The 58,420-nt window shown below is 33.2% G+C and overlaps 6 protein-coding genes across 8 annotated transcripts; 3 read left to right on the top strand and 3 right to left on the bottom strand.

Moving 5' to 3' along the window:
• The first annotated feature begins 7,901 nt into the window (after window positions 1-7,901).
• LOC146956434 (histone H1-like) lies at window positions 7,902-8,983 on the top strand. Its single transcript, XM_085728868.1, has 2 exons — window positions 7,902-8,046; window positions 8,163-8,983. The coding sequence occupies exons 1-2, from the start codon at window positions 8,002-8,004 to the stop codon at window positions 8,790-8,792; spliced, it is 675 nt and encodes a 224-aa protein (XP_085584994.1). The 5' UTR covers window positions 7,902-8,001; the 3' UTR covers window positions 8,793-8,983.
• A 3,889-nt stretch (window positions 8,984-12,872) lies between these two features.
• Window positions 12,873-14,001, top strand: LOC146956433 (histone H1-like). Its single transcript, XM_085728862.1, has 2 exons — window positions 12,873-13,151; window positions 13,255-14,001. The coding sequence occupies exons 1-2, from the start codon at window positions 12,951-12,953 to the stop codon at window positions 13,861-13,863; spliced, it is 810 nt and encodes a 269-aa protein (XP_085584988.1). The 5' UTR covers window positions 12,873-12,950; the 3' UTR covers window positions 13,864-14,001.
• Window positions 14,002-16,003: 2,002 nt separating this feature from the next.
• On the top strand, window positions 16,004-30,428 carry LOC146956432 (myosin-11-like). 2 transcript variants are annotated; one of them, XM_085728852.1, is made up of 23 exons: window positions 16,004-16,376; window positions 17,542-17,670; window positions 18,505-18,648; window positions 18,761-18,906; window positions 18,982-19,138; window positions 20,139-20,197; window positions 20,663-20,822; window positions 20,918-21,067; window positions 21,181-21,317; window positions 21,407-21,553; window positions 21,692-21,793; window positions 22,364-22,421; window positions 22,519-22,620; window positions 23,772-23,809; window positions 26,508-26,634; window positions 26,724-26,894; window positions 26,993-27,124; window positions 27,405-27,514; window positions 28,576-28,636; window positions 28,922-29,099; window positions 29,379-29,593; window positions 29,679-29,783; window positions 30,089-30,428. In XM_085728852.1, the coding sequence occupies exons 1-23, from the start codon at window positions 16,374-16,376 to the stop codon at window positions 30,392-30,394; spliced, it is 2,937 nt and encodes a 978-aa protein (XP_085584978.1). In that variant the 5' UTR covers window positions 16,004-16,373; the 3' UTR covers window positions 30,395-30,428. The 2 variants fall into 2 exon arrangements, with proteins under 2 accessions (XP_085584978.1, XP_085584984.1); XM_085728858.1 differs by having other exon boundaries at window positions 16,040-16,376; window positions 18,505-18,679.
• A 4,513-nt stretch (window positions 30,429-34,941) lies between these two features.
• On the bottom strand, window positions 34,942-36,045 carry LOC146956431 (histone H1-like). Its single transcript, XM_085728845.1, has 2 exons — window positions 35,765-36,045; window positions 34,942-35,661 (listed from the first exon to the last, which is right to left on the bottom strand). The coding sequence occupies exons 1-2, from the start codon at window positions 35,966-35,968 to the stop codon at window positions 35,053-35,055; spliced, it is 813 nt and encodes a 270-aa protein (XP_085584971.1). The 5' UTR covers window positions 35,969-36,045; the 3' UTR covers window positions 34,942-35,052.
• Window positions 36,046-37,754: 1,709 nt separating this feature from the next.
• LOC146956430 (P-loop containing nucleoside triphosphate hydrolases superfamily protein) lies at window positions 37,755-41,904 on the bottom strand. Its single transcript, XM_085728831.1, has 9 exons — window positions 41,789-41,904; window positions 41,499-41,675; window positions 40,919-41,142; window positions 40,707-40,768; window positions 40,362-40,583; window positions 40,138-40,264; window positions 39,472-39,794; window positions 38,946-39,090; window positions 37,755-38,215 (listed from the first exon to the last, which is right to left on the bottom strand). Exons 1-9 carry the CDS (start codon window positions 41,796-41,798, stop codon window positions 37,949-37,951), a joined length of 1,557 nt encoding a protein of 518 aa, XP_085584957.1. The 5' UTR covers window positions 41,799-41,904; the 3' UTR covers window positions 37,755-37,948.
• A 1,401-nt stretch (window positions 41,905-43,305) lies between these two features.
• On the bottom strand, window positions 43,306-46,421 carry NIP7;1 (NOD26-like intrinsic protein 7;1). 2 transcript variants are annotated; one of them, XM_085728836.1, is made up of 6 exons: window positions 45,374-46,421; window positions 45,042-45,266; window positions 44,556-44,750; window positions 44,391-44,452; window positions 43,664-43,872; window positions 43,306-43,547 (listed from the first exon to the last, which is right to left on the bottom strand). In XM_085728836.1, exons 1-6 carry the CDS (start codon window positions 45,566-45,568, stop codon window positions 43,411-43,413), a joined length of 1,023 nt encoding a protein of 340 aa, XP_085584962.1. In that variant the 5' UTR covers window positions 45,569-46,421; the 3' UTR covers window positions 43,306-43,410. The 2 variants fall into 2 exon arrangements, with proteins under 2 accessions (XP_085584962.1, XP_085584964.1); XM_085728838.1 differs by having other exon boundaries at window positions 45,380-46,411.
• Between the last annotated feature and the right edge of the window lie 11,999 nt (window positions 46,422-58,420).

Here is a 58,420-nt window from a genome sequence, read left to right as displayed (position 1 = left end):
TTTTCCAAATTTAAAATGAAAACCGGTATTGATCGATACAAAATTGGTCTTAGGCGTAAACATGAAAGTTTTAGATAATTTTGTTAGTTTTCTAGTGGCTTTGGTTTAACGTGAAAATGATGTTTGGTCTTTGAGTTATGATGAAAATACTACAGGGAGGTCTTAGCAAAATTGTACGGTGACAACATTCTCTGTTTCATGTTTTTGCGTTTTGTTCATATGTTTCTGTTTTGAATTGATCTTTGTTGTAAACATGAAAGTTGTTGATATTTGTGATATCTTTTCAGTAGCTTTGGTTTGACATGAAAATATGTTGTGGATAATTTATTATGTTTTTACAAAGATACATAGTGAATTATTGTTGATGTTTAAATACGATGTTATATGATGTTGTCTATGATTGATGAATTATTGTATGATTGTTTATGATTGATGAATATGATGTTGTTGATGATTGATGAATAATGATATTATCATGCGAAGATGTTGTTGTCGTCAATGAAGTCGAAGTTGTTTAAGTTGAAAGTTGTCATGAAGCCGAAGTTGTTAAGTTGTAAGTTGTTACGAAGTTGAAGTTGTTAAGTTGTTGAGTCCATTGCATACTCATATAAGTTGGTTGGGGGCTTGATGCCCTGGAATGCTTAGTCATTCACACGATGGGTGAGGGCTTGATGCCCTGGAGCTTTTGCTCACTATGTTGGGGGCTTGATGCCCCGAAGAGCCTATTTACGCTCATATAAGTTGGTTGGGAGCTTGATGCTCTGTATTGGTACCAAATGCATTTGCATATCAAGAAGTTTTAAGATGATTTAAGATGTGAAGTTGTCGAGTTGATGCTAAGATGATTTGAGATGTTAAGAGTTACATAGTCAAGTTGAGTCGCATTGTCGAGTAACCAGGATTAGTTGCGGTCGTGAGTGGACTCCTCACAAGTGTGTCTTAGGTGCTCTGATACGTAACGGGATGAGATTATGTCTTCTATTTCTATTCCTTACGTATTACTTATGGATTTTTATGAATAAATGTTGAACAAGACTTATGAGATTTTTATGTTGAGGCCTGCGTGCCAAAGATTATTTTTATTGTTGAACTAATTTCCGCTGCGAAGTTTTGAATTACTTATGTTAAATGATTTTGAAGAATAAACTGTTATTTATTCAGTTTATGAATTTTTAAGAAGTGTAACATTCCGTTTAAAGTTGAAAAACTCTGATTTATTTATGAAATTTTTACGTTGGGAAAACGGGGTGTTACAATTGGTATCAGAGCAGGTCGGTCCGTCCGGCCAAGTAGATGAGTAGTTGTGTCGTGTCGTCATGTTTTCTAGTTAGTAGTTATGTTTTTTATGTGATCATGTTTAACTGACTAACTTGATGTGGTTTTTGTGTTTTGTTTGAAGAAGTAATGACTAAATTTATTTTCTATTGTGCTTGAATTTCGAGGACGAAATTCTTTTAAGTTGGGGAGAGTTGTAACGCCCTCCTTTTTATTTAATTATTTTAATTAGTTTTAGAATATATTTATATATTTATATGATGTATATGAGGGATATATGATTTGTTGAGATTAGATGTCTTTTTATAATTTAGTTAATATATTTTGTTATGTTATATGTTGGTATTTACTAGCATAATATATTTGTTAATTGTTATAGATATATATTATTTGTTATTTGGTGTATTATTATATATTTAGTAGAGAAATATTATTTATTAGAATATGAGGATTATTAGTGTGAGTGGATTTGGGGGTTAGAATAGAAAGAAGAGTAAGTTGTTGGGCGTAAATGGATTTGGAAAGAATATTTTAGTATTATAAATAGAGAAGCTTAGGTTAGAAAGAGTTTACCCTAAAACCGTTTTTTTGGAAAATAGGAGAACAAGAAAGAAGAGAAGAGAAGAGAAAAGTCAAGAGAAGAGGAGAATACATTAGGAACGAAGAACGATGCTGCTGATTCAGGAATTAATCTAAGGTGAGGGTGAGACTATCTTGCATTAATATTAAGTTGTTAAATCATTAGATTACATCTAACAAGTTGAGGAGAGTTTGTGAGAATTTGAGAATTAGGGTTTTGAGAGAGATTTGATGATCAGATGATGAAAACTTGTTGAATTGATGTAGAAATTGTATACAGTCCTTAGATAACCCATATGATGATTATTGGATGTAGTTTTGAGGTTAGAACCATGGAATTGGATGAGATGTTTGTGAGTTTAAGAATTAGTGTTTAATAATTGTAATAGGTTGTTAATAGATTTGAGAACCCTTTGAATTTGCATACAGTAAGTTGATGAATAATTAGTGTTCTAATGATAGGGTAATCATAGGGTAATGATTAGGGTCAAGTTTGGAGAGTATTGGATCGAATACGAAGTGGAAAAGATTTCCCGAAAGCGAAATCGCAGCTGAACTGCGATTTTGCTGTCAATGTGCAAAACGCGTTTTTATTGTCTCAGCTTGACAAGTGTAAGTTCCGAACTGGGTTTAGGTGTAAACACAAAAGTTGTAGGTATGGATGTTAGCTTTCTAATGCCGTTGGTCTCACGTCAATAGGATTTATAGAACTTGAGTTATGGTCAAATTACTGCACGTAGGTCACAGTGAATTTTTATGGACTTTCAGCACAACTTTTCCAAATTTAAAATGAAAACCGGTATTGATCGATACAGAATTGGTCTTAGGCGTAAACATGAAAGTTTTAGATAATTTTGTTAGTTTTCTAGTGGCTTTGGTTTAACGTGAAAATGATGTTTGGTCTTTGAGTTATGATGAAAATACTACAGGGAGGTCTTAGCAAAATTGTACGGTGACAACATTCTCTGTTTCATGTTTTTGCGTTTTGTTCATATGTTTCTGTTTTGAATTGATCTTTGTTGTAAACATGAAAGTTGTTGATATTTGTGATATCTTTTCAGTAGCTTTGGTTTGACATGAAAATATGTTGTGGATAATTTATTATGTTTTTACAAAGATACATAGTGAATTATTGTTGATGTTTAAATACGATGTTATATGATGTTGTCTATGATTGATGAATTATTGTATGATTGTTTATGATTGATGAATATTATGTTGTTGATGATTGATGAATAATGATATTATCATGCGAAGATGTTGTTGTCGTCAATGAAGTCGAAGTTGTTTAAGTTGAAAGTTGTCATGAAGCCGAAGTTGTTAAGTTGTAAGTTGTTACGAAGTTGAAGTTGTTAAGTTGTTGAGTCCATTGCATACTCATATAAGTTGGTTGGGGGCTTGATGCCCTGGAATACTTAGTCATTCACACGATGGGTGAGGGCTTGATGCCCTGGAGCTTTTGCTCACTATGTTGGGGGCTTGATGCCCCGAAGAGCCTATTTACGCTCATATAAGTTGGTTGGGAGCTTGATGCTCTGTATTGGTACCAAATGCATTTGCATATCAAGAAGTTTTAAGATGATTTAAGATGTGAAGTTGTCGAGTTGATGCTAAGATGATTTGAGATGTTAAGAGTTACATAGTCAAGTTGAGTCGCATTGTCGAGTAACCAGGATTAGTTGCGGTCGTGAGTGGACTCCTCACAAGTGTGTCTTAGGTGCTCTGATACGTAACGGGATGAGATTATGTCTTCTATTTCTATTCCTTACGTATTACTTATGGATTTTTATGAATAAATGTTGAACAAGACTTATGAGATTTTTATGTTGAGGCCTGCGTGCCAAAGATTATTTTTATTGTTGAACTAATTTCCGCTGCGAAGTTTTGAATTACTTATGTTAAATGATTTTGAAGAATAAACTGTTATTTATTCAGTTTATGAATTTTTAAGAAGTGTAACATTCCGTTTAAAGTTGAAAAACTCTGATTTATTTATGAAATTTTTACGTTGGGAAAACGGGGTGTTACAAACACCTTTAGTCACCTTTCCCTATGAAATCAACTTTGAATTAATTTTGCTTTATGCAAGGACGATTACTAATTTGATAATCATTATTGAAAAATACTAATGTTTTAGAGATGCTGCTTCCATGTTATATAGCAACTGATCTGTACTTGGCGGTGGGATTTAGCATGGGAAAGGGGAGTTGTTTCCCACCATGGGAAAATAGATTTTGATCATTTGATTAAGGAGGAGTACAAATTTTATTGTGGTTTGTCCACACTGTATTTTATTTTAACATTGTCTTCAACCTTTCGTCAAGAAATTAAAAAACACTGTCTTCAACCTCCATGAACACCACCACCAATTCCTCAAAATAAAAAACAACAACACACATGTTGCTTGTCATCTCCACCTGTTCCATGGTTGAATTGTTGCGAGACACACAAAAATGACAGATCCATATTATTCTTCCAGAGTTGAAAACTTCATTGAAAGTTGAAACTACACATCTCTACCTGTTTATTTATTTCTACATGAATAAATAACGTTCTTTCCAAAAATAATGAAGGGGAATATCAAGACAAAAGGAACGGAAGGGGTGGGAGTATACTGTGACGCAAATTCCCACCTTAATCTCACACAAGTTGAAGTTATATTATCTGGAAAATTTTAGAACTCTTATGGAAAATTGAAAGAGATAAACAATATTTGAAATCCAATGTTATGTTAAGTCTTGCATTAAGCGTAGTTTCGAAATTGTGATTTGTCATTCTCTCGACGTCGTCGACTTTGCTGTCATATGCGTAGATCTGAAAACTGAGATCTACCTCCATGGGTTGTTTTTAATTTTTAATCATGGTTGAGAGGTTGAAGAAATTGTACAAAAATAATCTAGTGATGAGAGACCACTATAAAATCTATACTTCTTCTTAATCAAATGGTCAACATCTACTTTTCCATGGTGGGAAACAACTCCCCTTTCCCATGCTAAATCTCACCAGCCATAAAAATCAATATACATGCTTCACGGTAGTTAACTACCGTTGGAGCATTTTTTTTTTGTGCTGTATACTTGGAACGGTAGTTAACTACCGCCGGGGGTAAAAACGTCATTTCCATGTGTTATTATGAAGTTTTGTATGTCAGAAAAGCAATTGTCATTTGTTTTAAGGTATAATTGGAAGTGAAAAAGGCAGCCCAAAATCATGTATTCTTTTCTACTAACAATATATAAAAATCGTACTCAAGCAAATTTTTATAATTGTTCTTTTTAAAACTCATGATTTTATTAATTTTATGCGTCTAATGATCATTTTGCAAAATATAAAACCAATTTGTTTCCTCTTTTTTTCCTTATCATCCAATTTCCTTAAATATAAGGGAAAAAAACAATGTATTATGGCGCATATGTGTGTATATATATATATATATATATATATATATAGGAAAAAGTCTGAATAAGGGGTGTTAGGAGTATGGGGAGAGTTTATATTACGTCATTACAATTTGTTGTTGTTGTTCCAATTGACAAAATTTGTGAGTAATTTTTTTTTTTTTTTAGGAAAGTGAGTACTTTCTTTGTTGTTGTTGTTGTTGTTGTTGTTGTTGTTATCGTTGCTGCTCCAATTTCATTGTTGTTGTTCCAAATTCCAATCTTCATCATTAACGTCATCGGAATCGCGCTGCTTGATAGCGTCAGTGACAAATTCGTGAAGCATCCAATTCTAAATTATTGAAGAGGGATTCTGATTTTTTTCTTACTCAAATTGGAAGGGATTCTGAAGTTTTTCATGATTTTGGGATTATGAGTTTAAAAGATTTGGGGTTGATGGATTTACACAGATCTGAGATTGAGTCATTTGAGTTAGATGATTCTTTCTGAGTGAAAAAAATAAGGTTCTATAGAAGGAGGTTAGTGTTAAAGAGGAAGCGCATTATGAGAAAGAAGATAATGGAAGAGTATGAAGGAAAACCCATATTTTAATTAATTAAGGTTCACGAATTATAGATATGAGATGTTAAGTCTACACATAGGTATAATTATTAGGAGTAATACTTATACTCGATTGACCCACCATGAGAATACTACGTAGTATGTTATGAAAGTGTCATAAGATATTCTCATAGTGACAAAAAACACTTAGAGACTTAAAGCACCAAAATAAAATAAAGTTCAGAAAGCACTTAGAGACTTATTAGGGGTCTAGATCTGCCATTAACTCTTAACAAATTTTTTCAAGTGTAAGTTTCTCATGTATCGTGCTTGCACCACTATTTTCAACCAACAAAACATGTTGCCTAACTCCACTAGAGGGAAATTTTCTTATACACATATCGTATACACTAGGATCCATTCCAACTTTCACATCAACTTTAAACGAGCTAAATGGTAATATATATATAAGTTATTGAGCTTACATAAGCTCAGCAGTGACTATTTGACTTACAGAGCACACAAGTGGTTCAATAAATAGAACCCTTGTACTGAAGCAAGAGTGCACCTTTTAACCTAGTTCCATAATTCAGAAACCCTAGATTTCTGAACCCTAAACCACCCCTTCTCTCTAAGTTTTCATTTGTAAGCAGCTAACACTCTGAGTGAAGGAAATTGTTCGCATGGATTGAGTAGAGGTGTTGTCGTTCGAGCGATGTTTGTGATCAACCACTTTGGTTTCAACTATCAATGGTACTATGCTTCAAGAGGTATACACATAAATCCTTTCAAGGTGTTTATTGATTTATGATTAATGGTTTAATCAAGTTCCGTTCATTAGGATTTATTGAGCTAAGATGATTAAAATATTGAAAAAACTCCCCTTGAAAACCCAACAAATTCTTCTAGTGTTGTGGTGTTTGAAATGGAGAAATTTAATGGAAGAATTAATCTTAACTTGTGCGAAATTCAAGTGACTAGTGCGTTGATACAATAAGTATTTCACATATTGCTCATTGAAAACAATGCTATCAATGTCTTTATCACGAGAGAGGATGTGAGTCACCTCTCTTATTTGTTCTTCACATAACTCGTTAATAGTCAACATGAGACTAACATTTACGACTAAAACTCCAACAACATTGTGTCACTATTAACATCTAATTAACATATATTTACACAAAACAATAAACAAAATGTAATAAACCTAAAATTTAGAAAATCTGGCATGATAAATTTAGAACAAGTATTTGCATTAAGAATTTAACCAACAAGGGTGGAATGATGTTAAGGAACCATGTAGCTTAACATCCAACATACATAGCTTTCCATAGCAAACTTGTTACATGCATTTAAAAACACTAGCACAAAACACGATTTTATTTTCGTGATTATTATTTTTAGGATTTAACATATGCTCTCTTCAATATATTGAATTTGTGCAAATGAATAAGAATTCACTAAAATATGATTTACATCTTTGTTCTTCTTCTACATATAAAACTTGGCTGCACATTTTCTATGGTTTAACTTGTTCTATCTCAATGACTTTCTAGACAATTGTTCAATACTCAAATCTCATCCAATTTTCATGATTCTTGATGCAATTGAATCCTATGTTAACCTATTATCACATGGAGTGGATTGATCTTATACCCAATCAAACCATCCCCCTTAATTAAAGAAAAACCTTGATATCATAATGAAAAACACTAGTCATGACCACTGTACCTTCAAATCAAAATTTCTCCCAAACAACAAATCCACTCAACACGCAAAACCACTCATTAGAAAGCTCACAAAAAATCCTAAACGATGAAAAAAACCTCATCCAAATCCATGTAACACAACTGAAGTTACAAGCAAAAGAATCAAGCCTAAAAGCACACCCAAAACAGCTTCTAACATTCCAATCCAAGCAAACATAGCCTCAGCTCCTCAACTACACTCTCTCAACCGTTGATAAAAGCCTCATCCAAGGGATCACATTCAAACTAGAAAAAAGTATCAATCCGCATGAAGAGGCTCTCAACCAATGAGAATTAAGTAATAAGATATGGTCACAAATACCTTTCACTATTTAAACTATCAAAATCTTAATCTTTTCTCACACCAAAATTTCTAACTTTCTTCTCATACACATCCATTTAATTTTAACCTAAGATATTTCAATTACTTTCCCAATCTTTTCTTAACCCTAGATATTTCAATGGCAACCAAAGCTTCCAAACCTTCTCACCCTACTTATGAAGAGGTTTGTTTCAATCAAATTCACTCTTCTCAGTTTTTTTTTCCTTCTTATTATTATTTTTAATTGTGATTTCAACTTTCAATTAGATCTAATTTTTGATTTGTTTGATTTTATCACAGATGATTAAGGATGCAATTGTGACACTGAAGGAGAGAACTGGTTCAAGTCAATTTGCAATTGCGAAATTCATTGAAGAGAAACACAAACAGCTTCCTTCAAATTTCAAGAAGCTATTGCTTCACAATTTGAAGAAGAACGTTGCTGCTGGAAAGCTTGTTAAGGTTAAAGGTTCATTCAAGCTTGCTCCGGCGACGAAACCATCAGCGGAGAAAAAGCCTGCAGCCGCTAAGCCAAAGGCAAAGGCAGTTGCTAAGGTGACGGCAGTGAAGGCCAAGCCCGGCCCTAAGCCCAAGGCTAAAGCTGTTGTCAAGACTAAGGTTGTTACAAAAGCTAAAACTGTTGCTGCAAAGCCCAAGCCTGCTGCTGCTAAGCCCAAAGCTCCTGCTGCCAAGCCTAAAGCTGCTGCCGCAAAGGCCAAACCTGCTGCCAAGGCAAAAACAGTTGTGAAACCTGCTAAGGCTTCAAGGACGTCGACGAGGACAACTCCGGGGAAGAAAGCTGTGGCTGCTAAGAAGCCAGCAGTGAATAAAGCTGTGGCTGCTAAGAAAGCTCCGGTGAAGAAAGCTGTGGCAGCTAAGAAGTCGCCGGTGAAGAAAGTTGTGTCCACAAAGAGAGGGGGAAGGAAATGAGAATTAGAGAATAGTTAGCTTATAGTTTTAGTGTTGTTGTAAAGTTGTTTATTGCTGAATGTAGTGGTTCTGCAGGTGTATTTACAATTACAACATCAAATAGGATTTTTATTGAAGTTTTTAGATTCTAAATTAACGTTTGGATTTGCCTTGTATTTCTTTACTATTAATTAAACAATGAAATTATTTTATCCCTTTTTGTTTCCAAGTGTATGAATGTGTAGTTTTGTTTAGTTGATAAATGTTTGTAGGGTGAGGCCAGTCCTCTACAGTTTTTTTCTTCATAGTTTGTAGTTTTCTAATTTTGATAATCATGGAAATTGAACTAGTGTGATTTTCGTGGACTTTGAGGCTTAAACTTATTGTGATTTGTGAACCAGTTTATAAGGCTTAACAAAAGTTGTGTCTAATGAAAATGACTAAATTCTCGCAATGAATCAAAATTAGGATAACAAACTATAAAATAATGTTTAATCTACAACAAGGATTTTGTGAATCAAAATTAGCATATTTGACCATTGTTTCTCGTGTCTCTACTTTAATCAATTTTGAATTTTCAGAAACAACAAAAAATGAGCGAATGTGAAAATTTCATTGTGATGTGGCATTTGTGCGTGGAGGTGAGCCGTAAGCAGACTACACTTTCTCTATTCTTGCCAGTCAATCCAGGGAAGGATTCCGAGGAGAGTTGCTAGTAGGATATGTTCAGTAGATTTGGGTTTGATACTAGGTGGAGAGGTTGGATCAAGGCTTATGTGGTGTTGGTGTTCTTGTGAATGAGAGTCCTAATGAGTGGATATTTGTTGGGGGCTCAAACGAAGAGGTCCACGTGCTCCTTTTATATTCTTGTTCGTGGCCGAGAGCTTGAGTGGTTTGACGAGGGAGACGAGTGTTCGAGGTAGATCTGGGGAGATTGAGTTGGGTAATGGAGGTATATGGTATCTCGTCTTCAATATACATATGATACACTATTGGTTGAGGGAGCTTCGGATAATTTGGGTAGTGAAGGCAGTCCTAAAGTGGTTTGATGTACCTTTCGGGATTGTAAGGTAAACTTCCACAAAAGTAGATTACTTAGTGTAAATATCAAAGACTCCTTGCAATTGGCAGCTACATTCCTAAACTTCAAGGTGGGGGCTATCCCATTTATGTACTTGGGATACCAGTTCGGACAAGTCAAAGGAGTTTGCCAACTTGGAATCGAATGATGGAGGTTCTTCATAAAAGACCTGACTCATGGCGGAAGAGGTTTGTTAGTTTCGGGGAGAGAATTGTGTTGATTAATTCAGTTCTTGGAAGTATGCTCATTTTCAATCTATCCTTTCTGAAAATATTGGTAAAGGTTTGGAGAATAGTTGTTAAAGCTCAAAAAAGTTTCTTTAGGGTAGTTCTAGAAATGAGTAAAATTGTTAAGGTCAAGTGATCAGATGTTTGTAGGTCCAAATCGAAGGATGGGCCGAGGGTTAGAGATCTCAGATTGCTTAGTTTAAGCTTACTTGTTAGCTGTAGATGGCGCTTGTTGGTGGACATGAATTCTATCTAGAAAGAGGTCTTGACAACAAAGTATGGTCTAACTGAAATTGAGTGATCGTACCAAGAAAAATAAATCTCAATCAATTTTGTTGATCATAACATAGAACAAGCCATATCATATCAACCGATGTCCATTCCTGCATGAAATTGAGCAACATTTGTAAATCATAACATCTAGCCTTAATGCAGTCCCTAATTAGAGAGCTTCGTTGATGCGAGAGAACACCTCCTCCTAAAGCTCATCATATTATGTGCATATAAGTTTTATCTTTTGATATAAACATGTTTGCATGGATTTAAACTAAATTATAAAAATACCTTGTGATATGGTCATTAGTTGTTTGTAACTGTTTTTATTTTTATAGCTCTCATGATAGCTTGCAGTATCAACTTTTGGAAACTTATGTTGAATTTATCCTTGTTTTCTTTGATTGTAGAACAACTTTTACCTAAACTCTTTTATTATGAGTGTGTATTCATAAACGTATATTCATTTTGTTTAACAAAATACTCCGTTTGTTTTCAATTCATGGATAGATTAAAATGTTAACATTCAGTGACCTTAATATAACTTGACAATACCTCTCCCAAGAAATAATTTGACAGCTTGACAAGAGGTATGTATGTCAAAAGTTGTATGTTGATCGTATTCTTGATAGAGAAGAATGGTGTGTTGAAGGTGATTGGAATAAATTTTGGTCCCTGCAAATTCCTCCGAAGGTTAAACATTTTAAGTAGCGCCTTGGGAGGGATTGCTTACCAAATAGATCAAAGCTGCAAAATCAGAGAGTGGACTGTTCACTTGAATGTGTAGTCTGTCAATCCTACATGGAATCAAAATGTCATCTGTTTTTGGTTTGTGCTGTATGTGTTGAATGTAGGAGGAAGACTCGCCTTTGGAAAGTATTATGCATAATGTAGAATGTTTTGCATAAAATTTTATGCAGATTTGGCAGAAATTAAATATGGACCAGCCGAGGACTTATTATGCCATGATATATTGGGGCATATGGAAGAAAAGGATTGTACATATGTTCAACTGTGGGATAATATAAATGAGACTGTGGACCATGTTGCGAACCGATTCAGTGCTGTTCTACACGTGTGGCAGCAGCACAGGCAGTGTGTAATGTATCAGCTGGAGCAGACGAGCCAGAAGTTTGCATGACAGAAAATTGGACACCTGCACCTACCAGTTATGTAAAATGCAGTCTGGATGCTGCATTTTTTGCGGATGAGCAGTGTTTAGGTGTTGGCATGTGTGCGAGGGATGACTATGGTAAATTCATTGTGGCCAAAACAAATTGGTGCTCCGCGGATATGAGTGTAGCCAAAGGTGAAGCTTGAGGTATAATTCAATCAATGAAATGGATAGAATCGGTGGGACTGCAAAATACCATTTTCGAGATGAATAGTAAACAAGTAGTAGATGATGCAACATAAAAATTCACAACAGATCGGTATACGGTTTGATCCTGTCGTAGATGACGTGACAAAGAAATTCACAACAGTTTGGTATACGGTTTGATCCTAGGCGACAAGCAAATGGTAGTGTTCATGCTCTTAACACAATCTTCTCTATCTTATGTTCCTCACACAGTTTCATGCACTGAATTGTATTACCCATGTTTTGATTAATGAAACGACTTGATTTTGCTTGCGTCATAAAAACAAAAAGAAGAGAAAATTATAGTTATATAATATATGAAAGTTTGTATAATTCATATAGGACTTCAAGTATATGAGAAAAAAAGAGAGGAAGATGTTTGAGAAATTTAACTTTATATGCACAGTTCTGCAAAAAACAAAATGGAGAATTGCATCCAATGTGAGTAATATGAGTAATACCAGTTTGTTACATCATTAAATTTGTGCAAATGAATGACATTTTAACATAATATGAGTAATAAAAGTTTACTATAGTCTTATACACAATACTTGGCAATACAAGTTACTTAGAAGGACTTGTTCATCTTCAATGGCCTTTTAGGCAATTGTTCAATATTCAAATCTCATCGGATTTTCATGATTCTTGATGCAATTAAATCCTCAGTTAACCCATTATCACATGGAGTAAGTTAATCTTATCCCCAATCAAAGCATTCCCTTGAATTAGAGAAAAACATTGATAACATCAACAAAAACCCTAGTCATGACCAATGTACCTTCAAAACCAAAATTCTCCTAGACTACCGATCCATTCTACAAGATGAAACACTCATTAGAAAGCTGATAAAATTTCCTACAAGATACAAAAAACCCCAGGCAAATCCATGAATCACAGCTCAAGTTATGAATAAATGAATCCAGCTTAAAAGCACACCCAACACAACCAAACACCCCCAAATCATACAGTAACATCCTTCTTAGTTATTCTCCACCGCTCAATCAATAAACAACAACCGTCGATAACATCCCAATCGAAGGGCTCACATTCAAACAAGAAAAAAGATATCGATCCTTGTCGGGTTCCCTCAACCAATGAGAATTAAGTATCCGTATATTATTTCACTATTTAAACCATCAAATTTCATCCCTCTCTCTCTCACACAAAAATTCCAATTCCTACTCTTTTAACAAACTCTTTCTCAAAAATCAATTACTTTTCAATTCAATTCTGTTAACATGGCCACAGAAGAACCAATCGTTGCAGTGGAACCCGTTCCCGAACCAACCATCGCTGCCGAACCTCCAGCTTCGGAGAAAGATCACTCCGAACCAAAGGCTGCTGAAGAAGAGAAGAAGCCGAAGAAAGCAGCAAAGGAATCCAAACCTAAGAAAGTTTCCAAACCACGAAACCCTGCTTCTCATCCTACTTACGAAGAGGTTCGTTTCAATTTCAATTCACTCTTTTCTAATTCTTCGTTTTGTTATGAATTATAATTTCAATTGGATATAATTTTTTTTGATTGATTTGAACGAATTGCAGATGATTAAGGATGCAATTGTGTCGCTGAAAGAGAGGACTGGTTCAAGCCAATACGCAATTGCAAAATTCATTGAAGAGAAGCACAAACAGCTTCCTTCAAATTTCAAGAAGCTATTGCTTCAGAATTTGAAGAAGAATGTTGCTTCTGGAAAACTCGTTAAGGTGAAAGGTTCATTCAAGCTTTCATCGGCTACGCCAAAACCCAAGACAACAAAGCCAGCTGCTAAGGTGAAGGCTGTGAAAGCCAAGCCAGCTGTTAAGCCGAAGGCTAAAGCTGTTGCCAAGCCAAAGACCAAATCTGTTACGGCTAAGCCCAAGGCGGCTGCTGCCAAGCCAAAATCTGCTGCCACAAAGCCCAAGACTGCTGCTACCAAGCCCAAAGCTGCTGCTGCTAAGCCCAAAACTGCTGCAAAAGTGAAGCCTAATGCAAAGGTTGCAAAGACAACGACAAGGACTTCTCCAGGGAAGAAAGGTGCAACTGCAAAGCCAGCAGCAAAGAAAGTTGCGGCGGCAAAGAAGAAAGCTCCGGTGAAGAGCGTCAAGCCTAAGACTAAGACTGTTAAGTCCCCGGCGAAGAAGGTTTCTGTGAAGAGAGGGGGAAGGAAATGAGAGTTAGTTAGTGTCTTTCTAGCGTTGCCATTGTAAAGTTTTTTTTCTTTTTCTTCTTAACCATGGTCTTTTACGTTTTCAGTTTAGTTACTTTGTAATAGGTTAATAGTTCATAATAAAGTTTTCTTTTTTTTTTTTTTTTTGGATTTCTTTCGTTTTGCTGCTATCCAAAATTCAGATTAAGCAAGAACATAAAATATGAGATAGATTTCAATTTCACAATTTCCATGGAAAAATGTTCGACACACCTGAACTATAATTAGTTCAGAATTTAGAAAAAATAAATTAAAAATACAGTAGTACAAGTAATAGTTAGGAAAAATATACTCTAAGTATATTTTTTTTTTTTAAATAACAAGCTTAATTAGTTAATAATGAATTTTGGACAAACTTTGAAATATATTATTTTCTAGTCAAAACACATGCATGATCCATCCTTTTGTTCTTAATCAAAAGATTCTTTCTAATTAGGCCCCGAAAACATCCTGTTACAACTAAATTTCGTTAATATTTCATCATAATTTTAAAATAGTTCTTGATCCTCATAATAATGTTAGAAACCCTACTCCGTAATATTCATAGAGTAGTATTTCTTCGCAGTAATCTCGGTTAAATTGCCTTCGTGAAGGGAATGTTAATTCTAAACTAAATTTCCCACGACGTTATGTTCTTTTTTTTTTTGTGGTGTCCAGGGATCGAACCCCAGACCTTCCATATTTTATGCATTATCCATACTAACTGAGCTATACTCACGAGGACAACGACGTTATGTTTTATTCACGTTGTAGAAATGTTATTATCTCTATTACGATGGATGGAACTTAGGTGGAAGGTGTGGATAATATCTGTTCAGCAATAGATTCTCACTTTGCTACTCATGTCAAAGCTACTATAGTTGTTCAGCTAGGGTTTGATATTTTACAGTTTCGAACTTTGAATCAGTTGAAAGGTGGTGGTTTAGTTAAACCTTTCTGCTTAGAGGAGGTGAAACATGTGGTTTAAGAGTGTGGCAGTTTCAAAAGCTTGGATCTAGATGGTATTAGGGATGTGTGCGGTGCGGTTTGATTCGGTTTTGAGGGTAAAAGTCATCCGAACCACAAGATATAAAAACATGTGGTTTGATTTGGTTCGGTTGGTGCAGTTTTTTTGAGACGACACAATTTTTTGTTTCCAACATTAAAATCAAGTTAAAAAGCTGAAACACAACATATAAATTTTCTGCAAAGTTTTAAATTTCATCAAATAATACAATTTCATTTTACAATGTTTCCAATAACATAGACCAAGTTAAAAACGTGGATAAAAAATAATCTTATTTTGTAAGAAATGCAAAAGACTAAGATTTTACCATTCTTTAAAATTTCAAGTAGCACATAAATACGTTTTTGAAATAAAAAGCAAAGAAGGAACCTAACAAGAGAAAAAAATGTCATTTTATAAAAGTTTTCATTGAGTTTCTATGAGTATTAATTTAGGTGACATATGTTTAATTAACATTTTCTTATGTTGCGGTTTGGTTTGATTGGTAAAATGAAAACCACAAACCAAACCAAACCATGTGGTTAAGTAAGAAAATGATTTGATTAAATCCGAACCAAATGCGGTTTTTTGCAGTTTCGGTTTGAGTTGGTTTGGTTTGCGATTTTTCTATTGGGTTGGTTCCGTTTTGAACACCCCTAGATGGTATTTGTTTCGAGTTTTAAAAGATTTTTGGTCTGAAATAAAAGATAGTTTGAGGCATTTTGTTTCTGAATTTCACCAGAATGTCGCCTGCAAAAGGTATAAATAGTACTTATATTGCTCTCATATCTAAGGTTGATAGTCCTCGGTAGCGATTGAATAATTTTCATCCTATTTCTTTAATTGAGTGTATGTACAAGATGTTGGCAAAAGTGTTAGCTAATAGATTACATAATGTGATTGGCAATCTTAATTCCCATTTGTCAAAGGTAGACATATTACTTTTTTCATTAACATACTATTATTTATTTCATTTTAATACGGTACATTTTATTTTGCCAATAAAATGAATATTAGTATTAATCATTTTATTAGTAATTGTGTAAAATTCAAATATGACACCTATTGTAAGACGTACGAAGTATTTAGGAAAAAAAAAAAAAAATTCAAACTTTCAAATATGTTAAATAGGTAGCTTCAATTTCCAAGTCCACGCGCCACGGAGAGGGAAAATTGCGAGCGAGCTACAAGAATATCCACAAAAATGGCGATTTTGCAGGGTCTTCGGATCTCAATTTCGCTTCCACAAACTTCAAAACAAAGACAAGCAAAACTTCCTCATTCCATCAATCTCATTTCTCTCTCTCAATTTTTCGTCGCATTTCCATCGGATTCGAATCTGTTACGAACTTCAATTTTTGCACGATTACGTTACTTAGGTTTGATGTTCAATGCGTGTTTGATCGATGATTTCAATTTGATGAAAATGTACACACGCATGATACTGTTGGACGGTGATTTCTGTTCAGCCTAGGTTTAAAATCCAGGAAATGGTAATTTAGCTCTTAATTGTTCTATAATAGTTTCAGTATGCAGCCTAGTGGATTTAATTTGGAGCAAAAATGTATGCTATTATGTTAATGTGATGATAGTGAATAAGTAGATGATTCTCGCTTCTTTCAACTTGACTGTAATGTGTTTATAAGTGGAGACGATACTCACCATACAAGTCAATTTTGTATGGGTTGAGTTTGGCCGAACTCAAATTCTAATATGGCAGCAGAGCTTATCTAAGATCAATTGGATCGAAGAGTATCACATTGGATTGGACGAGATAAAACCTGAAAATATGTTTATAGGTTGGGGCTATCCTAACGTTAAAAGTTGGTTTTGTAGGGGTTGAGTTAGGCCCAACCTGAATTCTAAGACCGTATATGATATCTTTGTATGATTTGATTTAATTCTATTTTGCAGATTCAGATCTTTGTTACCTAGGAGTGTAACTGTGTGTTCTTGTTTAGGTTGGTTTTGAAATTAGCTGATTTGTAACCATTGCATGTAGATATTTTATGATTTATTTGAGATTGTGACTTCTGCGTGTTCTTGTTTAAGTTCATTCTGTTATGTACTCCTGCTCGTCCGACTGAGATGCTCATCTGAACTGATGATGGGCAGAAGACAAAGTAAAATGCATACCGGGAACAATAATCACTGCAAAATAACATTGTCTTTTGTCAACACCTTTTCATTTTCATGTTGTGTTCAAAACTATTGCTGCAGAAAATTTACGCAAACTTCAACTACGTCCCTGCACATCAAATGCCTATAACATTGATATAAACCTCATTGCAGAAACTATTTCTTAAAAACCATATAACACAGTGGATATAATGTTATTTTCTGAAAGGATATTGCATAGTCCCTACAAAAGATAATTCAAGCACAGAAATTTGACCCTCTTTTGCTCTTTTGTTGTGCCTATGGATCTACACTTATGTATGTTTATAGAGTGTTGTTTTATGAAATCATGGAAACAATATGTAGATTGTTCTTTGCTATATATACTGATACTAATGATTGATTAATCATTTCGGAATTTGTATATTGTTTTTGGTTATACATATTTTGCTCTCCAAAAAATAGAAACATAAATGTTTTAATTTTCAAATATGTAAGATCTTAGAACTTTCTTAATACTTTTGATTACAAATGATACAGGGCATGCCTGAAAACATAATTGTCGGTTCTCACGTTTGGGTTGCCGATCCAGAATTAGTTTGGATTGATGGAGTTGTACTGAATATTAATGGAGAAGAAGCTGAAATTCAAACTAGCAATGAGAAGAAGGTAAGTTGAAATATCCTCTAGGTTAGAACCTTTCAGTCTTATGTTTCTAACTATCTCTAGTTCCACTTTATGATGGTTTAGTTTTAAGGATTCTAGATATGTCAACCTCCTTCCGCATTTTGTGTGCTTCGCATAATTATTTATCTACATTTTAAGATAGATGTATGTAATTACTATTTCTGTTCTTTTGGAGTACATCAATCTTAGAAGTCAATTTGCACTTCCTATTCAACAGGGATATAGTAATTTCTAATTACTTTCTTTCATTTCCAGTTCACTAACATGATTGGTTTTTAATGGTCTCACCCCCTTGCTCGCTCTGTCTTGTATTTTTTTTCTTCTCTGTTATAGTCGTTCTCTTCGAGGAAAACCATTGGTTTCAGAGCCTTCCAAGTTGCAAGGTCATAAAGTATTTAAGAAAGAAAGTATAAGCAATTGTTCTACTGTCATATTAGATATCAATGATTGAGAGAGAACACGTTGATAAGCTACCTCTTATTTAAAATACTCAACAAGTTATTCTCTATTAGAAATTCCTTTGGTTTGGCAGGGAAAAATACACATCCAAGGACTTTGAAACCATTTTAAGTCAATGCAACTCATAATTGTGTCACTCCTCACTTCTTAAGAATTAAAAGTCTACTACTAAAAAGCAAATTAAGAAAGTGGTTAGAAACATTAATTCGAACGTTTGTTTATGATGTCAAAAGACATCATGCTTTATAAGACTAAGAACACAATTGATTTTACTTTACATTAGCAACACTGCTGTTCACATTTGTGGTAATTTAATGTGTTGATCAATTATCTTAAATTTTATTTTCATGTTCATAGGTAGTTTCCCGTCTGTCAAAATTACATCCCAAGGATACAGATGCTCCTACCGATGGTGTTGATGACATGACCAAGCTTGCTTATTTGCATGAGCCAGGAGTGTTGTATAATTTGGAAAGTCGATATAAGATCAATGAAATATATGTAAGATTAGCCCCACGTTCAGTTGAAATAAGTATGTTAACCTTTACGGAAGACAATGACCTATTACTGAAGCTATGAGCATCTCTTTTATAATAATCTGACATTATGGCAGACTTATACTGGAAATATTCTTATTGCGATCAATCCCTTTCAAAGTCTTCCACATCTGTATGATGCTAATGCAATGAAAAGATACAAGGGAGAGAGAATTGGAAATTTAAGCCCACATGTTTTTGCTATTGCTGAAGCAGCATATAGGTGAGTTTGGTCTGCTTTTACTGTCACATTGTCTTTTTCAAATGGTATTCTTATTTTTATTTTTTTTTAAATAAGGGCTATGATTACTGAGAAGAAGAGCAACTCTATTCTTGTTAGTGGTGAGAGTGGCGCTGGTAAGACAGAAACCACCAAAATGCTTATGCTTTACTTGGCATATTTGGGTGGTCACACTGCATCTGAAGGACGAACTGTTGAACAGCAAGTTCTAGAAGTAAGAAGGTTATCTAACTCTGGATTATGGTTGCTCATCCCAAGACATATTGTTTATACCTGCATGCTTGCTCTTGACCAAAGTAAGAACCACATAGTGATGCCTGAAAAACATATTATCAAGGACATTTGAGAACAATAATGAAGGATGTATAAAAATATATAATGAAGACCAAATATTTAACCGATTAAGGAGTGAAATGTAAAAAGTGGAAAATGTATTCAAGTGTGGAGATATTAGGCTTAAATAGGTATCAGTTAGCACATGATTTAATATTATTTTATTTATTGATAATTTGGTTTATCTTCAATATTTCCTGGGAGCTCTCGCTGCTGCATCATTTAGGAAACACAGGTACCACGGTTTTTATGAATTTAACAAGTTCAAGATGGATTTGGCCTATTTTAGGACTTTCTACTATGAATTTACTAGAAGAATAGGTAACATACTGCTGTTCAAGAAAATAAACAACAACAACCAAAGCCTTATCCCACTAAGTGGGGTCGGCACAGTTCAAGAAAATAAGGCTAATATAAATAGTTTCAAGAGATGGCTGAAATAGACTTGTATTTTATTAGTTTCTAGATTTAGGTTGCGTTTGATCATGCAGTAAACTAGTTCAAGCTCCTCCTCTAGTCTTTTCACCTTCTTTTTTCATATCTTATAATCTTGTCTGTACTCAATTCTTATTTATAATATATTTTTGTATGAATAAAATAGAAAGCTTAGCATATTTTCCTATTATAAAAAAATTATGGTTTTGAATATTTTGATTTCTCTTTTTTTCTTTCAAACAGTCGATGTTAATATTATTAGTAATTGTTAGCATTATTATGCTGGGAGTGGAGATTGAACCCTCGACTTCACTCCTTAACTCCTCCAGCCACCAAACCAACCCTGTATCCGTTCCTTCTTTTGTTTTGTTAATTTGTTCTTTTGTGGTTTAAGTTAAATGTTACACTCATGATTCCTTACAAATTTTCAACTCGTAATGATGCAGTCAAACCCAGTTCTTGAAGCATTTGGTAATGCAAAAACAGTTAGAAATGACAATTCCAGGTAAGAAAATTCATAGTTATGCTCTATGATGCTTTGGCTTTTGAAATGCTACAAAATGAATGTGATAAGTATATACTCTAGTAAGTGTATTTTCTTAACACTTTACCTACACTTCCTTGTATGTGATTACTAGTATATCGTTCAATTTTGAATTGAATACTTGAATCATTTTTTTCTTCATCCTTTTGACTTCACCATCATATACTTATCCCATGGATGTTATATGGTTATGAATTTTATTAGGAAAATTTTAGTTAATTATGGAATTAAAAATGGCGATATTTCTCCATTTGTTAAAAAATTTCGTCAGGATCGATTTCATCATTTCATGCTTCTTATTTTCAAGATCGGAGAGAATTAGCTAACCTAGAAAAGGTTCTTGCTCATTATAAATTAGTGATTTCAATAACAAGTAGCAGCTTCACATCAACTTCTGTTTTTTTTTTCCTTTTCTTTTTCCTGCAGCCGTTTTGGAAAATTTGTTGAGATTCAATTTGATAAGTATGGACGAATATCCGGTGCAGCTATCAGAACTTATCTGCTCGAGAAATCTCGTGTTTGCCAAATCTCAGATCCAGAGCGTAACTATCACTGTTTCTACCTTCTCTGCGCTTCTCCTCCAGAGGTAGGCAAGTCAAAGCATAATATTTTCTATTGGCTATTCTTCATGAATTGTATAAATTTCTTGGGAGCATTCTGAATTTTAACTGCTATTGTTAGGAAAAGGAGAAATATAAGTTGGGGGACCCGAGATCATTTCATTACCTTAATCAATCCAGTTGCTATGAATTAGCTGGTGTTAATGCTGCTCACGAGTATCTTAGCACCAAAAGAGCCATGGATATTGTGGGAATCAGTCAGGAGGAGCAGGTATGGCTTTGACCTTTGTTGGTGACTCCAATATTTCTTATAGCTGCCTACATGCTTCATCAAACAACTTTTAAGTAAAATTAGCAATATACCTCCTTCGGCCTTGCTCTCAGGATGCAATTTTCAGAGTTATTGCTGCTATTCTCCATCTTGGAAACATTAAATTTGAAAAATCAGAAGAAACAGATTCATCAGTTCTAGCAGATAAAGATTCCAAGTTCCATCTCGAAACAACTGCAGAACTTCTAATGTATGGCTGATTTTTACTATTATCATTGTGAAATATCTTTCTTTGTATTAATACTATTTATTTATGTATTGAATTTATTCTTATTTCAGGTGTGATCCTAATGCTGTGGAAGTTGCACTATGTAAGCGTGTGATGATCACCCCTGAAGAAATCATTGAAAGAAGTCTTGATCCTGTTGCCGCAACAGTTAGCAGGGATGGTTTGGCGAAGACATTATATTCTCGTTTGTTTGACTGGTAATATGGTTTTGTCACGTGTAAATAAAGTGTGAAATGTCTGATCATTGCTATTTAAGTTTGAACTATTTCTTATTCAACCATAGAAAGAGCAAACAAAAATGTCAATTACAATCATCTGTTTTTTTGTTTGTCCAGGTTAGTCCAGAAAATTAATATCTCCATTGGGCAAGATAGTAACTCAAAATGGCTCATTGGTGTTCTTGACATATATGGCTTTGAAAGCTTTCAAAATAATAGGTGAGAATATATCATATTACAGTGAATCTGTGATCTTACTATTGTATTATTTTGTTTGCATACTAATTTAGGAAGAAACAGACAAACACACACTTAAACAGGGTCTCACATATTCAACATTCCTTCAGTTATTCCTGGTAATATATATATGTGCATTTATATTATATATCTTCAATGTCCCTATTGTTCCCGAGCTTCTTTTTAGTCTTAGGTTGCTTGAACACCCTTATCCTCAATATAATATTTATCCCTTAATACAATTGACGTTTTGAGTTAGATCAGATGTAAATACAAGTTTTGCTTTTGGTAACTTCTAAAAATAAGATAAGCCTGACAGCATATACGGTGTTCCCCCATGAAAATGAGATCACAAGTCTTTCCCTTATAGATAAATGTCAGATTATAATAAAAAATTGTGAATTGTTATGATTGAAAATTGATCACGTTTTTGTAAATAATGAATCAACGGTCTATAAAAGAGGGTCATTGGTGTATCCTTTCCAATGAGGTACACCTTAACCTTAGACCAAGGAAGATAAACCCACACTAATATTAATTTACTCTTGGCAGTTTTGAGCAGTTTTGTATTAATTTTACGAATGAAAAGCTGCAGCAGCACTTCAACCAGGTATGAGGTTAGTTTTTATTTTTATTTTTATATATTTGACAATTTCAACTGTCACTTTTATCTTGACATGCAATCTGATGTTGATGATGTCCTGCAGCACGTTTTTAACATGGAGCAAGAGGAATACACAAAAGAAGGGATTGATTGGAGCTACTTAGAATTTGTAGATAATCAAGATGTGCTAGATCTCATTGAAAAGGTTTCTACAAACTGATTTTGACTTAGTATCTCTTGGTGGAACTTATGAAATATAATTTGTACCCGTGTATTTTTTTAGTAACCTTTTTGAAACGAGACAAAATTACTGACCCAGATTCTAGTGCAAGGAGCACTACCAAGGGAGCGGTTGGGTAAGAGCTTATGTATAAACCTTAGTTAAGCACTTATTCCTAAGTGCTTATCATATGAGAGCTTATGTATAAACAATATTCATAGGATCTAGTAACACTTCCACAAGTGTTTATATCATAAGATAAGATACAAGTGTTTATATCATAAGATAAGATAAATCTATATAAGCTCGTCCAAATGCTCCTCAAATTTAGTACAAAGCTTAACGAACATTGTTAGGTTCCAATCATTTAGTAGCAGCAAATCAAATGAAGTATTGACATGTGTTGTGAGTTGCGTGCTTTGATATGCATTTTGTATTTAAAGTATGCAAGTGAAAATTACAAAAGATATTATTGAGTATGAAATTTCAATAATCTATAGGCATCCCAAATTTTGATCCATTTGGTGCTCAGCACATGCCTACTTTAAGGGCATCAAGAGTTGTAGAGTGAGAAAGAGTAATGATAATCCTCTTCAAAAGAGAGTCTTGATTATAGATTTCCACCATATTTGGTGGGAGTTGGAAGGCATATTGTAAACCTTCCTAGTTGGGTAAGAACGAGGGAAATCCTCTTGTATCAAGAGAGTCATTGTAATTCTATGGGGTGGCGGAGACTTTTTTTGATCGTAAGATCTTATGGTTTTTCTTTTACATCTTGAGGGTTTTCAATGTTAAAATATTTGGTTTCACTCTTTTTTCATTTTTTTTTCCATTGCCTATCTTATCACATGGAAAAAGAAATTTGTTCTACTATTTTTAATACAAATGAAAATGTGTTTTATTACAGATGTGTCCTGTTCTATAAGTTTTTAAATTGGTTATATTCTAGCGTCTGCGGCATGTTGTATCCGTGCTTTATATTTGTGATAAATGCTCCTCACATCATGATTTTTCTATCTGTAAAATTTATGTTTTTAATATCTGTAGTATATTTCTTTTGGAATTTGAATAGATTTAATCCTCTTAATCTGCTTTCAGAAAGTTATAACACATGGTACAAATTTACTATTTTGCAGAAACCAGGTGGAATAATTGCTCTGCTTGATGAGGCTTGGTATGCACATTCTTTCCCCTTCTTAATTCTTATATTGATATACCATGTATGTATTTGTATATTTGGAAAAAGAGATAGCAGATTAGAGAAATGGGAGGACTTTTGGGGTTGCTAGATATAATTTAATATGTTATCAGGCCGACGTACCAAGTGATAGACTAAGTTTCATAACTTTACCATGCATTCTATTTTCTGAGTTGATGGTTACTGTTTAAGTAAATTCAGTCTAAGATATCAGCAAGTAATGGGATGCGGCAAATTGATATTTGGCAGTAATTGGAATATAGGATTTGATATTTAGTCGTATAAGGTGAAGGAATGCGATAGGATACTGAGTTTGGGCCTAAGCCCAACACCTAAGATGAATGGGGAGGTCAGATAAGAAATAATGATGCTGCAGTTATAACGAGAGCGCATCACAAGGGGGAACTTATTCTGTATTTTCCGTTAGAACATTAGAGGTTTGGGCATAGAAGGGTTACCTCCTCTCTGAGGAGCTTATCTGTTGGATTTTAAGAGGTCTTCTTTTGTAATATGAGCTTATCTGTTGAGCTTATCAAATTTGGGTGGACTGTTAGGCTGAATGCTTCTTTGAGGAGCATGAATTTCACTCAGACGATGAGTTACAGTGGACATTCATGAGTATGGCAGTTGTATCCATGCTTCGGTTATAGGGAAATCAGAGAAGAATTGATGACGCAGCAGTTGTTTGGGGAATGCAATATAGTTATAAGGATAGGGCATCAAAAGGAGGGGATTCATTATGTATTTTCGATTAGAACCTTTGAGGTTTAGGTATAGTGACAGTTATCTCCTCTTTAAGGAGCTTAGTTGTGGGACTATAGGGGGCATTTTCTTTTGTAATATTTCTTATCTTTTCACTATTACTAATACCATTTATCGTGATGCTCAAGGGGAGGCACAATGTTACTATCAGAGATGGAGGAAATTTGGGCTAAGAAAGTGGAGTTGCTAGACTTTACGGGGACATATCCAATTGGGTTGATCGTTAGCGCTGAAAGGTTCTCTAAGGAGCAAGAATTTAACTTATATGAATAGTTGCATCGATTATTCATGTGCATGGAAGGTTTAGCCATGCTTTGGTTTCATTTATGGTGCCAAAAGAACCTAGATTTAGACTGGAAGTCATTTGGTTTGGCTGTGATCAAAAGATTAGGAGACAAGCACGGTGGCTGTCTTTAGAGTGTTGACAACCTTGAAACAAAAGAACCAAAGTGAGATTGCATCACACAGCAAAATTTTTAGCATTCGCTGGAGAAGCTGAAGAGGAAACGAAGGACGATCATGGGAGAAGAAAAGAGCAAATGACCAAATCGTTGGCAAAATGAAAAAGAACGACAATACGTTTCATGACAGTAGGTCAAAGTACGATGGTGTCGAGACGGGATCTTGACCTATCGATACTTCAGCCAGTGCATTGGACCGAAGAACAACTATTTTTCTCTTTTGGGAAGTTGAAAAGGCAGTGAAAATCCCTTTGTTGGATATTTTAAGTGCATGTTGTTTCAATTTCTGGTGGGTTGTTGTTGGTAGGAAAAATTCCTGGAGGGATACTTACCGTTAAACTGGCAATTAGCAGTGCGTGGGTTTTTATAGAAAATGAAGCTGACTAGATGGCAAAGAATATATTCTATGTGAATATTAATGGCTTTGTATATTACCAAACAACCAGCATGATCCCACTTTATCTTAACATCTATGGCCTTTGTATGCTGAAAGGAAATTGCCTGGGGAAACTTTATTTTGCTGATTTGGAAGAGACTCTGTTAGTCAGTTTTTACTTCAGTGGAAAGGGGAGGGGAGGTCGTGGAAGAAGCTCTACGGGAGGAAGAGTTCAATGTTCGTAGTCAACTTCTCAAGCTCAGGTTTAAGACAAATATGTTTTTCTAGTGGCAAGCAGTGATACGACACTATGTTTGGCCTAACCCAACAACTAAACTTAATAGGGAAGTTGGAGAAGAATTGATGACATGGTAGTTAGTTGGGGGAATGCAAGATAGTTTTAAGGAGAGAGCATGGCAAGGTGAACCCATTCTGTATTTCGATTAGAGGTTTGGGTGGAGAGAAAATACTGTCTTCTCTGTAGAGCTTAGCTGTGGGATTAGATGGGATTTTTTTTCCTGAAATATTGCTTATCTTTTCAATCAATAATACTCCCTCCGTTTCAAAATGAGTGTCGCTTTAGCCAAAAAAATTTGTTTCAAAATGAATGTCACTTTCAGTTTCCAATGCAATAATAACTTTTTCTTTTCAATTGTACCCTTCAATTAATACTCTACACACTACTTCCAAAGTATTACTTTTAAAACTAACCAATAGTTAATAAGGATAATTTGGTAAAATAATCATTCTCTTTCTTTTAATCATTGCATTTCTTAATATGTGTGTAAACACCTAAAACGACACTCATTTTGAAACGGAGGGAGTACCATTACTGTTTCTCGTGAGTTCAGGTTTTGAGAATGTGTAAGTTTTGGTCTCTTGTTCACTAGTAACTTTTCCTAAAATCAAACGTAAACTATGTTAAGATTGTTTTCTGATAATTCATCCTATTGAGTAATTAATGATTTTTTGCAAAATTGTTCATATGCAGGTCTAAACTTCTTTCAGTTTCTTTCTTCTTTTTTTTTTTTTTTTTTTTTTTTTTTGTATTGACATGATCATTGTCTGCATGCAGCATGTTTCCCAAATCAACTCATGAAACATTTTCAACAAAGCTTTATCAGACATTCAAAGATCACAAACGCTTTATCAAGCCAAAATTGGCACGCTCAGACTTCACTATTGTTCATTATGCAGGGGTGGTGAGTTTGATTCTTCATCGTGTCTATGCAAGATACCATTTTTCACTATGGTTTTTGCTTTAATCTGTTTTTTGTGTGCTTCTTTTCAGGTCCAGTATCAATCTGAGTTTTTCATAGATAAAAACAAAGACTATGTTGTTCCTGAACATCAAGTCATGCTAAGTACTTCCAAATGTTCATTTGTATCAGGCCTTTTTCCTCCACTTTCTGACGAGACAGCAAAATCTGCTAAGTTTTCTTCTATTGGCTCTCGTTTTAAGGTATCTAAAATATAGTTCTTTACCTTTTAAGAAGAAAATATGCTATCTGATAAGCCTTACCACAATTGAAAGGTGGATACTTGTACTTATTTGTGCAGCTACAACTACAGCATTTGATGGAAGCGCTCAATCTGACAGAGCCCCACTATATTAGATGTGTGAAGCCAAATAATCTATTAAAACCTGGGATATTTGAGAACATGAACGTCATGCATCAATTACGTTCTGGTGTAAGTAGATTTTGAACTTGAGTTTTGACATTATTGCTTACAAGGTTGGACTACATATTCTTCCATTGTCTCTTCACATTCTCCACTTACTAACATTTTTACTACATTTCTTTCAATTAAATAATGATTTTGTTTAGTGAAATCTTAATTGTATTTAATAAAGGATAATTTGCTATTAAAGTAGTGTTATGAATGTGAATGAGCAACCACAAGTGCCAATAGCCCTTTGCTTTCTTTGAACCAGCGTTTGTAGAATTTATCCTCGTTGTTGATATTGTAGGGTGTTCTTGAAGCAGTGAGAATAAAATGTGCTGGATTCCCCACTCATAGGACCTTTCATGAATTTTTAACTCAATTAGGCATTCTTGCTCCAGAGATTCTTCGAGGGAAGTAAGTGTAACTTAACACTTATTTTAGCCAAAGCTGTTTCGTAGCTCCTTCCTTTGGTAATTTTCTTTGCAGGGAATCTTATAAATCGCTGCAAAAACAACTTAAAAAGTTAGGCAAAATAGGATTTGAAGCAGTATTTTTTGGATATGAAGTTTCACAACGTAAAAGGAATATCTTAAGTTTGAGATGGTCTATTGCCATCACCCATCTAAAAATGGAGAATCCTTATCTGTAAAAATGGAAATGTCTAAGTAGAAATTACTTTAAAGAAAACATTAACTATGGTTCAGTACTGTTGTATTAGAACTGTTAAAGAGTTCCACATTGGATAAGAGATGACCTGAACATGTGTTTATAAGTGGGGGCAATCCTCACCTCACAAGCTGGTTTTATGGGTTGTGTTAGGCCCAACCACAAATTCTAAGAAGAACATTAATTATATTTTATCTGCATGCAAATCAATAGTGTTTTGTAGTAAATTTTACTCCCTCCGTCCTAAATTATATGACGTTTTGGGCATTTCACACGTATTAAGAAATGTAATTAATTTTGTGTGGGAAAGAGATATTATGAGTTGTTTTACAAAATTGTCCTTAATAAATGATATGGGAAAGATAAATGAAAGAAAAGGAATATTAATGCTTCATTGGTATTGTAAAGCGACATATAATTTGGGGCGGAGGTAGTATCTATGTACTCCCTCTGGTCCTTATTATAAGATTTCCATAAAAATAATTGGTCTTATTTATAAGAAAATGTCACAACTTTTAAGTTATAGTTATTGTTTAAAAGACTTTTGTACCCTTCATTTAATGTTTGTTTTTTTAATATTAGCGTGTGTATTTAATATTTCACAATTTTCTATAAGGGTATATTTGTAAAAATATTCAAAAAGTTATATGATTAATGATTGCATTGGTTTTGATGTTTTTTGGTTTTGCTTCTTTTGATAAGGACCGGAGGGAGTATGATTTTAACAGCTTTTTTTATCATGATACCATTGGTTTCTGCTTTGATATTTACCGGGTTTCCCATCCTAAAAATTATCTGCATGTGTTCAGCTTCGAAGAAAAGGAATCGTGCAAAATGATTTTAGAGAAGATTGGGCTGACAGGTTATCAGGTAGAACTGGAATTCTATTGAATTTAATTTGTTACTACCATCTAATATTTAAAAAAATTAAAAATTGTTATCCTGTAACATTAAACTTGCTGTCGTTTAGATTCTGATGTTGTGGTATTTTCGTAAATCTTTTTCTGGTTCTTACACATTTGATTGGGGCATGTAAACTGCTCATGCTGAAAAATGTGTGTTCTAACTCACATATGTTAACCGAAACTCTTTTTAGCAAGATGCTCTTGTATGGTGAACCGAACTTTTCATAATCGTGTTAAGTTAATTTTCCAGATAGGGCAAACAAAAATATTCCTAAGAGCTGGTCATATGGCAGAATTGGATGCTCGGAGAGCATACATGCTTAGCAACTCTGCAACAATTATCCAAAAGCATACTAGAACTCATTTGAGTCGGAAAACATATACTACACTGTGGAAGTCCTCTATCTTTGTGCAGTCTATTTGCAGAGGTTCGATATTTGTATTTTACAACTGTCCTTATGGTGTTCGTAATGAAATGGTTAAGTCATGAGGATTTTTACAGTTTTGTCCTCCCTGATATTTCTTTTTTTTGGAATAGCTTCTTCATTTCTTTCTCTCTACAGGTTCAATAGGACACCGAACCATATATTTAAGAAGTTCTGCATGCAGAATTCCACAAGCATTCATCCAATCAATATATTCCTGAAATACATTTTAGCTTCAAATTTTTTTTTTTTCCTGAAATACTTTATTTTTGTGATTTTTAGGAGAACTGGCACGGAGACAATATTATCACATGAAGAGGAAAGCAGCTGCCATCAAAATTCAAGCCTATACACGTGGAAGATTACCCAGAAAATGCTACTCTGAAATAAAGACTTCTGTCGTTGTCTTACAGTCAGTTTTTCAGGCTATGGCTGCTCGACGTGCTCGTGATAAATTCAGACATATAAGGCAAACTAGGTCATCAACTATTATTCAGGTTAGATCCGTGTCCTTGTAATGTTAATATGTTTTTCCAAAATATTTTTGTTTTTCCTGAAGTTTTAGGAACGAAAAATATGCAGTCTTATTGGCGGCGACATAAAGCTCTCGTTGACTATCAGAACCTTAAGAAAGCATCAATCATTTCACAAAGTGTCAATCACTCTAACGATCAACAAGAGAAGAAGGTTCTATATAATATTTACCCTTTTCTTAGATTTTATGTGTTTGATTTTCTTAAATTTCTCGCCTTGAGAACTATTATTAGAAACTATTATGATTTATATACAATAGGGGAATATGTTAGAACTTTAAGGTGGACTACTTCCTTTTCACTAAGAAAGAAACATTATTAGGATTTTCTTTGGTCTTTAAATGGCACTGACAATAATGAATATATAAAAACCTGAAGAACCCTCTTTTAGCATAATTTTCTTTGAGACCTTGCTGCTGACATAACTAAATGAAATGGTTTGTTATCATGGATTGCCAGGTTGTGGAGATATCAGTTGAAAATGAAAGTACTGCCATGGAAGAATCTCCAAATTCACTCCACAAGGAATCCTCAAGTTCTTTCCAAGATAATGAAAGCATTCAAGCTATTAAAGGTTTCTCTAGTCCCCTCAGAGACACTGAAAGCAATGAAGCTATTAGGGATTTCTCTAGTCCCCTTGGAGACACTGAAAAGATTGAAGCTCTCTCTAGTCCCATCATAGTAGCATTGTCCTTAGCATTGTATAGTTCTTTTTTGTTTTACCTTTTGTTAGTTTTGTCATATACTTGTTTATATTGTAAATAAAAGTTTTATAATATATGAGTATTTTCTGTTTTTATTTTTATTTTACAACGAGAGATTTTCAAACATGTCAAAACTCTTAACTGGAATCAATAGAACGAGGAAAAATTAAGCAATATCACTACATAGCATCTAATCTTAATGAAGTCCCTCTTTAGAGAGCTCCATGGATACGAGACAACACCTCCCCCTAAAGCTCATCATATTATATATGTGCATATATAAGTTCTATCTTATGCCAACCATTTTTGTTATGTATTTAAAATAAATTATGAAATAGTATATGCACCGAAAGATTTTCTCTCAACCAATTTGATTTACTAGCATATGCTATATGAATAGTGGCATATGGTGGTAATTTCAAATTGTGTCAGAACCAAGTTTGAAAGCATGGCAAGTAGTAAAAAAACGGTGCATCAATTGTTGACACATGAACATCACAAGTTCACATTGTATGAACATGGAAGAACAAGCAACTTCCTGCATCTATAAATAAAGGCTTCGGCATCAGAAGCAAAACACAACAACACAAGTAAAGTGAGTGAATTACATCAACAGAGAGTTAGAGAAAAACTCAGTGAGAGAATTTTAGAGAAAATTCTTAGGTGTAATTGGGTTGTGGGTTATGAGAGTTTGTGAGTGTTTCTAAACACATATATTCCCTTTTTTATTAAAGAGATCTGCAGCAGTCCGGAGAGTAGGCATTATTGGCCGAACTTCGTTAACAATTTTGTATGTTATTATTCCGCATTTATTTCACTTCCACTTATTTGACTATGTGGAAATTTTGTGTAATTTCCTAACAAACCTGTGCAAAGCATATGTCGGACTCGGATTCATCATTGTTTTCTTTAATTTTGTGTAATTTGACTATGCTTGGTCCGAGTGGTAAGGAACTCAGCACCTTAAACAAGCGGTCAAATGTTTGATCTCTAATTCTTTTTTAATTTTTGAGATAGTAATGTGGGTTTCAAATGTAGTTTAGATAGTATAGTATACAAGAGTTAGTTGAAATTTGAAAGGAAATAGTAGAAAGTAATGTGAGGAATTGGAGTAAGGAGTAGATTGTATTGCTCTGCATACTTAAAAATGAACTAGTGCGATTTTCATATATGCAAATTGGACTAGTGCGATTTTCATGGACAATCTTAACCTTATTGATCTGCGAATCAGTTTATAAGGATGAGCTTTTGTTAAGTAAAGTGGTGGAACGAGTAAGGAAATATCAAAGTTTAATGAAGGACTAGATTATCTTGAGTTACTTAAGTGTTGGTCCATATTGTCTTCTGGTTAACCATAGAATCCAGACTTGCTCTTAGAGTGTTGACTTGCTGCGAGATATCCCGAGCTTATGCTTACATATCATGTTATGCAAACTTTTAGTTGACAAAGTTTGTTATCATCAAAATATAAATAGTAGAAGTTGTATCCGAATCAATCTGGTTCTAACAATCCCCCCATTTTGATGATGACAAACAACTAGACAATTGATGAACAATTTTCTTTTACTAAACACGGAATCTCCCCCTACATATGATACTCATACTTTGAAAGAAATTCATAATGCAAATGCATATACCAGACACGTAGTAAAATGCAGACAAGACACATGAACGAAGATGCATACAAACACAAATCTAGCAACATATATTTAATCAGACTTCAAGGGCTCCCCCTGATTTTGATAAACATGTTATATTATGGCTTGTCTTAAAATTACGATTATACTTTTCATTAGATCAACAAAAACCCTCGGGACAATTAATTCCTTTCGATTCACGCAATGAGAGTGGCTAGCTAGTCTCTATAGAACGAGATCAAATCATTTTATTTCCAATTCACATATTCTTTGGATGTTAAGCCTTAGAATTCATTTTTCTCTTTAGGATGTTAAACCAAAATAGAACAATACATGTTCTTCCAAGATGATACGCCTTTAGGAACAAGAGTAAATTGAAAGTATGCATTAGAATAATGGTACATTCAATAACATTACTGAGATGCTTTACTTTAAATATAAAGACCGGAGGCAGAGAAAAGTGTACAAATGTTATTATGTAGACACCGAAAAAACTGACACATCGATGCAGCGAATAAGACACATTGAGGACAACTTATCAGTTAAAACGTATGACTGATGAGCACTAAATAAGACACATTGAAACTATTAACTAAGATCTAAGACAGAGAGACTGATACGGATTAATGATACCATTTGCAGGGTTTATTATTACTAAAACTGAGACATTAAACACATGTTGCTTGAAAAATATACTTAGAGCAAATTATATTGCAAGTATACATTGTCTCAACTATCATAAAGATCATATCCACATGGATTGTGATGTTCTTAACTTCACCATTGTCTCTACTATCATGATTAACTTAGGATTAAGTGACTAACACTCTTCCGAGGTTCATACTTACTAAGTAAATCATGCAACATTAAAAATATCAAAACTTTCCTATGAACTTAACTCGTATTGAACAAGTAGGAAATAGACATAAGAAAGGGAAACCACACCATAGTTGCAAACGAATACTCAAAACTGAATGAGTGACACAGGTACATAAGGCTAAGGATTGGAAATGATATTGAATCACAAATACCAACTAAACCCACACTATAAATGAGCGACTCATACAGACAACTGAAGTGCCACAGGCAGTAAAGTGAGACTACTTCTGTTGCTATAACTAATCAACAACATTGATGGTAAACTTATTATTTTTAATCGACGAATAATTAAATTCATTCTTAAGATCCATTCTAGAATTTACACCCTCAAATATGGCATAAGCCACCCAACAAATACCAGATATAGTGTTAATACCACTCTGAAACTGAAGGGACTATAGTACAAAAACCACTCTGAAGTCGAAGGGTCGATGGTACTATGGTCACTTCAAATATCAAAGAGACAATGGTATTATGACCACACTAAATATTGAAGGGACGATGACATTATGACCCCTCTAAATATTGAAGGGATAGTGACATTATGACCACGTTAAATATTGAAGATTTTTCCAAAGGGTCAAAAATTTCGAAGAAATAGAAAAGAAGGGGGAGAAGCTCGAAAGTGCGTAGAGCAGAAGAGGAAAAAGAGAAGGCTTGGAAGGGCGTCAAGCATTGATGTGTTTTTCTCAAAAGGTTTAACACTCTTTATATTGTTGAAAGCTATACAATATGCGTAAACCAACCAAAGTGAGACTAATGTGTTTGCTTTAGCGGCGAAAAAGCAGAAAACGCACGTCCATCAAGAAGCTACTATGTGGAGCTTCACATTATCACGTTACTTTGTGCATTGGGACGCGAGATTCACCCCTCTAACGCCAAACCAAACACAGTATAATAGTTTTTTTTTTTTTTTTTCAATTGGCAATGGCAAAGATATTGCTTTTTGGACCGATAAATGACTTGATGCTCCTTCAGTTTATTTGCTTCACATTCCAGCTAATATTCACAAGCAGTTAGACATGAAGGTTTCAGGTTATATCTTGAATGGGCAATCGAATATTCTAGATTACTTCTTTGAGAAATTACCCTAAGTAGTTGCAACCATAATGAAGACTATCGACCCTTTGATTCTTATAGAAGACACTATCAACTGGACATCTTCATTTGATGACTTGCTCACTGCAAAAAATGTGTATGCTTTCAAGAATCCATTTGGTACTTCTATACCATGATTCAAACTTATTTGGTCTAATACAACCCTTCCATCTAGCCTCTAGGTAATTCATCTTATGAAGACTTTTGCTCAAAAAGCTCCAAACAGATGAAAAGCTTAGAATAGAGGATGTATTGCGGCGTTGACCATGTTGTATGCAGCTTCTGTCAGAACTCAGAACAACTATGAAACATCTTAGCATATTTTCTTCACTGCCCATTCGTTACTTTTGTTTGGAATTGGTTTAAAAATTGCAACTTTAGTATTTGATATGACGAATATTGATGGATTAAGTTGTTGCTACAGAAACTAAAATTTACAGGTGCATGATATTATCATTTTGGAATAACTCACATTATATGCTTCATATGGATAAGAAATAGAATCAAGTTTCAAGGCACTGATTGCAGTTTTGAAAGTGCTATAAACCTGATAAATGCGAAGGTTAAACATAATGCTAGCTAGTTTCCCTAAGGGGCACATGTTAAATTCTATGGATCATTTTAAAGTCTTGAAGTTCTTCAACTTAAGTGGAAAGGTTAGAAATGCTAATAACATTTTTGGGTTAAGGCCAATACACATGGCTCTGCCATTGGGAGTCCCAACACAGCAACTACTGAAATCATCCTTTACGCTAACTTCATCGGAGGAATATCACAAAACACTGGTTATTTTAGTGCTTTAATGGCAGAGTTTTTTGCTATAATGATTGCTATTGAAACATCGCTATGAATTGTTGGAGAATACTTGAGTAGTTGCTACACATTGTAGTTTTTTTCATCCCCATTACAGTTAAATTGAAATTGATTTTTATCAGTATAGACTAAACAGTTTTGCACGGCCCAAAACAAAATAAAACCAGAAAATACTTTAATATACTATGTAAAAACCATTATTATTATTATTATAAACTATAAAATAGAACGAAAAAGAGATTTACAATGCTGCTAAAAGTTAATGCTACTTAGTCACTAAAGATTCTGACTCTCATTTCCTTCCACCTCTCTTGATCGCAACCTTCTTTGCCGGAGACTTAACAGTCTTAGTCTTAGGCTTGACGCTCTTCACCGGAGCTTTCTTCTTTGCCGCCGCAACTTTCTTTGCTGCTGGCTTTGCAGTTGCACCTTTCTTCCCTGGAGAAGTCCTTGTCGTTGTCTTTGCAACCTTTGCATTAGGCTTCACTTTTGCAGCAGTTTTGGGCTTAGCAGCAGCAGCTTTGGGCTTGGTAGCAGCAGTCTTGGGCTTTGTGGCAGCAGATTTTGGCTTGGCAGCAGCCGCCTTGGGCTTAGCCGTAACAGATTTGGTCTTTGGCTTGGCAACAGCTTTAGCCTTTGGCTTAACAGCTGGCTTGGCTTTCACAGCCTTCACCTTAGCAGCTGGCTTTGTTGTCTTGGGTTTTGGCGTAGCCGAAGAAAGCTTGAATGAACCTTTCACCTTAACGAGTTTTCCAGAAGCAACATTCTTCTTCAAATTCTGAAGCAATAGCTTCTTGAAATTTGAAGGAAGCTGTTTGTGTTTCTCTTCGATGAATTTCGCAATTGCATATTGGCTTGAACCAGTCCTCTCTTTCAGCAACACAATTGCATCCTTAATCATCTGCAATTCGTTCAAATTAAGCACAAATTAGATCCAATTGAAACTATAATTATTCGTAAAGAAACGAAGAATTAGAAAAGAGTGAATTGAAATTGAAACGAACCTCTTCGTAAGTAGGATGGGAAGCAGGGTTTCGTGGTTTGGAAGCTTTCTTAGGTTTGGATTCCTTTGCTGCTTTCTTCGTCTTCTTCTCTGCTAATTCAGCATCCTTTTGTTCGGACTGATCAATCTCCGAAGCTGGAGGTTCGGCAGCGATGATTGGTTCGGGAACGGGTTCCACTGCAACAATTGGTTCTTCTGTGGCCATGTTAACAGAATTGAATTGATGCGTAGGAGAAAAAGTTTGTTGAAGACAGACTGGGAATAGGAATTTTTGAGTGTGATAAGATGAAAGGGAATTTGATGATTTAAATAGTGAAGTGTGTGTGAGATAATATTCGATTACTTAATTCTCATTGGTTCAGAGAACCCGACAAGGATCGATACCATTTTTCTTGTTTGAATGTGAGCCCTTCGATTGACCTTCTATCTACGGTTGGTGTTGATTGATTGAGCGGTGGATAATTATTAACAAAAAATGTTTTTGTGTGATTTGGCCTTTTGGGTGTGCTTTTAAGCTATATTCATTTGCTCATAACTTCACCTGTGCTTCATGGATTTGCCTGGGATTTTTTTGCATCTTGTAGGATATTTTATCAGCTTTCTAATGAATGGTTCAGCTTGTACAATGGATTTATGGTCTGGGAGAATTTTGGTTTTGAAGGCACATTGGTCATGACTAGGGTTTTTGTTGATGTTATCCAAGTTTTTCTCTAATTCAGGGGAATGCTTCCAACAGGGATGAGATTAATCCTTCCCTTGAACTAATAGGTTAACAGAGGATTCAATTGCATCAAGAATCATGAAAATCAGATGAGATTTGCATATAGAACAGTTGCCTAAAAGGCCATTGAAGTTGAACAAGTCCTACTAATTAAGGAACTTGTGTTGCCAAATATTATGTGAAGATTATAAGACACAGTTGTTACTCATATATTATGTTGATTTGTCATTCATTTGAAAATAAAATATATTATTACTATCTCATGGTGTTAATTTCTTCAGGATAAGTTAAGTCTTAAAACTAAATAGTGGTATATGGATGTTAAATTTATTTTGTGCAAAACCATGTCTATTGGATGTTAACTTTCTCGAATATATTCCTCTCTTTCTCTCATTTGATTTAGTTTCTATATGAATTATACAAAATTTCGTTGCAAGTACACTTTCCTCTTTCTTTTTAAGGGAAGTACAGTTTCCTTTTGTTAGGAGAGGTATTGTACAATTATATTAAGGTCATCTGTATTGCAAAAAACCTCCACATAAAAAATATATTTAAAACTTGTTTATAAAGAAAAATATCTCTCATTTTATAAGTTGGTTTTGTAAGAATGGATTAAGTCCAATATAAAAGAGTTTAAGTATAAGATGCTTTTTTTTTTATAACGATAGTATATGTACGAAGTATTCACCGTCGTTTAGTAATGACTAATCTTTTTGAACTCATGACCACTTGTTTAAGGTGAGTGAGTCTCTTGTCATTTCAATCAACCATATATTGGTAGGTATAAGTTGATCGTATAAAAGAAAACTAGGATAAATTCAACACAAGTTTTGAACAAGTTGATTCTATAAGCTATCATGAGAGTATATAAAACTAATTGAGAGGAAGTTGAAAACAACTAATTAGCTACGGTAAGTTATTTTTATAATCTATTTTAAATACTAACAAAAATACTTATGTCATTGAATAAAACTTATATGCACATAATGTGCCCAGCTTTAAGAGAAGGTGTTGTCTCGCATTTCTGAAGCTCTCTAATTAGGGGCTGCATTAAGGACTAAGGTTAGATGTCATGAATTAGTGAAGTTGCTCAACTTGTTCTCTGTTATGACCAAAATTGATTGACACCTCTCATTTTTCTACTAATTACAAGTCAAAGTTCTTACATGCTTGAAATTCCCTCATTGTATCTTTTCCATTCAAATGTCATGTGTATTGCATTTAGTTCAAGTTGAAAAACACAAATTTTCATTACGAGATTAGCCATCGGTTTAACTGAAACCAAATGCAAAAAATTTCAATTTCAAGAGTTTAACTATATGGTGTTCTTTTGTACATTCAAGTTCACATTAATACAACAATACTAAATTTTTTCTAGTCTCAAAATTTCAATAACCTATGAAAATTCATAGACCATTTCCATCTTATGAACCTAATCTTAAATGCTAATGTTGAAAAATATTATCATTGCTCCATCAACAAGTTAGCATTTTGCATGGCAAATCTCTCAACCTTTTGAATTGAATACTTCAGCTCTTGTTGAATGTCCAACCTTGAAGGAGATAATACAATGTCTTTCCATATTGATCCGGCTTCACAAGTCGGGTTAGGGTGCTTGTATAGTTCATATATGGAGTCAGCATCTTCATTCAACCTAGCAACTCTCTTCAAACAATCAATTTCATCTGGATCAACTAGCAATGTCTTGTCCCTCTCTTTCCATCCTATCAACTTTACAACAGGAAACTGATCGGTAAGAGGTTCTAATGTTGAACATAAATGAAAATAACAAAGAAATTCCACCTTAGAAATGACGATTTTCAATGATCATTATTCCGTGACACCAAAAAGTGTCACATTGCTTAGAAGTCTAAATTAAGTGTAGTTTATAAACAATATATACAGTTCTACATTCACCGAGACACATTTTACAAATGGCATGAGGCCTTTGCACAAGATCACAAAGCAGACAATGCATAAAAAATGTGGTTTGAGGTCAGAACATTGACAAACTCTTTAGCCCTTTATCCTCGACTGAGGGCTACTGTTTCGAAACAGAAAAATCCAACATTGCAACAAAGTTTTATATGCATGATGACACATTTTTTAAAGGAAATGAGATTGATATTGACTATTACAAACATTAGTCATATTTATATAACTTAACACGTGCTTTTTTTCTACTATGAAATAAATGGTCAAAAGATAAATTAGTTTATGAAAGATGTAATATCAATCATAACTGGATTATGAAAATCACACTTATGATTGCTATATACACATTTCCTCATTGAATATGTATTTCATCTGTCAAATTATTTCTTGGGTTCATGATTGAGAACTAATTTGACCAACTAAATACATACATTCAAAATCCTTCAATGTAATTTTCTTATTTATGAATCAATATGACTAACAATATATTTTATCATAAGAAAAAAGAGACAAGAAAAATGTGTACTTTAGGTGGGCCTTCCAAAGCATTTGTGCTGTATAGCCGAGCATTATCAACTAGTTGACAATAAGTCATGAACGCATCTGCAAATCTCCTGTGGGATTTCAATTGTGATTTCACTCTTACTGCTCTTCTACACATGATAGCTCTCCTGTTGAAATTCAAATGTATCTGTTAGTAAAGTCCATTTTCTCGTTGAAATTCAAATGTATCTGTTAGTAAAGTCCATTTTCTCGAATTTGAGTAGTGTGCAGTCACAATCTCGTGACCACAAGCAGTCAGCTACACTCGCAGCGTTCAATCAATATGAGACGGCTCGCATTTCAAACTTGTATTTATATTTTTTAAAAAAATAAAAATCTACATTGAAATCTGGACCGTATGATCTTTATTGATTGACCATCGATGTGTCTGACTAGGTGCAGTTGCACGATTGTTACTACACAAATTCCAAATTCCCATTTTCACTAAAAGAATTATGATTAATATGTGCGATTGTTGAATATGAAGGTTAATAATGAAGTGAATATACCTTATGCCTCTAATGACTGCAAGGTAAGCATCACATACTACTCCAACAAGCTCTATTCTATATGGTTTTCTCTTTTTGCCTCCAACTTGTTCAGGTTCTTCATTTTCAATTCGTTCCCAATAGCTCTCTGTTGTAGTACCATCATTATGAACCTTGTATCCAGCTCCCATTCGGTAGCGACGGCGATGGACATTCCTGGCCATTGTTATTGTTTGCACAACAAATGGCACCCAAGAGAATGTTCCATCCATAATCACATCTCTTCCTTCATTCAGTGCTGTTACCAGGAGCGATGAGGCCGCATCTGTTGACGATTGGTGTACCTGTTTGCAACAACTTTGTCATGCAAATAAGCTCTTATATGTATAAACTATCTCTATAATCGAAGAGAGAATTTGTTTTCATATATGTATCTTGGGGGTTTGTTGATATAAGTTGATTTTAGACATGTTATAAGTCATTTTCATAACTTTTCTCCAAAAATTGAACCTTACTTGAGTTATCTAGTTAGTTAGTTTGCCAGATTGCTTGCTTTGCAAGTTACCGCAAAGTGTACACACACACACACACACACCCCAATATGCAGCTTCTTTACAATTTCAAGCACCAACTTGTATATTTACTATTTACTTAATCAGAATAGAAGAAGAGTCTTAACCATCTCACCAGTTCAGCCATTCGGATCATGTCATGATGCCCTCTTGAACTAAGAGCCCTATAGATAACATCTGATTCTTTGAATGCATCTGCCTCAATAACAACAGCATTGCTAGCTGCTCCTACCCAAAAAGGCCTGTTTAAATTTCATTCATAAAGTAAACAACATTAAGTTCTTACTATTTGTCAATGATTCATTTTTGTTCATAGAAATATACACAATAATTTCTTACTCTTTGAGAATATCTTTAAGCACAGTGCTCTTTCCAGCTCCCATACCACCTCCCATGAAAAGGAGCACAGGGCTCCTATCACTGTGAGCCACTGGTGCCATCACCTCTGTGCATCGATTTTCGTCGTTTGATACAAGTCCCATTGCTTTCATCTCTTCTACTAATGTATTGAAGACTCTAGCCACCTTCAAATTCTTTGTTACCCTTTCAACCCTTTGATCCCTATACAAATAAATACAACACAAGGGGCAATTGAAGGGCAATTAAGATCACACGGCAAAAATACAAATTAAAATCTTTATCCTTTTTATCATGTTACATAAAATGTACAAAAAATCAACAGACCTAGTTGCTGCCATAACCATGTGCTTGAATTTCTTTTTTGGCTCAGTGTCTGAGCTCAAGACCTGCAATGCCATAAAAAAAAAAAAAAAAATGTTTTACCTAGTAGCATACTATACTTTATAACCATTTCAATTATTGTACTTTATGTAAATGGAACAATAAGGGTTAGTATGATAGGACTTAGGAGGATTAAAAAATTTATCCTCAAATACCTGACTTATCAATAAATCACCAAGGCTCCAATGGAATGCAAAGTAACTTAGAATGCATCTCTCAAACTCCTCCACAAGCTTGACAAAAAGTGAATCCACATTTGGTTCATTTTCAAAAAAAGCATAGATATCATCTTCACATCCCTCAGATTTTCTTATGTATTCAGAAGCCAGTTTACATAAATTAGGACAATTCCTCCTATCTTTGAACCCCATTTGCCTAGCTGCAACAAATCATACAAAATCTTAATCTTAATAATATACACAATATAAACACTTCCAAGTAATCCAAAAAAAAAAAAAAAAAAAAACATCGAATGTAATTTTTCGCAAATGTCTATTAATAAATGCATCATAGTAAATGTAAAATATCGTTTAATGTATCTCGGTGGATAGATGAGTGTGTACGTTATTGCTTCTCAATAATTAAACACAACAAATTATAAATGGTAACTAACATATTCTAGACACTAGTATCATACATTATATATATGATTCACCTAGAGATGATACATTATATCATAGATCCATCTGAAAGAAATCACACAAATTAATTAATTTATATTAAATAAATACGTACCTACATAATGAGAGAATCTCTCAAGCTTTGGAGTTTGGCCTGTCTTTGATAATCTCACAAGTGGGATGATCTTTCGATCTCTTAACTTTTTTAGGCGATAATGCATTGCTGCAGCAATTATCAACCCAATGGAAGAGGCCACCACGATCTGTGTGACACTAGGCTTGCCATTATAATCTGAGAAATTAAATCATATATCATATAGTTTAATTACTTTGCATGACTAATATGTATAACAACATCAATCAATATCAATTAAAAAAGCAATAAAAACATTGATTTCATTGTACCTTTCTGCATTTCGGTTAGATAGAGAGCACAATAGCTACAAGAGAATGTGGTGGATCACTCTTTGTCTCATTGGTTTCTTTGGTTTCCGAGTAATTTGTTTGTCTTGTTATCATGTTGAATGAAATTCACAACACGTGGATGTACATACAACTTTGCATGACAACATATTAATTGAACTTTTGTCAAAAAAAAAAACATATTAATTGAACTAATATTAAGATTTTTTTTTTATATAAATAAATAAATGTATTTTCGATTTATTTGATTTTAGTTTTTAATTATAAGAATTAATCTTAATTTTCATATTAAATTTTTGTATACGTAAAAAAAGATAGAATTATTTCTTGGCATATTAGCCTTAGATAGCCCACTTAGATTGACTAAAGATCTTGGAGTATGCTCCTCATGTCAGATTCAATTTTTCTCGTTGTTATCTAATCTAGGTTAGCTTCTTAAAGGAAAAAAAAAAGATATTAGCCTTAGACCAACTATAATGAGGGTGATTTACCTATTTATACAAAATTGATGCTTCTACCATAGAATGAATATGTGGACATACCCAAAATGTGGTGCTTAGATGCTATTAGTTTTCAAGTAGTTAGGGTATAACTCATTACTCAGCCTCTCGGAATCTTGTCCCAACAACATGTCTTTTGGTCTAATGAAAAAGTTAAATCCATAAAAAGAATTAAACATAAATTACTTCACTTCAAGAAATATTAACAATATTGCCAAAAAAATCAAACCTTATTTCATTAAAATGCATACTTCTTAAGATCATTTTTTAGTGGACTTCTCTTTAGATTTAAATGTTGTAGAAATATTAACAGTATTGCCAAAAAAAAAATTGTGATTTCTTGTAAAAAAAAAAAGAGAAAATTGTGATTTAATAAAAAAAGTATCATGTATTATTTATCAAACAAGAAGTAAATAATTAATTTATAATTACGGACTCGATTGAAATGAATGCAAACTCATGGCTATGGGTTGAAGTGTCCCCTAACATCAAAATCTTATGACTATGGTTTTTTTGTTGTCTTGTTATGTTTATTTGGGGATTGGTTTTGCTTTTGTCCGAGTCCTTTTCCTTTGCTAGTAGACTCTTTTGTTGGTGTCGTGAGCTTAACTCAGTTGGTAAGGACAATGCAAAAGTTCATGGTTCGAACCTCGTAAATAGATTTTTCTTTATTTTGATTTTATTCTTAAGCATTTTTTTATTCCCTTTTGTGGTTTATTTTAATAAATTTGGCTGCAAAAAAAAAAGTATTTCAAAATCCTCAAGCAGTTCTTTTGTTTTTTAAGAGCTCATGCACTTGACGTCCACAGTTCCTTATAAAATAAAATATTTTTCTTCGAATTTTGTTTCTTCCAGTATTAAACTATCAATGATCATTTTAATGTATGAGTTTTTATATATGACTCATGCAAGCCAAATTAATCCTCATACAATCTAAATTAGATTTTTAAGATTTGCAAATTATTTGAAGGAAATATTATTATGATTGCAACTATGCCATGATTTGAATCATGTAAATTTGTAATCAATCCATCTTACATAATGTGAACAGACTTTTACTGTTAATATTGTTGTATGCAATTTACTTATAACAACTTCTACTAATTACAATGACAACTTATGATAAACACCATCATATTTTGCTTCTGTTCTTAAGACATATCTTTGTCTGAACCCTTCTAGTCTGGCACACAATAAACTCCAATTTTTCTCTACCAGCAAAACCATGGGCCCACTTCTCCCTAGGGAAAAAAGGTACAATTAATTATAGCCAATGATTGTTATTTGAATAAGTGGTTTATTTGGCTTAGTCTAAAAACATGGTATTTCATGTTCATGTTCATGTTCATGTACTAACTTGCACAAAAAGGTACGGGATGACCAACTTCACTAGTGTTTGGGGAGCTACAAGGTTGGTCTTTAAGACGTAGGAAACGAAACATTAGAGCTCCTGCCACAGCTCCTCCACTTGGGGCTAAGATGTATATCCAAATGTTCTTAAATTTCCATGACACAATTGCTGGACCAAGTGATCTTGCTGGATTCATTGATCCACCTGATACAGGGCTGCAACAAAAATTAAATCAAATTACTTTGTTATTAGATTAAAGTATCATGTTAAAGAGTAAGATATAGAATTAATCCATATAACATTTTTATCACAAAATACACAATTAGACAAAAATGTTTATGGGTATAGCATTCTAAGTGGTCGGCCTCGAGGGGGGGCACTTGACTATATAACTGGTTGGGTTATCGGTTCACTGAAGTTGTGAAACATGACGGTCTGAGTGAATTTCATAAACATAAAACGAAGAGTGTTGGAATATGACATCACAACGATGGTGCACAACACAAAGCATGATCAAATAGACTAATACACCTTAAGAATAGTGGTTAAAGTGATAATCATAGCTGACCTAACATTTAGTATAAAAATTTAATAACTACGTACTACTAATCATATAAAGAATTTTAAACAGATATCCAATCAAATTTAAGTGTTATACTATAGATTATTATACTATTTCTCAAAGTAATATCTCGATAAATATCAAAGTGATCAAATATATGTGAGTGGGTACCCTGTAATTAGTACAGCAAGCCCAATTGCAATTCCAGCAACAAAACCAGATAAATGTCCCACCTGCACAATATTTTTAATTTTTAGCTAGTAAAAAAATGGAATCATTGCTAATTATTAAGGAACATATATAACTATGTAATTTTTTTCCTTAATTAGTACTTACTGATTGAGATTCAGATGTCAAAGCTGTAACCAAAAACATAATGATGAATGTTGCAATAACCTCCACCCAGAAGGCAGAGTTACACCCTTGGAGTGGTTGAGTCATCATAACCTCTGATTTTATGCCATAGACAAGGCTACCAATATATGTTGCCATCAAAGAACCAATTGTTTGTGCTATTATGTAAATTGGAACCTGTTTAAGAAACAATAAAAGGGTATGTATATATTATATAGTTATAAATTTGATTTCATTAGTACACTCCGGTCCTATTTATAAGAGAAAGTTAAGTCAACAAAAATTGATGTATCTTGACTGAATTTTTAACCAGATACATCAAGTTTTGTTGACCAAACTTTCTCTTATAAATAGAACCGGAGAAAAAAAATTATACAAAAAATACATAAAAATTAAACTCTATAAATCAATCAGATATACTATCTAAATTTTAAGTTTAACCGACTAAGTAGTTATTTATGTAACAACCTTGGACCATGGAAAGTGACCAATTGTTGCAAAGGCTATTGTGATAGCTGGGTTAACATGTGCACAAGAAATTGAGCCTATAGAGAAGATTATCACAACGACTGTTAATCCTGCTGTAGCTGCATACTCCAAAAGGCCAACTGCACCATTTTGGTGTTGTGTGCTTGCAATGATTCCACATACACAAAACATCAATATAAAAGTACCCACCACCTCTGCCATTACCTAGATACATGGCAAAATAACTTCAATTTTGCATTTATCAAAAGACTATTGACAAAATAATCAAGGGACAATTGCATTCTGTATACACATAAAAATGTTGAATATACTATTACCATTCGAGCGAAATTGAGGTCGATTTTGTTGGCTAAGAAATGAAGATAAGTGTTTTTAGCCAAAAGATATGGATGGATTGATGTTGCAGCTCTATAGCCAAGCTCTTTATCATCCCCAGACAAACCACTACTTGGTGCATAATTTGAACCTTCCGGAGATGATGATTGTTTTTCAAATATGTCTCTCATGATCAAATATGAAGTCTAACTCAACTTTGTGAAACTAAAATATTTCATTAACTTATATATATAGTTGGTGTAAATAACATTTTACTTAGAAAGAAAGAAAGTTGAACTACATGGAAGACTCATGATGTAACAATCCAGGGGGTAAGTTTTACTATGGTTGGGAACTTTATGTTACTCACACGTATTTGGCTTATGAAAGATTTCTGAGAATGGCTTCAACACACGATTCATGTGTTGCTTGTAGTGAGATAGGGTCATAGCCTATGACTCATAGGGAAGATCAATTTGTGCTTATTAACTGCTCAAGCTTAGAAGGTTAGCTAATACTTTCCTACAAATGTCTATTTACTCTTTCTTTCTACTCATTCTTGATCATGTAGAATCCAAACTAAACTCTACACCCCAACCACTTATATTCTCCCACCTTTCAATTTCCCAACTACTAAACTCTAATATTGTTATATATGTATTATATATGTTCAACCTTATATTCTCCCACCTTTCAATTTTTTCCATTTTTTTTTAAAACTCGCTATCCGGTCCAAGGATCGACTAATCAGAGGGGATCAATTCCACCGTTCAGTTGTGTGGGTCCCATTTAAAGCCAGAGCTTTGGACTTGTCCATCGAAATTGGTACCAGAGGGAATCAAACCTAAAACTTTGAGAGAAACACACTCCAAGACCTCAAGTCAACCACTAGATCAACTCTAAATGAGTTATTTTCCAATTTCTTTTTACTTCGAAGTGTTTTATAATTAATAGGAATCAAACTTTGTACCTCAACATTTATAATACTTACATACAACGTACCAAACATTTGTGCTAGACCGGAGTAGTAAAAATATTCAGCTTTAAAAACACCCAACTATCAAATGAGGAGAAAAGGATGAGGGAGAGGAAAACTACTTTTTTGGCATTAGATTTTTTTTTATGTATATAACTACTTCCCTTTTTTGTGACAAAATATATATAACAGATTGCTTATATGATAAGCTAATTTGATTAGCTTTTGAAAAAAAATATCATTAGTTTCTAATAGAAGAGAAAGAGAGAAATACAAAATCAGTTTGTATAATAGTAATCAAATACAAAATGGCTTATGCTTTTATTTAAAATCTCTAAAAATGTTCTCTAAATTATTTTATATCAAAATACTGTATTTTTAATTTAGTATGTAACAAACTTAAGGTCAAGGGATTGAGTTGTAAAATGATAAATAGTATTACCGTTAGTAATAATTTTCCCTTCCCTGTTTTTTTTAAGAAAATATGTAATAAACAAACAGACTCAAAGTGTCTCCTATAAAAACATTTTAATTGTAAAAACATAGTTTTTTTTTTTTATTTTTCACAAATTTTAAAACAAAACTCAGTTTTTAATTAAGTACAATGGGATATTCTGCCTAAAAAAAGTATTGTGGGATATTTGCCAATCACCACTAAATTGTCCACCATTGCTTAAATTGATTTTTGAGATTGTTTCTATGCACTTTTGGTTTAAGTCTTCTATTTTGCTCAGAACTAATTTAGTCCCCAAACATTTCTATAATTGGGTTTGTGGTCCTCAGTTTTTTTTTTTTACAACTTGTGGATTTTTTTTTTTGTCCTCATCCATTTTGTATGATGGCAAAGCTTATTTGGAACTAAAAGTAAATTTTAGATAAACTTAAAGGACCAAAAGTGCTTTTAAGTTCTTTTTTAAGATTTTTAAAAACAAAACATTCAAAATGATGCACGAAGATTTTTGGTAGTATGTATGCATATTTATAATTTTTAAAAACAAAATACTCAAAATCATGTAATTTGACAAACTAAAGGGGCTCAAGAGTGAATTTAGGACACCACCGATAACAATTTGACAAATATACCAAATCATACCTAGTGAAGGGTGATTAGAAGATCATCTCCATAAGAATTATATTCAATTTTATGTGCCCAACAAAGTTGATGTACTTGGGAAATAAAGTAAATAGTTTGAATAACTTTAATAAGTGGAACTGAATTATATAAAATGAAAATTAGAATTTGAATCCCCTTCTGTGCGCTATCACGGTCTAAAAAGGCTAAGGACAAGTCATTCAAAACTTCTAATTCTTTAGGTGATTAATAATTAGATAAAACATTAAGAAAAGAGATTATTAATAACACATGTTTATATTGACATATTCCTATAGTCAATATGCTCATGGTCAAGAATCTCTCAATTTTCGGTTGTTACTACTAGCCATCCCCAAGGGTAAATTAATTCTAAATTTAATTTGATAACGATCACCTAAAAAAAATCAACAATGACAGATCAAAGCTAAATCAAAATAGACCAAATTGCTTGAATATAAAAGAAGAATTCAATAACATAATAATTTTAAGGTGGTTCATCTCATTTTAGTCTAAAGAACTTAGCCACTCATCATGTTTATTGAAGAAAGATAAAATTACACGAGTAGGAATTCAGTGAATCTTAAATATCTCGTTTCCAAGGTTGAATTCTTCAACTTTTAGTACTCCATTGTGGACTTGGATTGCATGCAGTCACGCAGTTGCATATATTAAATTAGATGGGTCACGTCATATATTCAACAAATTTATCTCAGCCCTTCAGAGCTTATCAACTGTCCAAATTGCAACTGTAGTCAAAAGTGACAGTAAGCAATCTGTTTCCCTCCCATTATGCTTTTGTCATCATTCTCTCAAGTCCCAAAAACCAAGAACGTGGGCGGCAAAGTAGCTTTGTTACCTATTCCATTAGGAACTGCCGATTTTTTGGTACATCATATTCATGCATTTACAATTCACGTGACGGTATTGATACTCCTAAAAGGAGTTCTATTTGCTCGTAGCTCACGATTGATACCGGATAAAGCAAATCTTGGTTTTTGGTGTAGGGTTTTCATTAAAAAAAAAAAACTTCTAAATAGCTCTAGAAAACAACGCTATCCTCTAACGAATTCCGACCGGTCGCCAAGCGATACAATACATGATACCAAAATAAAATGATAAAGATTGCTTTGGGAATTGTGAGAACCTATACGAAATATTTTATAAGGAGTAGTTGTTATTTTGTTCTTTAATTTCATGTATTCCAAAATAAAATGATGACACAGTTGAATCTTACAGACATTTGATTGCAGCAATCATGTGGAGCCAAGAAACTAGTAGTTCTAGACCAACACGTAGTTGCTAATATGGCCACAATATTACTATGAATGTATGCGTGTATGTATACTAAGGATCATCGACACATATTCCGACACAAACACCAGACACGAATATGAACAATGAGTCAATGACACATCAATATGTATGAGTAATAATTTGAGAACATATATAGAAGGATTGAAGATGTTAGAACATCAACTCGTAAAACAAGAATAAAGAAACAGAAATCGCAAACAATAGAAAACGATAATTTATTTAAGTTGTTTGGCCAAGTGTGCCTTCCTATGCGCCTACAGATCAGCTGTAGTTTTGCAACACCACAATAACTCAGCTCCCTCGCCTCTTGTCCTTCTTTTATGCCTATGAGCCATACTCAACTTACATGTGCGAAATAATAAACACATCTTCAACATGTGTCTAAGAAATTATCTTCTCATGATGATATTTGTCATGATATGTCTGCTAAAATTATTAATGCTATGCATATGTTTTAATCGTAATATGTGGGTGTGCTCAGAACCTAGTTTTCAGCTGACTTTACAAATTTATGAAGCCTGGTTCAGGTTTTTTTTCCCATCATAGGTGAAGCATGCCAAACAATTATAGTACTATAGTATTACTATTCTTTTTGCCTTCTGTGCAAAAGCAAATGAAAGGACAAAGACAAAGTGATACTCAAAGTTTCCACAGTCTACTACAGTCTTAACTGGTTCCTGTCACCTGAAACTGCAATGTCTGCAAATTGATGATGTCAAGACTCCAAAATGTCCACAGACTGAATCATGCAGGCTGAACTACTTGATGAATACTATAATTGGTTTAGAAATCAATGTGTTTTAATTACATTTTTAATAAGTACTTATAAATTTTATGTAAGTGTATCATATAAGGACTTATATATAAGCTATTTTTATAATGAAAGAGAGAGTACAGCTACACATTTTTAACACATATATAGCTATTTCAAAAGATATTCTTGTGTGTTTGTTGAAAAAACTTGGAAACAGATTAAAGGACATGTCATAAACTATTTTCAGAAGTTCTCTCAAACGCTTACACATATTTATAAGATAACTCCAGATAAACTATAAATAAGCTATTCCAAACGCACCATAAATGAATTATATAAATTAACCTCAATTTCCTCTTGACTTTCTGTCCTTTAAAGTTGCAGGTAGCTATTTCTTCTTCTCTCTTTGGCTATGTTGTATCCCTACTTGGATTACATTATTATTTATAGGGTTATGCTAACCGGTTCTAAAGGCACTAGTTAAGGAGACTCGGTTCTAAAGGCACTAGTTAAGGAGACTAAAAATAGTAAGTTTGCATTAAACTCAACAATTTTTTAATTTTTAAAAAGTCAAATCTATCATTTTTTACTATTTTTCAATACAACATTTCTAAGTTTGTCCTCTTAACCAATGCCCTAAGGGCCCTCTTTAGCATTTCCCTTATTTACAAGGCAAATGCTAACTTGTGCCCTCAAGGGCACATGTTAACGAACTTATTATAGAAATATATGTATCAAAAATTGTGCATTCAACTTTTTAAAAGTTAAACTATCATGTTGAGGGCACGTTAACGAACTTATTATAGAAATATAAAATTGTGCATTCAACTTTTTAAAAGTTAAACTATCATGTTTTCTAATGTAAAATTACTCTTTTTGGGTTCCTTAACATGTGCCCTTAGGGCACAAGTTAACACCCTGTTTATAATACTATTGTTTCACCATTTCAATGTACTACTAATGTTAGAGTGCATGCAACTACGCAAAAGGACTCTTAATCAAATTCAGTCACTAATGATTGGATAATTAAGAGTGTTACACCCAACAACCCAATCATTCAGCTAATAATACCTACAACTGTATTAATTACAGATTAATTAGATTGAGTTGGACAGCCTAAGCTTTATGTTGGAAATTAATCATTCAGGATAACTGTGAGCCTAACAAAGCCTGTCCTTTTATAATGTCTTATAAGCTTTTTAGTTACTCCTTCTGTCCCAAATCATAAGTTGTACTAGGATTAAGAAATGTAATTAATTTTGTATGAGAAATAAATATTATGAATTGCTCGTTCAAAAAAAAAATTATTATGAATTGTTTTATAAAATTGTCTTTAATAAATAGTATGAAATAAACTAAATAATTGTAGAAAAAGAAAGTAATAAATAGTTAAGGATATAATAAAAAAAAATATCATTAATGTTTTATTGGTACCGTAAAGCTATTTATAATCTGGGACAAATTTTGTTCCAAAAGCGACTTATAATTTGTGACTGAGGGAGTATTGCAAATCAATTACTTAATGGATCTTAGGACAACTTTTACTCGATTTAATCCACTTACAGTTGCCTTTCTTCTCAAATCTCTCTCTTTCTGCTTTGGTAGTTTTAGTTGTTTCAAGTAGAGGTTAAACTACAATGTCAAAGAGGTAATTTAAGAAAACAAAAGGAATTGAATGTAACAAAATTTATAGGTGCCAGACACTGCAGAAGTAGTTTGGTATGAATAGAAGATATGTTGAGATTCTGAGCAGACTATGAAGAATATTCTCCAACAGAAACATATGTAAAGACCACAAGGTAGAACAAACTTTTTTAGTTGTTCCAGTCCCAAAACAACAATAAAAAAAAAATCCACTAAAAGAGTTTATGACCAAAGCAATACATATACCCTTATGATTGATGAATACAACAACATAGGCAACAAATGATGGATGGAACGTATTTACTATATAAGCTTTGAAACAAAATCACCTGGAATCATGTACAATTACCAATTATGAGTCCTGCATAGCCAATTTTGCAATCCTTTTCTGGTCTTCAATTGCCTTAGGAAGGTAGTATTGTGATGAGGGTAATAGTGAATAGTGTTTGCTTGGTTGTTGCTGAGGGGAACGAAGCCTGGTCCGAAATCATTCATGAGAGTTCTGTCAAAGACTGAAACTATTTATGAACGATCTCGAACCAGACGACGTTCCCCTCAACTTTTTATGTATATATGGCAGACATGAGAAGGGAGGGAAGAGAAAAATATAACAAGAAAGAAAGTGAGAAAAAGAGAGACAAATGGCTAAAGATTTTTATATAGCCATGCATTATTGTTTTTCACGGGGTCCTTATAATATATTATATATACACACACACGTAAGTTTCAAAGTAGATTCTTTCTTTGGTCACATGATTTGAAGTCCACTTTCTACACCACTCATATCTTCCTTTTCACACGTAGGACTTTTCAATTAGAAAGTAAGGATTGCTTGCAATCAAGAATTACTAATAGATATTGATCCGAGGCTGATCTAGAACGACAGTCAATGTTGCTGAGGTGCGACGGAGGATGGCAACGGAAGCTCTTTGGTGGAGAGTGGTGTATCTACAATCACTTAGACACTCAAGTCAGTGGTAGATTGAGATGAATGAGAAGTGGTCGTAATAAAATGCATTCCTTTCTTCCCAATGTTTCTAGTCCCTATATAGTGGGGTTCTTCACGAGAATTGGAGGAAAATCTCGTTGAGCTGAAAACTACTCTTATGATACATCTATCTCAAATGATTGATTGATCACCTCTTAGTTTTATCGCGTGTCATTATATTTGTAGGGCGCATGTAGTAGTGGGTCTGACATGTGAGATCCAATTTAGATGGTGGGCTTTGTCTCAATCCGAAACACATAAAAAATTGATTTTCAACAAATTTTCAACTTTGTGTGCAAATTGTTCCATTACAAAGCATTTATTATTGAATTTGGATTAATCATGTTTGGAAATTGCATAAACAAATACCTAATCATTATTATGTATGATTTTAAGAAGGCTGAAAACTTGACCAAACAATTGTTAAAGCTGAGGACACCCTATTTATCTCATTGGCTACCTGCTACCTTGGACTATAACTAAAGTTGTACCGAAATTGGAGGCACATGGTACCCTTAATTGGTACAGTAATCAAAGAGTTTTGAAATTCTCACAGTTTTTTATTCTTTTGAAGGTTTTGACCTTAGGTTTTTTCTCAGCTCTCAAGTAAAGGATTTCCCTTTTGCTTGCCACTAGGGTAAAGAGAAGATAATACTTGATGGTGATCCTTCATTGGTGATAGTATACCATATTAATTGTGCCAAACTTGCCTAAAAGGATTAATAAAAAAAGAAATAGACGTTTAAAAAAAAGGAACATAGAAAGAAAAAAAAAATTACTTCAGTGCATAGTTAATAAACTTATGTGTCTACCGTCAAAAATGCTGGATCACAGGAGGAGCCAGGGGAACCGTCCACAAACATCAAGGTTCGAACAACCACACTAGTGAGTAAGGATGTTCAAATTCAAACCGATCCAAATTAAAACCGCAAACCGATCCAAAAAATCTGAAAATCACGTAAAACCGAATAATATTGGATGTGTTTGGATGACATTTTATTAAAACCGCTCGGATTGGATCGGATTTCGGATTGATTTTTTTATAACCGAACCGAACCGCATACATATATTTTAATATATATTTTTATAAGTATAATATATTATCCTTCAAAAAAAAAAGTATAATATATTATATTAAACTATTATTTTTTCTTTTTAATTCTTTTAATACTACATATGAGTTTAATTTAATCAATTTTGTTTCTATTTCATATGTTTCAAAGATATTCAATCATTTTTATTTTGTACTATTAATTTTTTTATAAATCATGTGTTATATTTTGTATCAAACCTATTATTTCATATGTTTCAAAGATATTCAATCATTTTTATTTTGTACTATTAATTTTTTTATAAATCATGTGTTATATTTTGTATCAAACCTATTATTTTTTTTCATATTTTTATAAGATTATTATTAAAAAAAAAGGTTACAATTTGTAATTTGGATATCCAAAAACCGATCTAAATTAAACCGCGTTAAATTGGATCGGATCGGTTTTAAAAATTAATCATCCAAAACCGAACCAAAATCCGATACAAAAATTATTTTATCTTTGTATCGGATGAGTTTTAGCCTCAAAACCGATCCAAATCGGATCGCGAACACCACACTCTTACCCAAAACCTTAAGGCAATGGGTTTATGCGTCCTCTTATAATGTGTTCAACCTTGACTTTTTTATCCAATGTGGGACATATAACTCACACTTCAAAAAAAAACTTATGTCTAAATTTATGATTTATATAACGTTAAAAATGGGAAATTGTATAGATAAGATGGAAATTTTGAAATTTTGAATTTAGTGGACACGACAAGATTTTGTGATGGATTTCTTCTAGTCAAGTTAGTTATCAAGAACCAAAGGTCATGAATATGTTGAAGACATCTCCCTAATGAGACCAAAACATTGTCTGGCCCAAAAATCTTCATAATTTGAATGAAAAGACATACAAAAAATAAAGCTTTACACTGAAAATTTTATGTTATTAGTCAAAATGAGCTTTTGTGGGGGCCCTGCATAGCAGAATAATTTTTCATTGATATAACTTCCAAAAGCTATAGATAAATCGAACACTAAACTAGCCAAACAAGATAAAAGGTGCATGGAATAATGATGTCTATGCAGATTTAAAAAAGTCAATAAAAATGCCTTTTAGTATGGCATTGGTACTCCAGGGCCGTCCATATAAAACAGGGCATTGGTACTCCAGGGCCGTCCATATAAAACAGGAGGTTCGACTCTATTTAAAATAGGTTCTCGATAAAATAAAAACGCAATTTTTTGTGTAGCTAAACTTTATTAAAAAATCAGAATCAGAAGGGATTCTAAACATGAAACGAAATACAAAAAAATTAAGCGAAAGAGATGTAGAATTTACTAACGGCGTCGTTTGGATTTGTCACTTATCCGTTGTGGGAAAGGGAAAAACGAATGGTTTATGTGAAAAAGAAATGATTGTTGTGATTCTTTCAATGAAATAGGTTTTCAAATTGACTGCTTAAGTGATTATATAAATTGAGGGTGGTTTGATAGTACCAGATTTATGTCCAGATAGAAGAACTAAAGTCTAGAAAAAACTCAAACGTTTAAAGAAGTAACACATATATTTTTTTATTTAAGTGAGGGTGGGTATTAGAGTTAATTTTTTTTTGAGACTCATAGCTTTTGATGGCCTAGCTTAATTAAGCACCTTGCACTCCCTCAAAACCGGGTCTGGGTACTCCGTGTTCACAATTTCAAGTTTCTTCAACCAAATAAAGGTTCTTTATTTTTTTTAGATTTTTGTTGGTGACAACTGTCGAGATATACTATTGGAACAAAAATAAATTCATAACAAGTTGAATTTCTATTGGAATGGTTTGGAGACTTACACTATTACATTGACCTTTTCGGATGTGACACATGTCAAATACTTGAAGAACTCTTCAATTAAAAGTGGAGAGGTTACATATAAGTTAGTGCATGTTTGATTCTACTTTTACTTTTAAAGTTACTCCCTCCGTCCCGTTTTATCTGAGGCAGTTTGGTTTTTCACACAGATTAAGAAAAATGTATAAATAAAGATGAAAGTGGAATATATTGTATTGGAAATGATGAAAGTAGTATTAATTAGAGTTATATTGTATTGGGAATGATGAAAGTTGTATTGAAAATTGAAATGACTCAGTTATTTTGGGACACTTTTTTTTAGAAAATGGGTCAGATATTCCGGGACGGAGGGAGTATCAAAATTCTTTTTACTCCATACGTCTTAAAATAATACTTCATCCGTTTTAAAATATATATCACAATTTTGCAATGTGCAATATTTATATAGTTTACAAATGTTAGCATCTAATATATTGTTTAATTTGTCTCAATGAATATTTTTAAAATATCAAATTTTTATAATTTTTTATCGTAATTAAAGGTATTAATGGTCAGAGTTGTGTATTGGCAATTAAAGATATTAATGGTCAGAGTTGTGTATTGGCATGTGTGTAATGATTGACTGCGACATGTATTTTGGAACGGAGGGAGTAGTTGTTTAAGGTCTAAGTACGATTTTTAATGAAATGATTAACTGTGTTGATTTTAATTTTAAAATTAGTATCATTTACTAGAGTGCTCTTATTAATTGTAGTTAGTAGAGTGGTTAAATTTGATGAAATTCAATAAATAAGGGTATAATATTAGAAAAAATAATTGATGTTGTATTGATATTCTAAATTGACAATTATTTTAAGACAAAATGAGTAAATCTTAAGAATTGATATTGATATTTATATGTTTGAATTTTTTTCCGACATAATCGATTCTAGCTTTATAATTTATTTTAGGGTTAATTATGTTTTAGGTCCTTATAAATAGGCGCGTTTCCAACATTAGTCCCTACTTAAATTTTATTAAATTTTTGGTCCCCAACGTTTTTTTCCGTTAGCAAAATAGGTCCTCGCTGTTAATTGTTGCTGATTGAGCAAACGGTGAAGCACACGTGGATGCCACATCTGACATTTTTTTGTTGGGTTAAATATGTTTTTAGTCCCTATAAAATTGAGGCATTTTAAGTTTAGTCCTTACTTAATTTTAATAGTTGTTTTAGTCCTTACAAAAATATGCACTCAGTATTAGTCCTTGCTCAATTCAAATTTGTTTAATTTATGCTTAAACTCTTAAGTTTTTTTAACAATTTTTTGTGGACGTGTTAAGAACATTACTAAAAGTTCCTCCGAAAAAATTATCACAAAATTTGATTTATATGTCCAGATTTTATTACTTTTATCTTTAACTTTTATCGTTTTCAAAAATTCATATTTAATTCGTTTCATGTTAGAAAATTCTAAATTTTAGTAATTGAACCTTTCATAGTCTATGCCCTGGTTAATGATATTAGGTTCTACTCAAATAATCTATGCCGCTTCAACATTTTGGTCAACATCTTTTGTTATGATAGACTACGTCTTCTTTATCTTGACGAAATGGGCGGAATGGCTATCCCAATGCCAAAAATATTCACGATTTTCACTATCTTATCGATGACTTCTCTTGCATTGTCGGGCATGAGTGGTTTTGTTGCCGAATTGATAGTTTTTTTTGGAATAATTACTAGTCAAAAATATCTTTTCATGATGAAAATACTATCATAACTAGTTTTAGTAGGTTTTTTAGTCCCTACGAAAAAAAAATTACTTCTAATTTTAGTCCCTATTAAAACAAAGTTTGTTTAATTACCTTTAAACTCTTAAATTTTTGAACGATTTTTTTGAGACAAGTTTAGAACACTATGAAAGGTTCAATTACTAAAATTTAGAATTTTTTGACATGAAACGAATTAAATATGAATTTTTTAAAACGATAAAAGTTAAAGATAAAAGTAATAAAATATGGACATATAAATCGAATTTTGCGATTTTTTTTTACGGAAGAACTTTTAGTAATGTTCTTAACACGTCTACAAAAAATTGTTAAAAAACAAAAACTTAAGAGTTTAAACATAAATTAAACAAATTTGAATTGAGCATAGACTAATACTGAGTGCATAGTATTTTTGTAAGGACTAAAACTGAGTGCATAGTATTTTTGTAAGGACTAAAACAACTATTAAAATTAAGTAAGGACTAAACTTAAAATGCCTCAATTTTATAGAGACTAAAAACATATTTAACCCAACAAAAAAAGTCAGATGTGGCATCCACATGTGCTTCACCGTTTGCTCAATCAGCAACAATTAATAGCGAGGACCTATTTTGCTAACGAAAAAAAACATCGGGGACCAAAAATTTAATAAAATTTAAGTAGGGACTAATGTTGGAAACGCGCCTATTTATAGGGACCTAAAACATAATTAACCCTTTATTTTAATTTGGATTTGGAGTTTGTCACTTTTAGACTCAAACTTGACTTATACTCCAAATTTATCGTCCAACTTCAATTTTACGAATAAATATTCAAACATAAATAATTTTACATTTAGTTTACTTATAATTAAAATCAATGTATACAAAACCAAATTTTATCTTAAAACCAAACATACACTTAATAGTATTAAGTTAATACCGTAAAAAATCTTTCTCCTACCCCACAAACACTTATTATTCGAAGTTCCAAAGCACTCTCTCGGTCCCATCATAATGTCTTTCCTAATTACACAATTTGTTCGTTCCTGTATGTAAGTCTCTTTTGCATTTTTCACATTTCTTAAGAAAAATTATCAGTATAATTAATGTGTCTGTTTTGTGTGTTAATATTATCAAATTGTCATTTGTTTGTATGTGTATTAAATTTAACTTTTCATTTTTCAAAACAAGTTAGTAGTACTCCCTCCGTTTCAAAATGAGTGTTGCTTTAGCCAAAAAAAATTGTTTAAAAATGAACGTCACTTTCAGTTTCCAATGCAACAATAACTTTTTCTTTTCAATTGTACCCTCCAATTAATACTCTGCACACTGTAACACCCCGTTTTCCCAACGTAAAAATTTCATAAATAAAATCAGAGTTTTTCATCATAAAACGAAATGTCACATTTCTTAAAAATCATAAATGGAATAAATAATAATTTATCCTTCAAAACGTTCAACAACATAATATTTAAAACTTCGCAGCGGAATAATTTCAACAACTTAAATAATCTTTGGCACAAGGGCCTCAATATAAAATCACATAAAACTTAGTTCAACATCAATTCTTGAAAGATTCATAAAGTAATACGTAAGGAACAGAAAGTAAAGACATAATCTCATCCCGTTACGTATCAGAGCACCTAAGACACACTTGTGAGGAGTCCACTCATGA

The sequence above is a fragment of the Medicago sativa genome, chromosome 1 (genome assembly GCF_051527215.1).
Source record: "Medicago sativa cultivar Bolivia chromosome 1, Bolivia_mono, whole genome shotgun sequence".
NCBI lineage: Eukaryota > Viridiplantae > Streptophyta > Magnoliopsida > Fabales > Fabaceae > Medicago > Medicago sativa.
The sequence above is the reverse complement of the archived record's forward strand: the minus strand, read 5'-3'. Positions and strand labels throughout refer to the sequence as shown.

What these genes read in the sequence shown, in the direction of transcription:
- LOC146956434 (XM_085728868.1), top strand. Translation starts at nt 8,002, where the DNA reads ATGGCAACCAAAGCTTCCAAACCTTCTCACCCTACTTATGAAGAG. An exon ending in CTCACCCTACTTATGAAGAG is followed by an intron (nt 8,047 to 8,162) that starts GTTTGTTTCAAT and finishes ATTTTATCACAG; the next exon opens with ATGATTAAGGATGCAATTGT.
- LOC146956433 (XM_085728862.1), top strand. Translation starts at nt 12,951, where the DNA reads ATGGCCACAGAAGAACCAATCGTTGCAGTGGAACCCGTTCCCGAACCA. An exon ending in CTCATCCTACTTACGAAGAG is followed by an intron (nt 13,152 to 13,254) that starts GTTCGTTTCAAT and finishes AACGAATTGCAG; the next exon opens with ATGATTAAGGATGCAATTGT.
- LOC146956432 (XM_085728852.1), top strand. An exon ending in TGCTAGATCTCATTGAAAAG is followed by an intron (nt 22,621 to 23,771) that starts GTTTCTACAAAC and finishes ACTATTTTGCAG; the next exon opens with AAACCAGGTGGAATAATTGC. An exon ending in TGCATCAATTACGTTCTGGT is followed by an intron (nt 27,125 to 27,404) that starts GTAAGTAGATTT and finishes TTGATATTGTAG; the next exon opens with GGTGTTCTTGAAGCAGTGAG.
- LOC146956431 (XM_085728845.1), bottom strand. Translation starts at nt 35,968, where the DNA reads ATGGCCACAGAAGAACCAATTGTTGCAGTGGAACCCGTTCCCGAACCA. An exon ending in CCCATCCTACTTACGAAGAG is followed by an intron (nt 35,662 to 35,764) that starts GTTCGTTTCAAT and finishes AACGAATTGCAG; the next exon opens with ATGATTAAGGATGCAATTGT.
- LOC146956430 (XM_085728831.1), bottom strand. An exon ending in CTTAAAGATATTCTCAAAGA is followed by an intron (nt 40,265 to 40,361) that starts GTAAGAAATTAT and finishes AAATTTAAACAG; the next exon opens with GCCTTTTTGGGTAGGAGCAG. An exon ending in TGATCCGAATGGCTGAACTG is followed by an intron (nt 39,795 to 40,137) that starts GTGAGATGGTTA and finishes TGTTGCAAACAG; the next exon opens with GTACACCAATCGTCAACAGA.